Consider the following 72,089-nt stretch of genomic DNA (forward strand, 5'->3'; position numbering starts at 1 on the left):
ACAAAATTCAACAGCCCTTTATGCTAAAAAAATCTCAATAAACTAGTTATTGATGGAATGTATTTCAAAATAATAAGAGCTATTTATGACAAACCCACAGCCAATATCATACTGAATGTTGCTAAAACTAGAAGCATTCCCTTTGGAAACGAGCACAAGACAAGGTTGCCCTCTCTCATCAATTCAACATAGTACTAGACGTTCTGACCAGGGCAATTGGGCAAGACAAAGAAATAAAGGGTATTCAGTTAGGAAAAGAGAAAGTAAAATTGTCTTTATTTGCAGATGACATGATGGTATTTGTATATTTAGAAGACCTCAACTCAGCCCAAAATCTCCTTAAGCTGATAAGCAACTTCAGCAGAGTGTCAGGATATAAAATCAATGTACAAAAATCACAAGCATTCCTATATACCAATAACAGACTAACAGAGAGCCAAATCATGAGTGAACTCCCATTCACAATTGCTACAAGAAAATAAAATACCTAGGAATACAGCTAACAAGGTATGTGAAGGACCTCTTCAAGGAGAATTACAAACCCAAGTCACAAGTATTCTTTATCCAAAATGCTTTGGACCAGAAGTGTTTTGAATTTTTTTTTTAATTTTGGAATATTCACACATAAAGAATGACGTATCTTGGGAAAGTGTCACAAATCTAAACACAAGACACAAAATTTCATAAATTCCTTGTACACAAAAGCTAAAGGTAATTGTACACAATCTGTTAGGTAATTTTGTGTATTCAAATTTTGAAACAAAGTTTGTATACGATGAACTATCAAAAAGTAAATGTCATTATCACCTGTTGGTAATGAAGAAATTTTGGACTTTAGAGCACTTCAGGTTTTTTCTTTTTGAAGTCGAGCTGCTCAACCTGTACTGATAAGTGTTACAACAAGAATGTACTTTGAAAACATCATGTAAGTGAAAGTAGCTACTCATTGAAAATCATGTATTTTATAATACTTAAGAGGATATTTAAAAGTGGGGAAAGTAAAATTTTCATGACATACAAGAAGTGATAAATTGTTTAAAACAGTAAACTCTAATGTCATATACATATATAATAATATCCAGCCAACACTATGAAAGTTATGCAAAAATACACTTGAAAACACTATTAATAAGTCAAGATGAGATCTAATAAATGTTTAACAAACATGACGTCAGGAAAAAAGAAAGAGAGAAGAAAGGACCAGAATAAATAAGTAGTCAACAAACAAATACGATGTAACAAGTTAACAAAAAACAAATAAGATGGCCGAGTTAGGAGTTAACATATGAATAATTGCCTTATGTAAATGTTGAAAATATAACAATTGAAAAACATTATCATAGTGTCTAAAAATCATGATGCAAGTATATGCTGTGTATATGAAACTCACTTCTGATTTAACATATGTAGTTTGAAAGAAGAATAATAGAAGACATTATATCCGTTAATTTAATTAATTCATTAAATTCATTTAGGTTAATTTATTAATTAAATAAAAAGAAAATCAATTAGAATGTAATAAAACACACATTAAAAAAGGATTGCTAGAGTCTAAGAGAACTATTTCATAATTACAATATAGAAATACATATAAATCCTAAGTGCCTGCAAGTTAAACAATAACATCTCAAAATATATGTAGCAAAAACTGAGGCAAAAGAATAAATAAGTAAATGCACAACTGTAGCTGTGGACATAAAAAGCTGCCTCTCGGTACCTGATAGAGACACTACACAAAAAAAAATGAACAATGACATAGAAGATCAGAATAACATAATCAAGCATATCTTAATGGACATATATGGAACAATTTACCCAACGATAGCAGAATGTATATATTTTTCAATAATCCAAGGAATATTTGCCAAAATAGACTATTTCATGGACCATAGAAACTTCAACAAATATAAAATAATTGAGATTATAAAATGTATTCTTTGACCGTAAAAGAATCAAATTAGACATCAATACTAGAAAAACAACAAATCTCTAAACACAAGACAGTAAAAAAGACACATCCAAACAATCCATAAATTAATCAAGAAGGCACAAAGAAAAAATAAAGTGAATAAAAATACAGTCTATCAAAATTTATGGGATGTAGCTAAAGCAATATCAAAAGGGAAATGTACTAAATGCTATAAATTCCTTAATAAAATGAAGAAGCATGTCAAATCAATAATCTATGCTTCTAGCTCAAAAGAACAGAAAAAGAAGAAAAATTTATTCAAAACAGGCAAAGGAATAAAATTATAATGAGTAGAAATCATTAAAATTGAAAATAGAAAAAAATACCAAGATATATCAATGAAACAAAAAGCTAGTCTTTACAAAGATCAGTAAAATGATAAATCTCCAGTAAAACTGACCCAAATAAAAGGAGGAAAGAAAAAAATTAGCATTATCTGTAATTAAATAGAAATATTACTATAAATATTGTAGGCGTCTGGGCGCAGTGGCTCATGCCTGTAATCCAGCACTTTGGGAGGCTGAGGTGAGAGTATCAGTAGGTCAGGAGTTCCAGACCAGCCCGATCAACATGGTGAAACTTCATCGCAAATAAAGATACAAAAATTAGCCTGGAAGGCTGAGGAAGGAGAATCGCTTGAACTCAGGAGGCGGAGGTTGTAGTGAGCTGAGATCATACCACTGTATTTCAGTCTGGGTGACAGAGCAAGAAAAATATTATAGGCATAAAATGATCATAAAATTGTACTCATTATTTTAACTTAGAATTAATGGGTAAATATCTGAAAAACCACAAAGAATCAAAATGCAACCAAAATGAAATAGACAATATGAATAGCCCTGTAAATATTAAATAAATTGAATTTGATCTGGGCATGATGGCATGAACTTGTAGTCCCAGGTCCTCAGGAGTCTGAGAGGGCAGGATCACGTGAGCCTGGAAGTTAGAGGCTGCAGTGAGTGAAGACTGTGTCACTATATTCCAACTTGGGAGACAGAGTGAGACTATCTCCAAAAGAAAAGAAAAATTGAATTTATAATCGTGATTCCAGAAAAAGAAATATCTAGGCCCAGATAATTTCACTGGAGAATTGTATCAAACACATAAAAAAGAATTAATGGTAGTTTTACACATTTTTTTTTCCCAGAATAGAAGAGTAAGGTAAATTTCATAACTCATTTGATGAAGCCAATGTAACTCTGATGCAAAGCTGGTACAAATAACTAAACTACAGATTGAAACTTCTCCTGAATTTAAATGCCGAAATTATCAGTAGAATTAGCAATTCAAATCCAATAATGTATAAAAATTATTTATTGGCCGGGCATGGTGGCTCAAGCCTGTAATCCCGGCACTTTGGGAGGCCGAGGCGGGTGGATCACGAGGTCAAGAGATCGAGACCATCCTGGTCAACATGGTGAAACCCCGTCTCTATTAAAAATACAAAAAAATTAGCTGGGCATGGTGGTGCAGGCCTGTAATCCCAGCTACTCAGGAGGCTGAGGCAGGAGAATTGCCTGAACCCAAGAGGCGGTGAGCCGAGATCGCGCCATTGCACTCCAGCCTGGGTAACATGAGTGAAACTCCGTCTCAAAAAAAAAAAATTATTTATTATGATTAAGTGGAATTTATTGCAGATATGCATGGCCATTTCAACATTTACAAAATAAATCAATTGTATGCAACATATCAACAACATGCTAAAGTAAAAAAAGAAATCATGAAGAAAGCATTGACAAAATTCAGTACCTGTTCATCTATCAAATTAGAAATAGAGGAAATTGAAGAAATAAAAATACAGTAAAATTACACCAGTTTGATAAAGGCTATCAATACAAACCTACAGCTAACATCATACTTAATCATGGAATATTGAATGTTTTCCACCTAATACCCAGAACAAGGTAAGAATGTCTCATCTCACCACTCTCATTCAACACACTATTGGAAAGTCTAGCTAACTCAATAAGGCAAAAAAAAAGAAGTCAAGACAATGTGACATTGTCTGTGGAGACACATAGACAAATGGAACGGAACACAAAAGCCAGTTATAGACTAGCACAAATGCATCTAATTGATTTTGACAAAGATGCAAAAAATATTCAATAGAGGAAAAAAAGTATTTTTGACAAATGACTTTGGAACAATTTGACATCCAAAGAAGAAAAATAAGAACTTTGACCTAAATCTCACACCATTTATTTAACTTGGCTCAAAATGGATTGCAGACCTAAAAAATGTAATTATTAATACTATAAATACTGAAAAAAAAACGTAAAAATGGCTAATTTCTGAGTTAAGAGTAAATAAAGAGTTCTTAGATTTTAAACTAAAATTCCACCCCTTTTAATTAAAAAAAAAAAAAAAAAACTATATGCTAGATGTCAAAATTAAAATCTTTGGCTGTGCAAACTTTCATGGGATGATGAATGAAGACAAGCTGCAAACAGGGAGAAAGTATTTGCAAATTATATATCCAACAGAGGGTACTTTTGTGGTATACATAAAAAAAATCCTAAAACTGAACAATAAAAGACAATTCAGTTTGAAAATGAGCAAAAGACATTAACTGATATTTAACCTTGAAGAATTTACAGATGACAAATAAACATTTAAAAAAAGTTCAACATCATTAGCCATGAGGCAAATGTGAATAAAAATCATGAGATATTACTACATACCTGTCAAAAAGGCTAAAATAAAAATTAATGATAACAGCAAATTTTGGCAAGGATGTGGAGAAACTGGATTTTTTAATACATTTTGTGTGGGGATATAAACTGGTACAGCCACACTGGGAAAATTATGACAATTTCTCTTAAAATTAAATATGTAATAATTATATTACTCAGCAGACACACCTTTGGACATTTGTCCCAGAATAATGAAATCTGGTCACACAAAAACTTTAATGCAAATGTTCATAAAAGCTTTATTCGTAATAGACAAAAAACCTGAAATAATCCATATGTCCTTCAAGATAATGAGTAAACAAACTGTGGTATGTATATGAGTATATATTTATATATAAACACACACACACAGTTAGTAGGCATACCAATTATACCAACTTCATATCCACAGTTAGTGATATAGATATGTTTTCACCAACAATGTATGAAAGATGTAATTAGAGCCAATCCAAATATTTTTTCCATTTTTATTTGCGTAAGTGTGCTTATTTTTATACAATTGTCTTACATGCTTGGGGGTCTGTATTCACTAACACAGTCAAGAATCTGAACAGTTCCTTCACTACAGGATCCCTCCTATTGCCTTTATACAACCACAGCAATATCCTTCCAATGATAACCCGTCCCATACCTCTAACAACTGGAAACCATTATTCTGTTCTTCATTTTAAAATGTTACACAAATATAAAAGCATGTAGTATATGATCCATTGTTTAGTCTCTTTAAACTCAACATAAATTTGCTGGAGATTCACCGAAGTTGTTACATGCCTCAACAGTTCATTAGGCTTTGTTGCAAAGTAGCATTCCATGGTGTGTGTATATATATATATATATGTGTGTGCGTATGTATACATGTACACACACATACTATACTGCTTTTGTGTGTATACATTGTATGTGTGTGTGTGTGTATATATAATATATATACCACAGTTAGTATATGAATACATGCCCACACATTTGGTATAGCATGCATACCCCACACACACACCAATAAAATTCAGTTTTATTTAATGAATATAATGAAGTGTATACCTTTTCCAAATAAAAATTTTGTAAGGCTTAAGTCCGAAAAATATGGGTCTAGTTTTTAAAAATATCTTAGTGACATAAAATGGAATACTATGAGTCATTTAAAATATTTTGGAAGTACACGTAATAACTAAGAAAATCATCTACAATACCTTGTTAAGTAAGGAAAGGCAAGCTACATATACATGGTATGTGCCTGTGTGTGTATTATTTTTTTGCAGCAAAACCTAATGAACTGTGGATGCATATAACAGCTTTGCTTAATCTCCAGCAAATTTATGTTGATTTAAAAGAAACTCTACAATAGATCATACACTACATGATTTTTTATTCATGTAACACTTTGAAATGCACAGTGTTGAACAGAGTGTTGAACACTTTGAAATGAATGGAGTTGTGGCACAGAGAGAAATGGGATGTCACTGTAGTTGTAGAAGGGCAACAGGAGTGTAGTGATGGAACTGTAGTGATGGAACTGTTCAGGTCCTTGACTGTTATTGGACATAGAAACCTACACATGTAATACAATTATATTAAATAAACACATATGCACATGGGTACAGGTAAAAGTAGTAATATCTTTGGATTGGCTCTAAGTCAATATCCTGCTTTTGGGATTATACTATAATTTTGCAAAATATTTCCATTGAGGAAAAGTTGATATAATGTCCGAGAGATCTCTCTGTATTGTTTCTTATAACTGTATATCAATCTACAATTATTTAAATAAACATTTAAGTTTTAAAAAGGAATGCAATTCTGCTGCAATGTGGATAAACCTTAAAAAATTTATGCTAAGTAAAAGAAGTCACCTACAAAACAGGCAGGAGAATTGCCTAGGGATGTAGAAGGGGAAGAAGAGAAAATGATTGCTGATAGTTGAGGTTTCTTTTCAGGGTAATGAAAGTGTTCTAGAGGTAGATTGTAGGGAATATACTGAAAACCACCAATTTCTATGCTTTAAAGGTAAATTTTACGTATTAAATATATCTTAGTAATCTTTTTCTTAAGGAAGAATTAGAATTATAACATTTAATTTATGTGTCAAATATTTTTATTCTCCCATGTTGGTAGCAGTTTCCCAAAGATAGCAGAGATTTTTGCTCCCATTTTAACTGGCTTTTCGCATTGACGCATGTGCCTTAAACACTTCGGACTGTACTGAGTGATCAAACTGAACTGAAAAAAACCTCTTGGAGTGAATTGCGAAGCCAGATGCTCTAAGTATGAGAAAGTGAAATGACATATATTAACACCCTTCCAGTCACACCTCTCCCACTGACCTGTGTTTTTAGGAGCCTCTGGTGGAAGGACTAATAAGTCTGTATTGTTTATTCCTGCCAACTTTCTGCTCAGGCAGATCTTCTTTTACCTGTTCTTTTATCCATCTGGCCCTGTTTTATAGCACCAAAATTTCTAAACATTTTTCTTCTGTTATGATTCTCTCCTTTGTTTTCTTATCTATTCAAACACCCAAGAAGAAATATTGAGTAGGCAGGCTGATATATAAGATCCAACCTTGACATGTGAGTTTTCATTATAGCAGTGGTATTTAGCTATCCAAGGACTTTTCTCTAGTGCACTAAATCTGTAGTAGTCAAGGTTCTCCAGAGAGACAGAACCAGTAGGATATATGAACAGGGATTTATTAGCGTAACTTGGCTGACAAGATTATGAAGGCGGAAAAGTCCTACAATAAGCCATCTGCAAGTTAGAAAAGCTGAAAAGCCAGTCATGTGGCTCAAAGCTAGCAGCCTGACTCAGAACCAGAGGAGCTGACAGTACAGCCTCCAATCTGAGGCTGAAGCCTGAGAGACCCTTGGAAGCCACTGGTGTAAGTCCCAGAGTAGAGCCGAAAAATCTGGAGTCTGATGTTCGAAGGCAGGTGGACAACAAATGTCTAACTCTGGAAGGAAGGGTGAAAACAAGAGAGTGAATGTTCCTTATTCTGCCTGTTTGTACCAGTCAGGATCCTAGCCAACTGAATAGTGCTTTATCCATAATAAAGGATGGCCTTCCTCTCTCAGTTCACTGAATCAAAAGTCAGTCTTCTCTAGAATACCTTCAAAGGCACACCCAGAAACAATTCTTCATCAGCCATTTAGTCACCCCTCAATTCAGTCAAGTCGACACCTAAAATTAACCATCCAACTGTCTGATAAGAGGTATAAAAAAGAGTAGATTTTTTTTTCTAATAGAGAAGGAGCTATTGGTGAGTTAAAATGAAAAGAAACATTTGGTGTCTTTACCTAAAACTGTAGAAAGTTTTTCTTATTTTTTTTTAATAGGAGGAGTGATTATGTAAAATGCTGGTGATAGGTAGAATGAAATGAGGATTAGTATATACATGATCCTCACATGAGGGTCATGGTTGAGAAATTGATCTATACTATTACAGTTGAGTGCCACTGCTTTGATTTCTGCTAAGGTACATGTAATTTTACTCACCATTGGTTCTTTTGCAATCAGTGTAAATGTTAAGAAAGTGAAAAGGCAAATATGAAATAATGTCTAGTCCTATTTTGAAAAGAATTTGACCTCACAACTACCTGAAAGGATCAAGACTAAATGGGTCAAAGGATCACATTTTCAAAATGTCTTTCTTAGTGATGTGGGATTTCATTTAAATAGTTGGATAAGTATAAAGTAAAATTCTATTTTAATGAGCTGGGTGTGGTGGCTTATTCCTGTAATCCTAGCACTTTGGGAGGCTGAGGTTGGAGGATCACTTGGGCCCAGGAGTTCAAGACCAGCCTAGGCAGCATGGTGAAACCATATCTACAAAAAAAAAAAAAAAAAAAAAAAATACAAAAACTAGCTGTGGTGCACCACTGTAGTTCCAGCTGCTAGGGAGGCTGAGGCAGAGGGATCACTTGGGTCCCAGAGGTTGAGGCTGCAGTGATCTATGATCACACCACTGCACTCCAGCCCCAGTGACAGATTGAGACCCTCTCTCAAAAAAAAAAAAAAAAAAAAAGGCAAATGACAGTTGACTTTCCCAAATAAGATTGCTTTGCTTTTTAAACCACTAAAAATTGAACTATAGTCATGTGCCATATTAGGACATTTCTTCAGTCAAGGACCAACCTTATACGTTGGTGGTCTCATAACATTACAATGGAGCATATTCAAACCTGATATATGGCACTTGATATTGGCACTGCAGATCAAGTAGAAGATTTTATTTATATGAATAACAATGCTATGTCATTTGAGTTTTTACCTGAAGGAATATACATACATTTAAAATATATATTATTTATCTATGTTTGTGTAAGTATACTCTATGATATTCCCACAATAACAAAATTACTTAAACATTTCTCAGAACATATCCTCATAGTTAATTGACACATAGCTGCATAATAAATTTCTGCCCCTAAAGTAAATTCTAAGGACTAGTTTATTTTTTCACTATAAAATAAATAATTAATTTTCATTTTTCAGGAAGTTATGTGAACATGGCGGCCAATATCTTAGGATTCCATTATTGATGTGCTTTTTAATGCATTGAAATTAGATATTTTAACATCATTATTTCAATATTATAGAAAGCTAATCAGGGTTTTTTCCATTATAAATAAATTAATATAATAAATTATAAATTAAAATTTACTTACTGAGTTTTTGGAAATAATATTGTAAAACTTGTTTAAACATTTTTGGCAATAATAGCTTAGTAAAATTTGACTTTATGTTCAATGTTTCAACTTTTCAGGACTTAATGTGATGAACAAGAAACATAAAAGTAATTTCAATTATTTAACTTAACTTTAATTTTGCTACACATTGTATAATGGACATTTATTAAGCACTTACAAAATAATGAATGTCTGAAACCCTTAACCAACCTACTCACTAGTTATAGGTAATCCATGCAAGTTACATCTAATGGATTAATATGCATTTGAGACAATTCTAATAAACCAAATAATAATAATATGTTTGAAATTTTGGTATAGATAATTTGTTTGTCTGTTAAGAGATATAAAAAAGAGTAGATTTTTTTTTCTAATAGAGAACGAGCTATTGGTGAGTTAAAAGGAAAAGAAGCATTTGGTGTCTTTACATAAAATTGTAGAAAGTTTTTCTTATTTTTTTTTAATAGGAGGAGTGATTGTGTAAAATGTTGGTGAGCTCAAATTGATTATTTCAAGCAGGCGTACTTTCTCTTTAGATGTATAATGAAGCAAGCTCATACTAGAAAAAGGGCTGTCATTTATTGGGAACATGAAGTAGATAAAGAACCAAAGAAAGCTTCCAGGTGAAGATGAAAATCACAAAGTGTGTGAATTAAAAAGAACAGATTCATTTATCTTTGTCTTTTTACACCTGGATAGAATGCTAAGAGCCATCTGTCAAAACTGCATGCAGTGCAATAAAGGACATTTTGTTTATTTGTGAACAAATTAAATGGACATGGATGGATTTTTAATGAAAATATGTACAATTTCAAACAATCAAGCTTGGCATTTCCTTCAACAAGCTTTTGAAAGACCTCTTTAGAGGGCAGTGCTCAAGGAGAATTCCTCTTTCCTCTTTAGCTTCTTGTAATGTGACCATTCAACCAAGTTTTTCCCTTTAATATCTGGCACATTCTAGATCAGTAGGAAATGAGAAAAGCATTCCAACCAGTCTCCAACATAAATCTTTGCCTTGGAATGGATAAATAAATGAAGTGAAAAATGTACTTTTATTTAGAATGATGAAAATAGGTTTTCACAATTATTGATAGAAATAATATATATTTTATAAATGGACACATTGATTGAGTAAATAAATAATTCACTGCAGAATACTATACCAATTTTTGACTGTATTTTTCTTTTAAATAGTAAGGTAACAAACTGTGGGGAAAAAAGGGAATCATATTGTTCCAAATATTTTACAGTTTTAATTTTTAATTCAATTGGCAATCCATAGAATGCATACATACAAAATGAAAAACATTAAAATAACATAGAAAACTGAATTAGGAAGTGAAATACAATTTATAAATATTATGCTTGTCCTTACAAATAGCAATAAATATCTTAATAATTATAATTTATAAAGATTGTGTTAGAAAGTTTGATGCTAAAATGTCTAGTTTATTTATGTACCTGTGACAAACTTGACAAAACTGAAAATATTTCTCAGAAATAAGATATTTTTGTGAAATAGACTTTTAAAATGCATCAGTATCATAACTATATAGATTTGAAAACAATCAAGGATGCATAATTCATGCACAGAAGTGGAAAGGGTGAAATGAATTCAAACTGTGTTTTAAGAGCTTAAATGTTAGACTTACTAGACAAAGACTTTAAATTACATCTTTCAAATACACCCAAAGAACTAAAAGGAATCATGTCTGAAACATTAAAGAAAAAATGTATGAGAATGAGATCTTACCAAATGAAGAGCATCAATAAAGAGGTTGAAATAATAAAAGAAACCAATGGAAATTCTATGGACAAAAAAATACAAAAACTTGAATAAACATTTTTCTAATGGAGTTCAACAGACATGAATTGACAGAAGTAAAACTTAGCTGGAAGACAGTTCAATTAACAAAATCCAGCCTGAGGAATAGAAACAACAACAAAAAAAAAAGCACAAAGAAATATAAACAGACTTCAATGACCTATGAGACAGCATCAAGCTTATGAATACATGAATAGTAGTAGACTTATAGGAAGAGTAGAGAGATAAAAGGTAAAAAGAATCTTTGAAGAAATAAATGGCCAAAAATTGTCAAGATTAAAAAAAAAATATTCTAAGCATCCCTGAATTTCAACATAAACCAAACTGGAGGACAGTTCTTTTGGTGGTCTTGAACGTACCCAGTTCTCCCCCGTTTCATGGTTGTAGTTCCCAAGATTAACTGTAGAATATTCTAGGAATGGGATATCTTTTTTTTTTTTTTAATTTCCAACTTTTATTTTAAGTTAAGGGGTACATGTGAAGTATGTGCATGTTTGCTACATAGGTAAATGTGTGCCATGGTGATTTGCTGCACAGATCATCCCATCATCTAAGTAGTAAGCCCAGCATTCATTAGCTATTCCTCCTGATGCTCTCCCTCTTCTCACTTCCCATCTTCTGACAGGCCTTAGTGTGTATTGTGTCTATGTATTCTCATCATTCAGCTGTCATTTATAAGTGAGGACATGCAGTATTTGGTTTTCTGTTCCTGCGTTAGTTTGCCGAAAATAATAGCCTCTAGCTCCATCCATATCCCTGAAAAGAACATGGTGTCATTCCTTTTTATAGCTACATAGTATTCCATGGTGTATATGTACTACATTTCCTTTATCTGGTGTATTATTGATGGGCATTCAGGTTGAGTCCATGTCTTTGCTAGTGTGAATAGTGCTGCAATGAATACATACATACATGTATCTTTATAATAGGATGATTTCTATTCCTTTGGGTATATACCCAGTAATGGAAGTGCTAGGTCACAAGGTATTTCTGCCTCTAGATTACTTGAGGAATCACCACACTGTCTTCCACAATGGTTGAACTAATTTACACTCCCACCAACAGTGTAAAAGCATTCTTATTTTTTGACGTTTTAATAATCACCATTCTGACTGTTGTGAGATGGTATCTTGTTGTTTTGATTTGCATTTCTCTAATAATCAGTTATGGTGAATTTTTTCATGCTTGTTGGCCACATGCATGTCTTCTTTTAAGAAGTGTCTGTTAATGCCCTTTCCCCACTTTTTAATGGGGTGGTTTGGTTTACTTCTTGTACATTTGCTTAAGCTCCTTGTGGATGCTGGATATTAGACCTATGTTATGTGATCTTTAACAAACCTGACAAAAACAAGGAATGATGAAAGGATTCCCTATTTAGTTAGTGGTGCTGGGAAAACTGGCTAGCCATATGCAGAAAATTGAAACTGGGCCCCTTCCCTATGCCATGTACAAAAATCAAGTCAAAATGAATTAAAGACTTAAATGTAAAAACCAAAACTATAAAAAAACCATAGAAGAAAACCAAGGCAATGCCATTCAGGACATAGGCATGGACAAAGATTTTATGAGGACAACACCAAGAGCAATTGAAACAAAAGCAAAAATTGGCAAATGGGATACAATTAAGCTATAGTGTTTCTGTACAGCAGAAGAAACTTTCAACGGAGAAAACAGACATCCTACGGAATGGAAGAAAATTTTTGCAGTCTATTCATCTGACAAAGGAATGGGACATCTTAAGATAGGAAAGAACTGCCTGAAACAGCACAGAGTCTTTCTTGTTCATGTCCTTCTAAGAAAAGTAATATGTTGAGCTAAAAAGGAATACCCCAGGACAGCTTGGAACTTGTTCCTCTTTTCCCTGGAAGTGGCATGCCCTTTAAAGCACTTCCCAATGAGCCACATGGCCCCTAAGTTCTACAAGCCAGGGCAGACTACCTTTCAGGGTCCCTCAGCTCTGATGCAAGTGGTTTAGTTAAGACCCAGTCTGCCCAAGGCAGCTTTCTTGAGCCTTGGAGGATCAACTCACAATGGATCTTAGGTGTCCCTTGCCCCTTGCTACATCTCTGTAAATACTAAACCCTTTTTATATAACTTGTTGACTGTGAGTGTGTTCTGATTCACTTGACTCAGAAATTGGTAGCACTGTAGCTATGGATGCAGTGAACATAAATATTTGGACTCCTATTTCTGGTGGTTGGCATGGTTATAATCTCTGTTATTCTCTATGGAGTGGTAGTTCTCCCTTATGATTGGTTATTAGTGAACCTGCTTCACACAAATAGGATCCACCTCAGGACACATTATAGTTAAGCTATTGAAAGAGAAAGAGAAAATAATGAAATCAGCAAAAGAAAGATTGTTCATAGTGTACAAGGGACCCTCAATAAGATAAACAGATGACTTCCCATCAGAAACCAAAGAGAGCTGGAGTGGCTATATTAATATCAGACAAAATAAACTTTAATGCAAAAAATTCTGATTAAAGACAAAGAACGCATTCTATAATGCTAAAGGAGCCAATCTAATAGGAAGATAACAAAGTTAAAATTTTATAGCTACCTAACTGTATATCAAATTAAATGAAGTGAAAACTGACAGTTTCCTAAATAAATTTTAAACTCAATATCAAACATGGAATGTTTTGAGAAACATTTTGAAATTCTTTTAAAATGTTTCAAAAAGTACGTGTGACTTTTAATACTTATTAACATAATCATAACTTCCATTTACTAGTAAGAATAAGAATTCTGAGAAACTATGCAAGAAAAGATAAAAAGATGAACTGTATAGCCTACAAAATGGAAATAAAATTCCATGAGATGAAATTAAGATTAGTGAAGATAGTAAAGAATGAATGTATTGAGATTAACCAGCAGTGAAAAAGTAGGACTCGTTAATTAGTGATAGCCAAGAAAACAGGACAAATGTGGGAAAGAAAAATTCAAGAAACAGATGTTAATGTTTGTGAGCACAGCAAAACATTGGGGCATTGTTCTTAGAAGCATCATCTTTCTCATTCCACCTTATACAAAAATGCCTTTCAAAATCAAAGGTAGATAATTTTCTAAGAATCAGTAATAGCTAACATTCATTGGCCATTGTTTTATGCCAGGTTCTTTTCTAAATATTTCATACATATACATATCAATTTATTTAGACTTCATGGTAACACTATGAAAAGTCCTACTTTATCTTGCGTTATAGATGTAGAAACTGTAGTTTATCAAGATTAACTGACTTGCTTAACATCATACAGTTGGCACTTTGAAAAATGGTCAGCCTGATTTCAGAGTTCCGGTGTTGTTTTACACTGCCTTCTAGAACATGCTGATAACTTTTATTAATCTGCATTTAAGCCTGGGTAACTCTAAAGATTTGACCACTGGATTAAATTGTTTACTTTAGAAGTGTATTGTTTAATCTTACAAACTTTGAAAGGGTGAAACTACAATTAAAATGGATTAACATTTTTAAAACAATTATGAATATATTTTAGATTACATTATTTTGATACATTGTCCCACTCATAACAGTTTGAAAAATACTAGTTTTATTATCATGTATATTGCCCCCACTGCATTTTTCCTGACAAGTTTATCTTCCCGGATTCATAAGTTCTTGAGTCTTCCTCTGATCTTTGTAATCCCAGAGTGATAGTGCTAAGTTGGCTATGAAGTCAACCTGTAGTTATTATTAGACTTATTTTTTTACTGGAATTGAATAAGAAGGTACTCTTTACAAAGTTTTTACAGCTGCCTGTGCAACCCTGCATTTCATTTTCAATGAATGTAGCTAACCTTAGTTTTTAGTCCTTTTGAAGAATCAACTGCTTTAAAATTAAGCCATGAATTTCGTACTAGGTAAAATCAATATTCAATTCTAGACGTAATGCCATGGAGAGAAAAAAATCTTAACTCTTAGATCTAGCAGTGAAAAAACAAAAACAAGTTAACAAATAGTATGAGGGAAGATAATTAAATATAAATATTAAATTGGGTGAACATATTACCATCTCATTAGATATTTCTTGAGCATATTGTTGTCTTATAATAAAGGGCCAAGAACTCTGCTAGTAAGGTTGTATGGAGAGTTAGAATATAAAAACCATTCCTTTACTGAACGTATTCCTATTCTGAGATAATTGTTGTTTATGCTGTTGAAATATTTTTCTGAGTCCAGAGACATGCCAGATCAACTATTAGAATTCTGATAAAGACATCAATGTATTCTCATTTTATTTCAAGTTCTATACTCAGAAGGATTAATTATTTCTATTTTCAGTGCTGCCTTTATTATCAATGTGAAGGTATTTCAACCGGAAAAGAAGCAGTATGGTTTATGCTCTATTTTTACTCTGCTGACATTAGATTTCTGCCATGGAAATAATTATATTTTAGTCATACAGCTATAAAATTAGAATGAATTAGGAGTTGTAAAGTTAGGATTAGAAAGCCACTATTAAATATCTTCTGAGAAATAATCAACTGATATAAACATCCTAATTTCTATATGGGAAAAGTTTGAATGCCTGTCCAAATGCTCATCTAATTGACAGCAATGATATAATCTCCAAGTGTTGCTAAACAAAAATGTTTTAGCTTATTTTATAGAATTTGTAATATACCCTCATTAAATAGAATAACTCTAATTAATAAATATTTTCCGAAACATTATAGATTGGTCTGCTGAGTTGGGCCTTCAAGTCCTGTATGTTAAAGCTCCCTGTGACATAAAATAGCCCCTCACTTTCCATAGTCTTTCTTAAAGGACCATTTTATGAGATTCTGAAAGATACACACAGATAGACCTTAAGTGAAGAGGAAAATACAGATGTAGAAGCCTGGAGAGAAAATTAGAACTTGAACATATTAGCTATAAAACAGACCTTAACAGATGTTTGAAAATAAAGATACTGACAATGAAAAACTGGTAAATGAAATGTATAAAATATACAATTTTATTGAACACAGTATAATTTAAAAGTTATAGGTTATAACTTTAATTAGTTAAGGTGTATTTTTGATTTTTAATAGCATATATAATACAAAAACTAGAATCAGTCTTTAGTCATACCATAGGATAATTGATCTAATCCTAAACAGTTTGGATTTCATCTCATCAGTTGTTTTGTTTTTCTGTTATTTTTGCATATACTTATTATTTTTAAAGTCCTGTAAGTGGTTACAATGTGCCATCTTAAACTAGGATCTTTGAACATCATGCATTGCCATATTGCAGTAGAATGAATTCATAACTAAATCTCACTGAAGGCTAGAAAATTGTTACATGTTCTTTAACTTCCAAAAAAAGACAAAATCCAAAACTCAGTGAAATAAAACAAAGAGAATGCACATTATTGCTTCCATAGATGGAGTCCTGACTATTGGTCAGCTGCTTCATCTTCCAAAGAAAAGAAACAAAAGAAACAAAAGGAAGAAACACAATCACATTTTATTAAGTACATAGTGTGTACTTAATTTGTAATTTTATAGATAAAACAAATTAAAGAATAATACTGATACTATGATATTTCCTTTTTGTAGTAATAAGAGAGAACAATATCTGTAAATGCTGAAATGTTCACAAAATGTTCAGTATTATTTTAGATAACTGAACTGTGTTGTATTTCTCCAATAGTATCTCTTTAACACATTTTTTTCATACTATAATAGCAAACAGAATGGGATATTGCAGAAAATAAGAGACTTTCCATTTTCAACAAGTATGTTCAAAGCTATAGGCTACAGTTAAGTAAACAAAATAAAAGAAAAAACAAAAATAAAACATGAGGCTATGATGCCTAAATAAGCTCATGCCATCTGTACTTAACCTTGAGATAAGTTCTCCCTTGTGCTTAGTATTTTTTAAAATACTTTCAGTCCTATTCCTACCAAAATACACTGGGATCATTTATATCACATGGAAACATCTGAAGGGCCAGGAATTCAGAAAATTCCCCAAAGGGCAGCTGCAGAGCTGCAATGCAGAGTTCCCTCTGTTAGTCACAGAGTGTTCGGGAGAAGTGTATGTTTAGAATTGGTATGGGAGGACGTGGGGAGTAAATGAGCTTTGTCTCCATAAAAAATCTCACATTAAAATATTATTGTTTTTGCTTTAACAAGTCCCCTGTTTAGAACACTAAGAGAAGAAATCAGAATGATAGTCTTATATATTTACCCAGCAGTGCAGCATCTCCAGTGCTATTCTTTCCTTATTGTGGATATGGTTTTCTATTTGGCTTAATTTCTCTTCAGCCTTGAAAACGGTCTTTAGCATTTCTTATAGTGCAGATCAGCACTACAGCTTGTATCTAAACATTTTTATTTCACATCAGTTAAAGACCCATGTGCATTTGACATGCCAGCTTCTGTGCCCCCATTATGTGTAACCACTTGAACAGCCCAGAGCTCCATCCTCTGACTTGTTAACTTGGGCAAGATTACTGATCCATTTAAGCTCCATGACCTCCTGTTACAATGTAAAGTGTCTCTTTGCAAAATACTGGTGTGATTCTGGGTTTCTGTTTGTGAGTTTTCCTTTTCTCAAGGATTACTACTGTTTGCTGCCTACTGTTCTGTGCCTTCTACAGGTTTTTATGAGTTTTTGGCAGGAGGAAAAATCTGCTATTTACTCTGCCGTATTTAGAATTAAGAGTCAGTTATTGGCTTTTTAATGAAAATCACAGAAGTACAGATATGTTCTCATTGATGGAATTAAAGTATATGGATATTTAGATTTGCTAGAATATTGCAGAGAATTTCCCTACCCTTTGCAGCATCCCATCTCAATACCATAATTATATGAACAGGGAATAAATTACTAGCAATCCCAGTAATCTGTTCCCTCAAAGAAAGTAATCTAGTCTCAATCCCTAAGGACCACTGTATCTCTGCTGGTAATTGGAAACTTGTCTAGAGTCTTCCTGCCTCTAATATATTTAAGATCTTCTCAGAACACTAAAAAGAACCAGGAACTAGGACTCTACCAACTTTATATGTGCAAATATTGTAGAATTGTATCTAAAACTTATTATTGTTTCATTACAACATGTTAAGACAGGACATGGAAGGAAAGCTGTCCCTTCACTTTCACTTATTAGAGGCTTTGCAAAACCTATAAAAACAAGCTAATTTCAATAATGTGATAATTGTGCATGTCCGCACAATTTAGTTGATTTTACTACACCTATCTAGTGGGTTCAAAAGGCAAGTGTTACACAGAGAAAGCCTAAAGTTTGTTATCCTCATGGCAAAGAAGAAATAGGAAGCCTGATTGGGAGTGGGAATTCAAAAGATCAGCTAGAAAATAATTGTTGATTTTCAGAAGTAGGCATATCAGGTGAGAATATAAGAATTCAGAGTATGTGCAGTGCTGAGAAAAAAAAATGTATTTTAATCTTTAGAAAAAGAGAGTATAGAAAAATTTTCATGATCTTACCAGTAGCCCATTACTTCTACTTATGAGGAAAGTGCCTACATTGCAGCATGTGAATTATAAAATATACTGAAGGAAACATTTCCTGACATTTTAAGATTGAATGAAAATAAGTTAGCAGAACTTATCACTGAATTTCTTTCTTTGAAATCTGCTAACAAACAAAAGGATTTACCTCTTAGTAGAGATGGTCTATCTGAAGGCAGAGGAATGACCTAAGATACCAAATTTATTGTACTAGAAAACAGAGGCAATTATATTTAAGGAGAACTGCAAGTGGTTTCAAACCTCTTTGAATCTGAAATATACCAGGCCTAATTAGCATTCCTACTCTCAAAACCTTTTTTTCAAGCCTCATCTGAAAGAACAAACTACTATGGCTGTTTACATATAGGCTGAGATATAATTATACATATTTAGGTCCTATGAATTCATCAGATACTAGATAATGAGGTTAAAGAGTATAGAAAATAATTTTAAAGATGCATTCTGCTATAGGTTAGTTTTCACCTGATGATGAACCTGGGAAAAGCAAGATGCACTCAGACAACCTTTGCCTTTTCTGATTAACTTTACAGGTCACTCTCTCATAAATCAACTGCTTTGTTTTTTAGCCATTAAGGATTGGAAATACACTTTCACTGCAAAATATCTTTATTATCATGCACCATAATAGGAACCTGTTTCACTTTATCTTTTGGATTTCCAAAGATTAGAGCTTCAGTACCCTTTCCACTCCTTGCATCACCCAGGGGTGAGGTTTATTAAAAAATTTAAAATGTGTAGTTCTAGCAACTTCTCTCTTACTTATACGATTGTGAAAAATAACAGAAAAGTTGAACAATAATTATTTGTCTCTTTATATCCTTTCTCTTCTAAATAAAAACCAATTTCTGTACTAATGGTTTGTCCTGAAAGGCATGGACTTATTAGCTTAGGCCAGTGCCATTCTAAGGAGTAGGACAAATGCTTTCTCTTTTTTCCTGTTTGAAAACAAATTATCCATTTGTTTTAATTTTCCTTTTAAGTGCATAGTCCTTGTCTAAAAAATATATTTGTACATTTATTATGCTGTTATTCAAGAATTTAGGGATTTCATGTAGGAAAAGTAGTGGGTACTTAGAACTTAAAGTTCTAGATCATTTTAGCAGACCTAACTTAATGTGAAAATTTCTTCAAAAGGTTTAGCCTTATTTGTTATTTATTTGAGGTTACATTTCTAATGTATGTAGAATGGGCACCAAGTGTAATAAGAAAAGCAACCTGCTGACGAGTGAGGGATACATGTTTTAGTCATTTTTGTTTGAAAACTTAGTCCACTTTGAAAATATACACAGTTATTTCAGGTAATCCTCAATCTTTGGAAGATAATCGTTCAACCTCTTTCATATTTTAGTTTATCCCCATCTTGTCTCAGGGAGAGGTGGGATCATCTGACCTCATAATGGCAAAATAACTGAATCCTCATTTCCTCGGGATGTTCTCTGAATACCTTAGTCAGACTGCAAAGTGGTTGGTTTGATACCTTTTGGGTATCGTAAATGTTGTACCATCCCTGGCCATATTGATGTCACTTGGTACTGGCATTTGTGATCAGTGTTCTTTTTCTTAAGCAGATGAGTTTTAGAAATGACTCCCTGCTGCCTTAATTTTTTTGCCCGAGCCTCTGCCTTAGGCTCTATCTAGCTCCTCACTTACACATTGTACATGCAGTGTCTTTTACAAGGTCATTTCACCTCTGCCTCAACAGGTATAATGGTAAAGCTACCAGCTACCAGTTCTCATCTCAGTATCAGTGTTGAAAACTAGAGTATCTGGAGTGCAACCTATACCCTTCCAAGCTAGCTTCTTAATTTTACTGCCAAGAGTTCATGCAGGTTTCTCTCGCCTCAAACTTCCAAATGCAACCTCAGAGAGGAAGCAATTATGAGGCAATAATAACAGCAATGCTGAGTGTTCACCTAGAAGGAATGGTATCAATGTACAGTTGGCACCAAGGTTCCATTTTTTTCTTTTTTTCCAGCAGGCAGGGGCTCTTACTAAAGATAGGTAAATCATATGAATAAATAATATTTTTTTCTCTCCATCTGAATCACTGAGATATTAAAGATGTGACTTCCAACAAACTTGTAATTGCTGTTTATTTCTCCAAATCTTCAAAGTTGCCCCACTTGTATACACATACATGATGGCTTGTTTTTGTTCTAAGTATCAGACTCAAAAAGGAACTATGAACATTAGCTTTTAGCATAGAAATGAACACAAAGATACCCAGCATTATCTATTGGTTAATTTTATTAGTGCAATTACCAAAACATGATATCAACTTTGAGCTCCTACAAAAATCATAGAAAGATTCTGATAGCACCACAGTAAATTTTATGTTAAATAATATTTAACATGGAAAATTATTCCTCCCTTGGAGTTAACCAGCTGTTTATTCTCACCAATATCATATTTTTAAAAATCAATGTATTTATTTTCTACAGTTCAGTGTGTAGATGCATGCCATTATCATTAGAGATTGCTCATGGTTCCCTTCAGAGTACCTATAGCAACTCTACAAGGTAGAATTTTCAACTTTGTAAAATATGTATTGAAACAATAATATTCCAATTATAAGCAGTTTTAATAACATATATAAATTAACTTGTTTAAAAATGTAATTTCTCTTAGGAAACAATCCTGAGAATAATTGTATGCAGTATAATGCATGATCAGGTTAGTCTTATTCTCTAACAGATGACCATAAATTAACAGAATGCAGAAACTTGTCTCAATATGGTGTCTCTATGGAAATGCTTGAAATATCAAGCACCCAATTGCTCAATAAATGCTAATTGGCAAAGATAATAATGATATGTTAACTCATTTCCCAAAAGACTTTCTTACTCTCTGTTGATTTCTCCATCCATCTGCTTTAGAACATTGAAAGGAGAACAAGAATTCAGTACTTATAAGAAATATAAAATTTTCTACAATTTTTGTAGTTTGAGACATTTCTCATTATACATTTTAATTATACACACACACACACACACCTTACTACAGTTAATTAGTTTATAATGATTAACTTTGGAGGCCTCTCCCTTCTTTGAATTAAAACAGATCTTTCAGAGATGACTTGGATGAAGAAAAAATGAGGAAGAGGCCTGATCTATGTTTATTGTAACAATCTTTTTGTTACTATTCCTTCCATATTTGTGTGTGTATATCACCAGGTTATTTATTCTGTTCCAATGATCTGTGTGTCAAACCCTCTGCCATTTACAGAGCCTTACCTATTGAAGTTCTATAATAAGTCTCGAAACTGGTAAATTAATTTCTGCTCCTTTATTCATTTTTTCCTCAAGGCTATTTTAGTTATCCTAGGGTTTTTGCCTTGCCAATGTAAATTGTGAAATAATTTTGTCTAGATTTACAAAGAAAACTTGGTGACAGTGTTATAGGAATTGATTAAATCTATATATAAATGTGTTGAGAAATGAGATCTTTACTGTGTAGAGTCTTCCAGTTCATAATCACAATATGCTCTCCATTAATCTATATTTTTAAAAACTTCTTTCAACAGCATTTTGTAGTTATCAGCAAGCAAATCCTTTACATGATTTAACAGATTCACACTTATATATTCTATTTTTTGAACCTGAATATATGGCCTTGTAATTCTGGGGGACACATTTTCATTGCTAGCACATGGAAATACAATATACTTTTGTATGTTTATCTTATGTCCTTTAAACTTGTACTCACTTTTTATTTCTGTGAGGTTTTCGTTATTTTGTTTTGTAGATTTCTTAGGATTTTCTACCTGAACAATCATATTATCTACAAATGGGGACATTTTTATTTCTTTTCCAATTTGTATACATTGCATTTCCTTGAATTCTGTTATTACAGTGGCTAGAAGGTCAATCACTATGATTTATAAAAGTTGTGAGAGCAGATAAGCTTGACTTATTCCTTAACTTAGGGGGAAAATGTTTAATCTTTTGTCATAGAGAACAGTGACAGCTGTAGGCTTTTGAAGGTGCTCTTTCTCAAGTTGAGGAAGATTCTCTCTAAGTCTATTGTTTGAATTAATGGAATAATTTCTTACTAAAGATAAGTAAATTACACAAATAAATAATATTTCTTCTCTCCATCTGAGTCACTGAGATAGTAAAGATGTGACTTCCAACAAACTTGTAATTGCTGTTTATTTCCTCAAAACTTCAAATTGTCCTACTTCTATATACGTACATGACAGTTTTTATTCTAAGTATTAGACTCAAAAAGGAATTATGAACATTACCTTTTAGCATAGAAATAAACACAGAGATACCCAACATTTTCTGCATTAATTAATATAATTATATTATTTTTCTTCTTTAACTTGTTAATCATGTTGATTTTCAAATACTGAAAGAGGCTTATATAGTTGGAATAAACCTCATTATGTGCATTGTATAATTCTTTTTTAATATGAGTAAACTATTTGTTAATATTTCATTGATAATTTTTGCATCTGCATTCATGAGAGATATTAGTCTACAGTTTATTTTATTTTTTATTTTTTGCATTATGCTGTCTAATGTTGATATTAAGGTAATACTAGCTTCTTAAAATGAAATAAAAACCATTTCCTACTCTTCTGTTTTCTGGATTAAATTATATAGAATTGGTGTTAATTTCTCTTTAAACATTAGCAGAACTCTGCAATGAGACTCTCTGGGCCTATAAAAATAGATATTTTCTATTTTGAGAGTTTTAAAGTTATAAATTCAATTTCCTTACCAGGAAATTATCTATTTTTCATATTGTATGAGTTGTGGTGGTTGTTTTTATTTCTTTTGAGGAAATGTCTCCTTTGCCTAAATTGTTCAAATTTGTGGGTGCATAGTATTCCCTGATGATACCTGGCTATATCTTTGATGTTTTCAGAGTCGATAGTAACATTACTTGTTTTATTCTAGTATTGAGTAAAGTAGAATGTGAGTTCTTCTGAGGCTGAGTGAGCTGTTCTTTCAATGTTGATTAGCTCCTCTTGGTTGATGCTATTGTCAAGTTCTTGCAAATTTTATGTCTAGTTTTTATGTTAATTGTTAAAAGAGGGCTATTGAAGTCTCCAACGAAATTGTGATTTGTCTATGTCTCCTTTCCATTTTATCAGTTTTTTTGTTTCACACATTTTGCAGCTCTGTGGTTGGGAACACATACATTTAGAATTGGTATGTTTTCTTGATGGATGGAGTCGTTGTCATTACTCTCTCTGTCTCAGGTAGTGTTCTCTGAGGTTTATTTTATCTCATATTAGCATAGCCTCTTCTGCTTCCCTCTGCTTAATATTCACATGATATATATATTTCTCTCCTTTTATTTTTATGCCTTAATCATTATATTTGAAATGAGGTTTTTTTTTTTTTTTTCTTTCTTTTTTTTGAGACATAGTCTCGCATTGTAGCCCAGGCTGGAGTGTAATGATGCGATCTTGGCTCACTGCAACCTCTGCCTCCCGGGTTCCAGCTATTCTCCTGCCTCAGCCTTCCAAATAGCTGGGATTACAGGAAACTGCCACCATGCCCAGCTGATTTTTGTATTTTTAGTAAGAGACAGGATTTGTTGGCCAGGCTGGTCTCAAACTCCTGACCTCATGATCTGCCCACGTTGGTCCCACAAAGTGATGGAATTACAGGCGTGAACCACCATGCCAGGCCCTGAAGTGAGCTTCTTATGGACCGCATGTAGTTTTGTTTTTTTCTTTTTATCTATTCTACCAAACTATTTTTGTTGGTATATTTAGACAATTTACATTTGATTAAATATTAATATCTTTAGATTTAAGTGTCCCATTTTATTTGTTTTCTGTTTAAGTATTTGTTGTTGTTGTCTTTGTTTTTGTTTTTTTCTCCTTTCTATGACTTCAGTGAACTTTGTTTTATAATTCTAGTTTGATTTTTCTACTGTTTTTCACTATATCTCTTTGTATAGCATTTTTATTGGTTCTTTACACATTACATTAATATGCTTATTATAGTCTGCTAATATCATAATTTTACCATTCAAAGTGAAAAATAGAGACCTTACCTTTTTTGGTATAATTTTATCCTCCTCCACTTATAATATAATTATCTTAAATATTTCACTTCCATATATTTAGATCATCATGCAGTTTTAAAACATTCAGGTTAAGCGTATGTCAAGCATGGTTTAGAAAACTCAACAGAAGAAGAAAAGTCTATTGTATTTTTCTTTATTTTTGGTGAGCCTGATCCTCCTTCCTTAGGTACTAAACTTCCAAGATTCCTTCCTTTGCTATTATGTTTTTGTTTAGAAAACTTCCTTTATCAATTTTTAGGGTAATATATTCTCTTAGTTTTCTTTTTCTAAGGATGTTTTTACCTCCTTTTTATTTCTGAATAGTATTTTTGCTAGATATAAGATTGTGATTGCCAGTTCTTTTCTTTTAGCACTTGGAAAATTCTGTGATATATTTTTTGGCCTCCATGGTTTCTGATGAAAAATTTGCTGTTACTTAAGTTATTTTATCCTATAAGTAACGTATTTTTTCTTACTGGTGCTCTTATGATATTTTCAAACTTTATTTTTGAGAACTTATAACTGTAATTGGCCTTGGTGTGGTTTTTATCTTAGACTTATTTGACTTTTTGACTCTGTGAGTCAAATTTTGAAAGTCGTTAGCATTATTTCTTCAAGTACATTTTTAGTCCCACTCTCTCCTCTTCTTCTAGGGCTACTACATCATTAATTTTGGATATTTTATTATAGTTTCACAATTTATGAGACTCTGTTCTGTTTTCTCTATGTTGTTCAGATTGGGTCATTTCTATAACAATCTTCAAGTTCACTGATTTGTTTCTCTGTCCTCTTCATTCCGCTGCTGAGCCCATCAACGGAGCATTTTAAATTTGGTTATCATATTTTTCCATTTAAAAATTTTCTTTTGGTCCTTCTTTACATACTTTATTTATTTGCTGGGGTTTTCTATATTTTAATTTGTTTAGTACATGTTTTTAATTATTCATTAAAGTAGTATTAACATATCTGCTTAAAAATACTTGTCAGATAATTTATGTCATCTCATTGTTAGCATCTTTTGGTTGTCTTCATTTACTTTGAGATCTTCCTTGCTCTTGACATGAAGAATAATTTTTTAATTAAAACTTGTATCATATCATGAGATTTTGGGTCTTCTTTAAACTTTTAGGTTTCCATGACACCACATTAACAGAAGAAGAGTGGGAATGCTGCCTTATTTCTGACTGGTTAGGGTAAAAGTCTGTTGACACCCAAGGTTGAGTCCTTAGTAAATGAGGGGATCAGTTCCAGCTCCCATATCAACTTACAGTGTACTTCGCTGCGTGAAAAATGTGGGAGTGTCAAATTACTTCTCTCACGTGTGACCTCCACCCCACCCATTGTGGGGGGCAGTGATGGGTGGCTATGTAACCATTGGCTGGTGATGACTGAAAATGTCACAGGATCTTTGGAGCATTGCTTCATTGGCCAGAAACTTCTGTGGCCAGTGGCGCCTTCTGCCTTAGTATTGCATGCACCTGCTGGGCTCATTTCATCCACTTAGCCCAGCAGGCTGTACTCGGCTTGCGCTTCCAGCCTGGATCCCATACCTGACAAGGTCGAAGTGAAGGGTGTGTGGGCGACTGAGCGCAGGGTCCAGCCACTGCGCACAACGAGGCACGCTGGCTGCTGCAGCGGGGTGGGCAGCTCCATGAAAGGCTGCGGCTAGACCAGAATGTGCTGCATAGGACTTCTGCTATGGGCACCTCAGTAGAGGTGTTGAGGGTTTGACGTGGTCGGAGTGCTTAGTCACAGCTTCATAAGTGTGGAAGTCTAAGCTCCCCTACTCAGTCACTAATATAGGTGGGTGTAGGGCCTCTGTTTTCTCTGTGATGTTTATTTGAAGAAGAGCGCTCACTGTGTAAAAGTTTTCTGGTCTGTGAAGCTGCCTCTTACCAGGTGATTTGATTAGAGAGAGCAAGCTTTTGTTTTTGAATGTATGCGTGCATGCGTGCGTGTAAATGTGCATGTGTGTGTGTCCATTGTTCCTAGATTGCTGTCTTCTGGGTAAAGTGAACCAAAAGAAACCCAGGGAACGTCATCATCTTTAACTTGTTACATGGGGAGCAGTAATGAGGCACTCCTGTTTTCCTCAATCAGTAGGGTATCAGTGTAAATCTAGAACTGAGCTGAAACTGATCCCCACCCATATGAGGACCAAACCTTGGGTGTCAACACAGCAAGTAGAGAACCAGACATCCCATCCTGAGCTGACAGAAACCAGGACAATTCCTCACCCTTTTTCTGTAGGAGTGGTATCAGGGGAAGCCAACTAAAACAAAGTTTTAAGATCCAGAGTTGGGTTCCGAACCTTACCGAACATTCTTTCTTCTCTCCACCTTTCTTTCATTCTTTCTATATTTCTTTTATATATAACGTCAAGGATTTGGGGTTGCATTTAGTTATGTGAACAGGGAAAACATATCTAATTGTTCTTTCTGTAACCAGATGCCCCAATATTTAAAAAATTAATTGCTAATAAATGTATTCTTAAAGGAATATGTTTCTAGAAGAGACAAGTGAGTCGAAAGTCAAATGTTATAAAGCATTTCTTATTCAACTCATAATGTTACTCCACACAACTTACAACCTGGATAGGATTTCAATATTTTTTTCTTAAGACCATGCACAAAAGTTTTTGAAAACAGAACTGTAAAATTAATGTGAACTCTCTAAAAAATCTTTTCAATGTTCTTACATATCAGACACCCTCTTAAGCTTTATCATATGAGGCAATATCAATTGCAAGAAGATTCTTTCTCTTTGAAACTTGCCAATTATGGCTCTGGCTTAGGGATGATCCATATTGCTCATTATTCAGTTTTCTTTCTTGAATAAAAAGTCTGTATTATCATGTGATAAACTATGTGGTAATTTTTACATATTTTCACTACTTTAAACATATCATCTGTAAATTTTCTTTATCTGTATCTCCCTTATCTTCTCTCATTAAGCCCCAAAGTGTCCATCTACTTACTTTACCAAGAATTCTAGAGCCCTAGTCCTCATCTGATGCATATTCAGATTGCAAAAATTGTCCTAGGAGTAGTTATATGGCAAATAACTGCTGTAAAAGGAACATGTATTCATTCATGTATTTACTCCCAAACAGTATAATCTGTTCTGTAACCATTTAATGTGTAATATAGTCAATTTTGCTATACTTAGAGTAGATAACATTTCTTCATGTAACAGCTTACTTTTTCTAAAATAGTCTAATATGGGATAACATTTCTGGCATGTCATGCTTAGATACATGCATTAATAGGTTAATGCTTCAGTTGCTAGCACGTTAGTGCTATGTGCATACACTTAGATAATTATTTCAGTGCCTTGGCTTCAGTACATATTTCTAATAATGCAGTTATCCAAAATATCACTATGCTATTTTGCTTACGTGGCAATTGAAGCAAAAAAAAAAAAAAACTATATGAAATAACTCTTTTTTTAAAAAATTACAAGTATCGACATTATAAAATCTTCAAGTTTATTAATTTTACTTTTACTTTGTAGGGATAGAGGAAGGAATTATGGGTTCACAGCACTGTCCAAAGACTTAACTACATGACTTCTCAGTAGCAATTAGAATAGTTAACTTTTGAGGGCTCTGAGATATCTGTAAGGCAAAAAAAAAAAAAAAAAAAAAAAAAGATAACTTTTGGTTAAACTTTGAAGTTGTATTTCAGTGAAGATCCTATTGAAAAAAAAAACACACACTCATTGTGCTCCACTTTAAATCACTCTCATTCTCCCACTTTTAAATTTGGAGTGATCATAAATTGTTCATGTAAAAAGTTGCCTTTGTTTGTTCCAGATAAAAGTTGGAAAACTGAGGTGTATAAATTATTTTAGAGATCTAAAACAAGGGATGAGTCATTGAACACAATTAGCAATTTCAAACCATAAAGTATCTGCCAAAATGGCAGAGGGCAGATGAATGCAAATAAGAAAGGAGAATGTTCTTTGGTTCTAAAATAGGGTTTGGTAGTCAGTACAGACAAACTTGAGACTGATGTGTGGTAATTTTTGTAAAGTAGATATAACGGTCCATGAAGATTTTCATTCATGTGTCAAATAGATGTCAAAATGGGAGACAAAGATAAATAACCCCAAAAGCTGAACTTAGACGAAACATAAAGTGTTTTTTAAAAGCTCTAGTTAATAGACTCAGAGAAATTCAAGGAGATACTATTCATATAAAACATAAACAGCATAAAATGAATAAGCAACATTCAGAGAAAATGAACCACTGAAAATATTGAAAATAAAAATTATGTTGATAATGTTTTTATGGTAAAATATAAAAGTAAATAAATTAATTGATTAAAAGACAGATATATAATTGATACATAGATAACCCAGAGAAATGTTTCCTAATATTTTTTTTCTGAAGCATGTTAATATAGACCCAAAACAATAAAAAACAGACTGAATGTAAAATTAAGTCATTGTAGACACTAGCATGGTATTTCTCAAAGTGTAATAGGTAAGCCACTTACGCCAGAAACGATGGGGATGTTTATATATGAATACAATTTCTCAGATCTACAGAAGTCCTACTAGATCAGAATTTCTGTAAGTATAGCTGGCAAATACATTTTAATATGCCTTCTTAGGCAATTCTAAATTTGCTAACATTTGAAAAATACTATATTCAAACCACTTAAGAGATTTCAAAATTTTTGAATAACTTTCAGGTATTTTTAACATTTATTTGTTTTTATTTATTTATTGTTTATTTTTTACACTTTTTTTTTTAGAAGAGTTTCTCTCTTGTTCCCCATGCTGAAGTGCAATGACAGCAATCTCAGCACACCATAACCTCCACCTCCTAGATTCAAACAATCCTCCCTTCTCAGCCTCCCTAGTAGCTGGGATTACAGGTATGCAACACCAAGCCTAGCTGATTTTTTTTTTTTTTTTTTTTTTTTTTTAGTAGAGATGAGGTTTCTCCATGTTGGTCAAGCTGGTCTCAAACTCCTGACCTCAGGTGATCTGCCCGCCTCGGCCTCCTAAAGTGCTGAGATTACAGGCTTGAGTCACCATGCCTGGCCTTAACATTTATTTTTAACCTTTGTTGAATCAAAGAAGCACTTTAAAAAACTAGTTATCTTGTCACTATAGAGAAAAGCTTCTTTATGCTTCCATATCTCCATGTTACACTTAATCTCTGAACATATTTGTCATATTTTGTCTACTGGTTAACATTCTCCATCACCAAATTCTGAAATTCAGAAACTTTATTTAGTTAGAATTTAGCTTATAGTTTATAGTGCATGCACTGTATGTTTTTTGAATTAGGAGACTAGAAGTGCCCTGTTCAACATAGTATCCACTACCCACATGTAACAATTGAGGTGACTGAGGCCTTGAAATGTGGCCAGTTAGAATCGGTATAACTTATGTTTAGAAATAGTATAATATCTCACCAATATTTTGCAGTAATTACATGTTGAAATGAGTTGACCATGGCTGGCAAACAATAAAAAACAGCTTAGGATGTCAGTTCTTCTGAGTATTGTTAGAAAGGTTTTTCCTTTCTCTCTAGAGTGCCAATGTGTACTAGATTTTATTCCAAAAGTTGTAGATTATAAGTATTTGTTTTTTAATCAGAAAAACATTCTCATTAAGCATTAAGTCCCCTGAGTTTTAAGGAACAGATTGCTATGAGGCACATGCAGAATAATTAAGGAGTGAGGAACTTCTAAATGTTTATCTTTGCATTCCCCTTTCTTGTCTCAAAAGCACAAACGAAAGGAGACTCTAAAAGATTTTAATTAATTCTAATTTCTTTTCTTTCTTTTTTTTTTTTTTTTTTTTTGGGATACAGTCTCACTTTTTTGCCCAAGCAGGAACGCAGTGGTGGAATCAAGGCTAAATGCAGCCTCATCCTCCCAGGCTCAGATGATTCTCCCACCTCAGCTTTTGGAGTAGCTCGAACTGCAGGCATGTGCCACCAGGCCTGGCTAAGTTTTGTGGGGTTTTTTTGTAGAGACAGGGTTTCTTCATGTTTCCCAGGCTGTTAATTCCTGTTTCTAACCAAGCAAGCTATAACAATGCCCCCTTTTCTGATAGTTTTTTGTTTGATTGTTTGTTTTCAGAACTAGGTAAAGTGAGGAAGTGTTGAGCTAGCATTCTCACATAAAAATATCATTATTTTAAAAATCACTTCAAGTAAAAGAAGAGATATGGTTATGCAGGAGCGAAGATGTGAAAAAATTGATATGTTGTTATTTATCACTTAAATATTTACTTGCACTTCTAATGCAAACATAGATATTGATATTTTTATCTTTTAAGTTCAGGGGTTCATGTGCAGGTTTGTTAGATGGGTAAACGTGTTCTGGGGGTTTCTTGTACAGATTATTTCATAACCCAGGTATTAAGGCTAGTATACATTAGTTATTTTTCCTGATCTTCTCTTTCCTCCCACACTCTGCCTTCCAGTAGGCCAAGGTACATGTTGTTCCCCTCTATGTGTCCATTTGGTCTCATAATTTAGCTCCCAAAAATAACTGAGAACATGCAGTATTTGGTTTTCTGTTCCTGTTTGCCAAGAATAATGGCCTCAAGCTCCATCCTGCAAAGGGCATGATCTTTTTTTATGGCTGTATAGTATTCTGCGATGTTTATGTACCATATTTTCTTTATCTAGTCTGTCACTGATGGACATGTAGATGGATTTCATGTCTTTGCTATTGTGAATAGTGCTGCAATGAATGTACATGTGCATGTGTTTTTATAATAGAAGGATTTATATTCCTTTGAGTATATACCCAATAATGAAATTGCTGGTTCAAGTGGTGTTTCTGTTTTTAGGTCTTTGAGAAACTGCCACAGTGTTTTCCATGATGGTTGAACTAATTTACACTCTGACCAACAGTAAATGTGTTCATTTTATTCACAACTTGGCTAGCATCTGTTATTTTTTGACTTTTTAGTAGTAGCCATTCTGACTGATGTGAGATGGTATCCCATTATTGCTTTCATTTTCATTTCTCTAATGATCTGTGATGTTGATATGATTGTGAGTCCACACATGTCTTTTGAGAAGTGTCTGTGTATGTACTTTCCCCACTTTTTAATGGGATTGTTTGTTTTTGTCTTCTAATGTTTTTAAGTTCCTTGTAGATGCTGGATAATAGGCCTTTGTCAGATGTACAGTTTGCAAAAATTTTCTCCCATTATGAGGTTGTCTATTTACTCTGTTGATAGTTACCTTTGCTGTGCAGAAGCTCTTTCGTTTAGTGAGATCTCATTTGTCTGTTTTTGCTTTTGTTACAATTGCTTTATGTACCTGAAGTTTGTCCTGAATGGTATTGCCTAGGTTGTCTTCCAGGATTTTCACACTTTTGGGTTTTACATTTCAGTCTTAATCTATCTTGAGTTAATTTTGAATACGGTGTAAGGAAGAGGTGTACTTTCAATCATCTGCATATGGCTAGTTAGCTATCCCAGCACCATTTATTGAATAGGGAATCCTTTCTCCATTTCTTGTTTTTTAAGGTTTGTGAAAGATCAGATAGTTTTAGATGTGGGGTCTTATCTCTGGGTTCTCTATTCTGTTTCATTGGCCTTATGTCTGTTCTTGTCCCAGTATCATGCTGTTTTGGTTATTGTAGCCCTGTGGTATAAAGTTGGATAGTGTGATGCTTCCCGCTTTCTTCTTTTTGCTTAGGATTGCCTTGGCTATTGGGCTCTTTTATGATTTCATATAAATTTTAAAATATTTTTTTCTATTTCTGTGAAGAATGTCAATGGTAGTTTAATTGGAACTGCATGGAATGTATAAATTGCTTTGGGCAGTATGGCCATTTTAACAGTATTGATTCTTCCTACCAATGAGCATGGAGTGTCTTTCCATTTGTTTGTGTCCTCTCTGATTTATTTATTTATTTATTGAACAGTGGTTTATAGTTCTCCTGGTGGAGATCTTTCACCTCCCTAGTTAGCTGTATTCCTAGCTATTTTATTCTTTTTCTGGCATTATTAATGGTAGTTTGTTTGTGATTTGGCTCTCAGCTTGACTGTTGTTGGTATACAGGAATTCTAGTGATTTGTGCACATTGATTTTGTAACAAAATGTTGCTGAAGTTGCTCAACAACTTAAGAAGCTTTTGGGCTGAGATGATAGGGTTTTCTAGATGTAGGATCATGTCATCTGCAAACAGGAATAGTTTGACTTCCTCTTTTCCTATTTGAATGTCTTTTATTTCTCTCTCTTTGAATGCCCTGGTGAGAGCTCCCAGTACTATGTTGAGTAAAATGGTGAGAGAGGGCATCCTTGTCTTACGCTGGTTTTCAAGGGGAATGGTTCTAGGTTTTGTCCATTCTGTATGATGTTGGCTGTGGGTCTGTCATATAGAGCTCTTATTATTTTGAGGTATTTTCCTTCAATACATAGTTCGTTGAGAGTTTTTAACATAAAGGATATTGAGTTTTATTGAAAGCCTTTTCTGCATCTATTGAAATAACCATATAGTTTTTGTCTTTAGTTCTGATTATGTGATGAATCATGTTTATTGATTTGTGTATGTTGAACCTACTTTGCATCCCAGGGATGAAGCTTACTTGATCATAGAGAATAAGCCTTTTGATGTGGTGCTGAATTTGTTCTAAGTAGTTTGCTGAGGATTTTTGCATCGATGTTCATCAAATATATTGGCCAGAAGTTTTCTTTTTTGTATTGTATTTCTGCCTGTTTTGGTGTCTGGATGATGCTGGCCACATAGAGTGAGTTAGGGAGGAGTCACTCCTTTTCAATTTGGGGGGAATAGTTTCAGTAGAAATGGTGCCAGCTCTTCTCTGTACATCTGGTAGAATTCAGTTGTGAATTTATCTGGTCCTGGGCTTTTGGTTGGTAGGTTATTTACTACTGTCTCAATTTCAGAACTTGCTATTGGTCTGTTCTGGAATTCAATTTCTTCCTGGTTCAGTCTTGAGAGGGTATATGTATCCAGGAGTTTACTGATTTATCTCAGATTTTCTACTTTATGTGCATAGAGATGTTTATAATATTCTCTGATTGTTGTTTGTATATCTGTAGGGTCAGTGGTACTATCCCCTTTATCATTTCTGATTGTTTTATTTGAATCTTCTGTCTTTTTTTCTTTATTAGTCTAGCTAGTGGTGTATGTATTTTATTAATTTTTTTCAAACACCAGCTCCTGGATTTGTTTATCTTTTGAGTGGTGTTTCATATTTCTCTCTCTTTCAATTTGGCAGTGATTTTGGTTACTTGTCTTCTACCAGGCTTGGGCTTTGTTTGCTCTTGGCTCTCTAGTTCTTTTAGTTGTGATGTTAGGTTGTAACTTGAAATCTTTCTGTCTTTCTGATGTGGGCATATGGTGCTATAAATTTCCCTCTTAACACTGCTTTAGCTATGTCCCAGAGATTCTGATATGATGTCTCTTTTTTCTCATTCGTTTCAAAGAAATTTTTTATTTCTGCCTTACTTTCATTATTCACCCAATCACTCAGGAGCACGTTATTCAATAACCATGTAATTATATGGTTTTGTGTAAATTTCTTAGGGTTGATTTTCAACTTGATTGTGCTGTGGTTCAAACCACTGTTGTTATTTGTACTTTAAATTCAAACATAGATATTTATTTTTATTTTTCCAATTAATTGGGTAGAAAACACAAATATCTTTTTCAATTTTAATGACATAGTATTGATTACTTTTGTTTTCCCTCTTTTTCAGTTTGTTAATTCCATTTAATTAATTTTACTATTAATATCACATAAATGTAATGAGCAAAGATTTTGAATACTTATTTTTCAATTTTTAATCATGTGTGTATAAAAACATAATTTTTGAATACCTATAACTCAGAGAGTTATTGATAGATAATTACAATGGCATTTGTTGTCATAATATATCGGAATAGAAAAAACTGGTCTAATGACAAAGTCCCAACTTATTCACAACATTTACCCAATATTTAATTTCACTCAAGGTCGTGTCCATAAAGAACACAGATATATCATGAGGTCACTGACTGAAATTTAAATTTTCTGTTTAACTATTGTAACATTTTTTAAACTTAATGCTACAATAATTTTACTATATATTCTATCCTCTCTTACACATTCTTCTTTCTTTCTGTTTTAATCTTTGAAATATGAGCTTCTTTGATTGTGTGTTCCTTTATTTTTAATAAACAAGTGTGCTGGACAATTAATTTTCTTTTTCCTTATCTAATGTATACTCTGCAAGATCTTTCACTATTTTCCTTTTCCCTGGTTTACTATTTTTGGAATAAATGTTATTTTAATAAAAAACCAAAAGTGTTAAGAGAGAAAACATTAAAATAGTCACTATTATGGCTAGACTAGAGATTGGTGAAAATATGTTTGAAGAAACAGAATTAATATATGTGGCCCAGGTATAATCACAGTATTTTGGAAATTTGTGTATAAAATGGAGTATGAATAAAAATACACTAATGCCATAGTACTCAAAAACTAGTTGCTACAATTTTTTTTTTTTAATGTGGCATTATCAGCCAGGCACAGTGACTCATGCCTGTAAGCCCAGCATTTTGAGAGGCTGAAGTAAGTGAATCACCTGAGGTCAGGAGTTCAAAACCAGCCTCTATTAAACATGGTGAAACCCCACCTCTACTAAAAATAAAAAAAATTAGCCAGTCATGGTGGTGCTTCCCTGTAGTCCCAGCTACTCCGGAGGCTGAGGCAGGAAAATCGCTTGAACTCAGGAGGCAGAGGCTGCAGTGAGCCAACATTGTGCCACTGTACTCCAGCCTGGGTGACAGAGCAAGGCTCTGTCAAAAAAAAAAAAAAAAAGAAAAAAAAGAAAAGAAGAGGCAGCATTATCATTGTATATTTCCATGAGTACAACTGGGTTCTGTTTTTATGGGAAATGTCTTGGAAGATTTATAATTTTTGTTTCGTTTTGTTTTAGTGAGAAAACAACTTAGTCTTCTTTACTCTCCAGATTTCTTTAAAAAAAAAAAAAAACCTAATGCATATTAGATATAGTTTATTTTACAGTAAATGCTTACTGTATGGGGGCCAACTAGAAAGTGGACGTCCAATAATTACTTGACTAAAATAAATTTGCTTAAGATAGAAAAATTTAAAGAACGCCTTAACATTCTGTTACTCGGATAATCAAAACAAATCAATTCGTGTTTTAAAACTAGTGACTAACTTATAATTATGTTTTCAGTAAAAAACAGGAACACCCAAACTCGATTTTACTTTTTAATAGAACCCAGAAAATCTTATTTTTACTTTCATTTTTAACTTCTGAAACAAGCCAGACAGCAGTATTATATTTTTTCACTCATGAGATAGTTGAGAATTGTAATAAACCTAAATTAAAATATAGAGAGAGAAATTCCTAGAAAATAAGGTATGCAAAGCTATTTTAATCTCTGACAGAAAGGCATGAAGGAAGAATTTGCAATAAATATTAGTAAGAAAAACAAGTCAAAACTTTAATAAAGCTTAACATTCACGTGTGATGCACTGTAACAGATGAAAATTACCAGAACCACCCGTCACAAAAAGAATCTGTACCCACCATAAGCCGTTTTCCAAAGATCATCTCAAACTGCATAGGAATAGCATACAAAAGACTGGGATAAAGGCTGAACTGAGAGAGTATCTCCTGAATTGTGCATTACCCAGTGGAAAATATCAGGGCCCGAGTGTTAAAAGGAATTTATCTCACAAATTCCAGACCTTTACTGTGTACAGGCCAGTGGTTTCTGGCTGCTGGCTTCTGAAGTCTGGCTGTACAAAGTGAGAGCTGAGAGAAATCACTGTGGAGCTCTCTGTATCTTCAGTTCATACATTGTAGAGATTCTTCAAAGGCTGGGGATAATGCAACAGTGTAGAGAAACCCCCTGATGCCTATAGTGTCAGAATGGAAATCAACAAAAATTCCATGTCAACCCCCAAAGCTGGACAACCATGCAAAGCAAAGCAGAATATCTATGAATCAGAAACTGAACTGCTAGGCTGGAGAGGAAGAAAATTTCTATACTCTCCCTGGCACTGAGATATCCATGCTCAAGTGAAAGTGTTGATCTCACCTGAAAATTATGAACCCAAAGGGAAACTGGGTCTAATTTCAACTTCAGCTCAATTCAGATCAGTGGACATAGAGCAGTAGAGGTGATTTGTGTTCTGGATATAAATATTATTCATATCAGTTTTTCGTGTTTACTAATACACATTGTATAGCAAGCAAAGAAGAAAGATAAAGTCATTTACAGACAAGAAAAGGAGAGTTTAATAAAAGCAGACTAAAAGATAGGTAGTATGTTGGTATTTCAGGAAGAACTTTAAAATAACTATGATAAATATGTTAAGGAATTAAAAATGCATAACCAGTAAACAGTATCAGTACAGTGATAAAAATTATAAAAATTTAGCCATCTGGAAATACTACAAATAATATGTAATATTGGAGATGACAAATTCACTTGAGGTTCTTAAAAGTTTCTTGCATACAGCAGAGAACTGACTCATGAACATGAAGAAGGGTCAATAGAAATTGTCAAAAATGAAACAATAAAAATCAATAATAAAAATCAAATGGAACAAAGAATCTGAGGTTCATAGAACAATAACAAGCAATCTACAATAACATTAAGAAAAGGAAAAGTAGTGGGATGGTAGAAATATTTATTTAATGACCGAGAGTTTCATAAAATGGATAATTGATATGGCTTGGCTGTGTCCCCACACAAAATGTCATCTTGAATTGTAATTCCCATAATCCCCAAGTGTCAAGGGAGAGACCAGGTAGAGGTAATTGAATCACGGGGGCAGTTTCCCTCATGCTGTTCTCATGATAGTGACTGAGGTCTCAGGAGATCTGATGGTTTTATAACTGTTTGGTAGTTCCTCCTGCATTTATTCTTCTTCCTGACACCTTGTGAAGAGGTACCTTGCTTCACCTTCTGCCATGATTGTAAGTGTCTTGAAGGCTCTGCAGCCATGCTGAACTGTGAGTCAATTAAACCTCTTTCCTTTATAAATTACCCTGTCTTGGGCAGTTCATTTTAGCATTGTGAAAATGGACTAATACAATAACAGACATCAACTCAAAGATATAGAAATATTAATGTGTCCAAGCTGGATTTTAAAATAATAAAAAAGTGAAACCAAAACAACAAAAACCACAGTAAAATATATTTAAGAACATAAAGGGTAAATACTGAAATAAAAAAAGTATCTTTAAAACAGCCAAAGACTACAGTATACATTTCATTTAGTGACTAAATGATAAAACTGATGGTTGCTTTATCAGAAATAATGAAAGAGAGAAGACCATGGAACATTATTTTTAATGTGTTGAAAGAATAAAACTGTCGGAATTGCTTTGACAGTAAAAGTAACTGTCAAAAATAAAGTACAACTTAGGGGGGACATATATAGGATTAAATGCTTCTATAGTAAAAGCATAAAATCAATGATCTTAACTTCCAACTTGTAATCCTAGATAACAAGAAACAAATTCAATGGAAGGTAGATGGAAAAAATGAATGAATGAAAGTAACAGTGGATATCCATAAAATGTACAACAGATAGAGAAAAACAAGATGATAAATCAGTTCCCTGATAGATTAATAAAAGTAATTATCTCTGAACAAAAATCCTAGTCAAGTATAAAAATCAGAAAAAACAAAAATGACAGATGTCAAGAAGAATGAAAAGACATCCCTACAAATACTACAGACATTAAGAAAATATGAAAAACATTATGATATTAAATTGATGATTTTGATATGGATGGACTGATGGATAAACATAACTCATTAAGACTGACACAGAAAGAAATATGTAATCTAAATATCCAAATTTGAGGAATTTAAATAGCACTATTACAAAATTATTAGTAGTAGAAAATATACCACTCACAAAGAAAGTTCTAGCCCATGTGGCCTCACTGGTAAATTTAATCAACAATTTAGGGTGACTATAGTTAACAACAATAAAATAGCTAAAAGAGAAGATTCGAAATGTTCCCAACAAGCAAATAAAAAAAAGTTTGAGATGATGGATATTCTGTATACCATGGTTTGATCATTACATATTGTATGTGTCAAACTATTACTTGTAGCTCCTAAATATGTTCAATTATTATGCATCAATAAAACATGTTTAAAATTATGCAACAAATAGAACTGGTTTTATATAAGTGGTTTTATGAGACTGACCTAAACCTGCTTTACACTTGATAAAACATTTTAAGAACAAAATTGCAGATTAAAACCTCTCATAAACATAAGAAAAATTAATATTTTATAAAATATTAACTAAGTCCTTCAATACATAAACAATTGAATGTAAGATATAGCAACAAAATTAAATTAAAAACCAATGTAACATTCAGGAATCAGTCGATATAATTCAGCATATTAAGTGAGTAATAAAGAAAATCATAAGATTAAATAGTTGCAGATAAAAAAAGATTTGACGAAGACTCTAATTTTCTCAGCAAACTATTAATAGAAAGGAAATCCAACAATCTGATAAAGAACATCTATAAAAAATCTAAGGTAACATCCTAGTTAATGGTGAAATACTGAATACTTTATGCCTAAGATTGGAAACAAGGCACAGAGAGTCTTCACCCAAATGTCAGCTAATTCATTTGCAATTTATCAGGAATTTACATTTAGGTTTTTAATTTCTGGCATATGACTTAGTGTGTACAACAAGACCTATTTTTCTCTTCATATCAAAAGTATGGCAAACTTAATTTTCTTATATACATTTTTTCTTGGTTAAATGAACAATTTTATTTTCTCTCTAAGATAACTAAATATTTGTTCTACATTCTAAAGTGTAGGCAAACAGTAGCTAGTTTATCACTTATTGAATAGAATTTATTAACCTCATTCAGAACAAATAGAATAACAGAAAGTATTAACAAAAGTCCACATGTATTCTAAAGCCAAAATTCTGAATGTAGTATATCATTTTCATTTTTCTAAGTTCCAGAACATAACACTTTACATTTATTTTCCTAAATAAATGTGTAAGTGTGACTTTTGTTGGCTGTCAGATCAACAGAACCTCCAGTCAAAGCTTTGTAATTTTTCAGCTTAACATTTATACATATAATAAATCTGAATAATTAATTACAGGCTGTTTAAGCCTGACAATATGGTATGTAACTAGATGTTTCCCCTGTATGCCTAGGAGAATCATTTGGCATTGTTTAGTACATTATTCCTGCTTCCCAAAGCAATGCACTCGAAAAAGGGTAGCAAATGTTGTAAGTAGCTGAATCATAAATCAATGAGATGCCTCAGACCACCTGTGTCTTTGATTTTTGATTGAAGGGTTTTATTCAAAACCAATGCTTGTTTCCCTTGTCCACAGCATCTTCATAATGTGGCATACCTCTACTAATTACAAAGAATTTTAACGTTATTTTAGTTTTAGCTCTAAATGATGACTGCCTCTTTCTTTAAATTAAATTGCACATACTTTGCAACCTCCATGTCTTCATTTTCCGTTAATTTATCAAACCCATATTATTGGGCATCCAAATTATTTTAGATAAAAATGTCTTGCTAAACAAGATAAGCATAATTCTTGCTTATCTTGTCATAAATAGTTTAACCAGAACATAAAATATTATTAATGGTAACCAGGTAACCACGTTATATATTACGATGAGGTAAAAGGTAGGTTTGGGTGGGAACTCTGGAGTTAACTTTTTTCATGTTATCTAAAATGTTATTTGTTATCTCAGTTGTGAAGAACAGTTGCTACATTCAAAACTTGGATATCGAGTAAGCAGTTGAATATGTACGTTTGAAATTCATGGGAGAGTTCAGCACTTGAAGTAAAAAAGTAAGGAGCATAAAAGACATAGATGCTATTTAATGAATTTTACCCAGAAGAAAATATCAGAAAGAGAATATATAGGGAAAAATTTTTCTATAGCCAAGCCTTAGTATACCAATATTTAGAGATGTAGCAGAGAAAGTGTATCAAGAAAAATAAAATGTTGACAGAGAACCAGTAGGATGGCTCAATTCAGACCTTATCACATAGATTTTGAAAGTACACTAGCACATTTTATGTACAATAACAGAAAGATATAATGTAACATTGTTAACAAAAGTAGTGAATAATGCTACAAGAACTTGGAATATTTAACAGTTATTCAAAACCAGAGAATACCTATAAAACTGCTCACATGATAATTTTGCATAAAGCTAGCTTTTAGTTACTATTTTCAAGAACATTACTTTATCCAATAAAGTTTTTCTTAATATGCTGTTGCTTTTGACTTTCTTGTGACTCTACACCTAAGGGTCAACAAAATTCTCTGGTTGTAACAGTTATGCATATTCAAAATCCTCATGCATATTCAAGTGCTCTGGATCTTTTTGCTTACACTAAGAATTTTCAAAATGATAAAGATTGATTTTCTCTTTGAATGTCACTTTGTTTAGATTATGTTTAAATAAACATTATCAGTTACACAATAAACTTGTAAAGCATGTTAATCACAGGTCAGTTATGACAGATTTTATGACTAAAATGGACAACCAAATTTTCCTTTCATAATGCAGAGAAATATGTTATCAGAGAAAAAACATTTGCTGGAATTTAGTTCTTCATTATGATTCGTAATTGATTTTTAATGTAATCTGCTTTATATTTTCAGACCTCATCTGTCAATTTTTGCTAAGTTATATTTTCAAATTCAGGTTGTACAAATCAAGTTTTGAAGATGGAAGTTAATATTCTCTCATGGCCTACTGTAATGTTAAAGCCTTCATCTCTGTATTTTTTTTTTCTGAAAACTTTGAGTAGTCTTTAATATAATCATACGTGCCTCCTTTTACTGAAACTACTTCTATCAGATCTGGTTTTACACTACAATATTTACTTAGGAGATTCTGTGAACTGAATTTTGGTTCCCCATACTCACTCACTTCCAAATTCTTATGAAGCCCTAACCCACAATGTGACTGTATTTGGAGACAGGACCTTTAAGAGAGGTAATAACGGTTAAATGAGGTCATAAAGTGGGGCACTGATCCTATAGGACTGGTTTCCTTAAAAGAAAATGAAGGGATTCTAGAGAGCCTCCACTCAGAACTACATTTTTTAACTAAATGAAAAAAAAATACTTTTATAAAAAGTCAATGTTATTTTATAATTATTTGTTTTTTAATGCTGGGTACTTGCATGTTTATTAATTTTTGTTTTATAGTTTTCAGATATCTGTGTAGTATCTTCATGAATAATGGCTGATTCTAAATGTTTTTTAGTAATTTCAAAGGAAAAATATTTTGAGGGAGAAAGTTTTGCAATCATTGAGAATGTGTAACATAACATTTATTTTCTCTGAAAATAAATCCAAATGAGAATTTCCAAAAATGCTGGGGCAATATCATGTTAAAAAATGATTAAAACCCATGACTTGGAGATTAGCCCATATTGATATTTGAGCAATGCATAGGAGTTGCAGAAAAGAAACTGTAAAGTGCTTTGACTAGAAACCAATGCATTGGGACAGAAGGAAGGCACAGTTATTGACCTGCTTTTCAGAAACTGGCTAAGGAATATTTCCATACCAGACAGGAATCATCATTATAATAGGGAAAACAAGAATATATTACCGTTTGGCTCCATAAGATTCAATTTCACCAGCAGGCCACAACTGGGGACATCTTTAGGTCAGAAGCATCAAGTGAGTAATCTTTACCTAGGAATATACTTTTAATTACAAAGATTCAATCATTCACTCATTTGTATAATAAATATGCTTTTGACTTCTTCAAGTCTCCAGACCTTTTGTTGGGTAATAGAGATGTAGACCCCAAAACATAACTAAAACCCATTCTTGTACCCAAGCAATTTATGGACTAGTGGAAATGGAAAATAATCATAAGACAGTATGATAGAAGCAAGCAAAATAATTATGGAGGTACCTAATTAGTAAGAACAAAAGGTGAGAGAAGATTCACTTTCAGTTGAGACACTGCTAGTTAAATTAAGAAAAAAGAATTGAGTATTATTATATATTGAAGAAATAGAGGTATCCAATGAGCTGCAAATATTGCTGGATCATTGGTTACCCTTGAAAGGAGAGTCATGTGAAGCAGCTTCATACACAGCAGGGGCTAGATTGTGAAGGCGATTGTCTGTCAATATGAAAACAATCATAGAAACAACTGGATGATTTTTAGATGAAAATTGGTAGGACAAAATTTGCGTTTTGAACAAATCACTTACAAAACACCCTGGAAGGAATGAATTAAACAGAGGAGTGTGGGCAGAGCGATATATTAGGGAACTATTGTAGTAATAAAGTTGTGAATTGAGAAAGGCAGAAATTTACCTAGCAATGGTGAATCAAGATTAAGGGTAGATTGAAAGATATTTACAAGATCAAATTAACATGATATTGAGACTAACTAGACATAGGTTAAAAAGCATGACAGAAATAAATTAATAGTAGCATAGATGTCAAGCTGGCAACTAGGAGAAAAATTATGGCATTCATTGAGATGGAAAATGCTCAGAGATTTGGGTGATAGAGTTTAAGATTAATTAAAATTTAGATATGTATGTGTTCCACACTTTCTTCATCGAATTTGCCATCGATGGACATTTAGATTGATTTCATGTATTTGCCGTTGCGAATAGTACTACAATAAGCATATGCTTGCATGTGTCTTTCTGGTAGAAGAATTTATATTCCTTTGGGTATATAACCAGTAATAGGATTTCTGGGTCAAATGATAGTTCTGTTTTTAGCACTTTGAGGAATCGCCACACTGCTTCCTACAATGGTTGAACTAATTTACACTCCCACCAATAGTGTATATGCATTTCTTTTTCTCTGCAATCTTGTCAGATTCTGTATTTTTTGTCTTTTTAATATAAGCCATTCTGACTGTTCTGATGTCTATCTCATTGTGGTTTTGATTTGCATTACTCTATCAGTGATATTGAGCTTTTTTTCATATGCTTTCTAGCCATATGTAAAGAAAATGGGCCAATAAACACCATGGAATATGATGCTGCCATTACAAAGAATAAAATCAGGTCTTTTGCAGGAACCTGGATGGAGCTGAGGCCATTATTTCTAACAAACTAATGCAGTAACAGAAAAACAAATACTGCATGTTCTCACTTATAAGTGGGAGCTATATGATAGAAACACATGAGCACAAAGAGGAGAACAGTGAAAACGAGGACCTACTTGAGGGTGGAAGGTAAAAAGAGGGAGAGGATCAGAAAAAATATCTGTTGGGTACTAGGCCTAGTAACTGGCTGACAAAATAATCTGTACAACAAACCCCTGTGACTTGAGTTCACCTATAAAACAAGCCTGCAGGCCGGGCGCGGTGGCTCACGCCTGTAATCCCAGCACTTTGGGAGGCCGAGGCGGGTGGATCACGAGGTCAAGAGATCGAGACCATCCTGGTCAACATGGTGAAACCCCGTCTCTATTAAAAATACAAAAAAAATTAGCTGGGCATGGTGGCGCGTGCCTGTAATCCCAGCTACTCAGGAGGCTGAGGCAGGAGAATTGCCTGAACCCAGGAGGCAGAGGTTGCAGTGAGCCGAGATCGCGCCATTGCACTCCAGCCTGGGTAACAAGAGCGAAACTCCGTCTCAAAAACAAAAACAAACAAACAAACAAAAAAAACAAAAAAAACCTGCACATGTACCGCTGAACCTAAAATATAAGTGTTTTTTTTTAATATTTAAATATGTTTATCGTTCCTTCCCCTTTTTCTTTCTTTCCTTCCTTCCTTCCTTCTTTTCCCTTCCATTCCTTTTCCTTTCCTTTCCTGTCCCTTTCTCCTTTTCCTTTCTCATTTCTTTTTCCTTTCTTCCTTCCTTCCTCTCTCCCTTCCTCCTTCCCTCTCTTCCTCCCTCCCTTCCTCCCTCCATGCCTTCCCTCCTCCCTCCCTTCTTTCCCTCCTTCCTTCTTTCCTTCTTTCTTTCCTTACTTTCCTTCTTTCTTCCTTTTCTCCTTCATTCCTCCTCTCCTTCTTTCCTGTTATGTCTCTTTTTTTTCCTTTTCATTCTTTCTAGCTCAAGGTACAGACAAATATTAGTTTGGTGCAAAAGTTATTGCAGTTTTTGCCATTACTTTTAATGGCAAAAACCACAGTTGCTTTATCAACAACTCAATTTGTTTGAGTCCAGATAACTTATGCAACTCATTTGGCCTTGCATAAGTTATCTGGACTCAAACAAAAATCTCTGCTTTAGTAGTCATTAATAACTGTAGTACTGGTGCCATTTCATGGACAGGGGAGTAGGGAAAGTGGTTACCAGGCTCATGGTCCAAAACAGAGGAAAATGATATGCAGAAATCTAGTCTTGTGCGTATAAACAAGATAAAGCTATAGAAAAGGATGATAAAAGTGTGTATATACCGTTATTAGGGACCTTAAATTATATTTATTTATATAACAGTTCCCAAACTTGTGAAGTAAAAGGTAAACAGTAGAAACACAGCTATTATTCATAAAGTAATGGAATCTGATAGAATAGTAAACAGTTTATTCTCTATTTGCCATTTCAGAAACATTCTACCATCTTGCCCTTATTTGTATTCTGTGAGGCTAATCTGTTTGATTCCATTCTTTGGGGTATCTTTCTTCCTATCTTCTAGTTGGAGTCAGATAATACAATATGCTAGCAGGAGATTGTTGTGTTGGACAAAAGGTTGGAGGAATAATGCTCTTGGTTTTTTCCACACCTGTTCGTGGTTGAATAGTGGCATCAATTTTCTACCTGTTGCCATAATTGCTTTGAGGACACCGTCTTTCAAATCAAAAACTCTTCTCAGTTTCCTTTTACCATCGTCCCTTCCCTATTTGAACCTATGGCTAATAAAGAATTTATGCTGTTGCTAGTTACTGGGTGAGTGATCTTTCCTTGTACATTCCCTTAATCCTACACGTACCTGTGTATATAATCTCTTCATTAGACTTATTTTTTTTTTCACTTTCACTTTGAGTAAGCCATCTTCCGGAACCTAGAACAATAGAGTAATACTATGAGTGGGTCCAGGAAAAGAAACCTCAAAATAGGATTTTGAAATTTGGTAGGTCACATAGCTTAATAATTCATGTACAGATTCCTTGCTGAAGAAAAAATTGGAACAGTAATCAGACAGTGATACCATGATTACTTAAGTTATTAACAATAGTGGTATGAAGCAGATGCAGGGTAAAGCTTTGGTAGGAAAAATGGTTATAGCACTTAGACATATAGCATCAATTATGATTACAGAGATTTTTAGATTGGAACCTTCTGTAGCTATAAAAACCATACAGGCAATGTAAAAATTCAGTGCCTTAAATTAACAAATTCAATAAACAGATTCAAAATTAGAAAGAGTAAAAAGTTTCTTTGATAATTTTAAAGCAACTCCTTATCTGATGTGGGTAAAGGACTAATGTGTCTGAGGTTTAATCCTAGAACTGAATGCAATGCTTACAGTGTCAAATCACCAAATACATACACACCTTTGCTAGGTATCTTACATTAAAGAAAGAACAGTGATAGGGAAGAATTAGAACCTCTTCCAGTGAAAAGGAATTTCTCAATAGACACAGAGAAATTTGATAATGTTGAAACTATGATTACCCAGGAGACTTCTTGAGAGTAGAATAGCATCTTTTCATCCTCGTCTTCACAGGCATCTGAGGAAAACATCCCCTTAGGCACAGAATGCCTTAAGGACTTTACGTGAGTCATCCTCTCATAAGGGGATACATTTTCTTCTTGAGATAATACACCATTCGTCATTGCTTTCAAAGGACTCAAGAGCTAAATTCCTGTATATGCCTATATGAGAACTTATCTGGGAGAAGATAGTTTATACGCCAAAAAATTACAGGATTTGACAATATTTACTAGCAAGAATCTGAGGAAAATCCATGTGAATGGAAGAGTGAAAGGCAAAGAAGGACTGAATATAAAATAATTATCAACATGAATATATTTCCTCAGCACTCAGAATGTATTAGATTAGTTGTATGATCATAGAAGTTTCTGGAACTCATCGAAAGTAAGATGAAAAATAAGTTAAAAGCCAACAATGAGTTTATAATCATCTTCAAATAAGGCATGAAATCATAGAGCAAATTTAAATATCTATGCTATTACATACGGAACATGCGCACAGTTCATTATTCAAATAAACTCCAAAGGATCAAGTGTTACAAATGGTATTCTAATATTTTAATATACATTGACATCAGATACCCAAATTGAATGTTTTAATTGAATTAATGTCATGGTGAGTGGTAAGAAAAAAAGTGCTCTGCTTCTTAAATATCATGATTCCTGAAGCACAAATGTGACAAATTTCCTCTTTAATGATAAACAGAATGCACTATAGGCATTTGCTAACAGCAGGGATAACTCCCTTCTATAGGATCAAAGTGATATTTAATGTTTTTAAACTAATCAAAGAACTGGAAAATTCAGTACACAAAAAACCTATGGCATAAAGAGAAATTTATTATTCTGCTTCTTCACTAACCACTAAATTTCAGCAATTTAAAATAAAGACAAAACAAAACATTCAAAATCTTCCATTATGATCATAAAGTTTTTGACCTTTGTTTATAAGATGAAAAGTTTTTCATTTTACTGTATATATATGGAGTTCCTACATTTTATGGAGTTAGATGTAATGTTTTGACTCCAAAGGGAAAAGAGTGTTTGATCTTTTTATAACACTGTTTGAGAAAGATGTAATTAGTATTGATGACAGTCAATAACAACTCCATTTACCTCATTTTGAATGAGGTAAATGGATATATCTTTTTCATGCATTCTTAGCAATATTAACAAGCCAACTGGCTCAAATATAGTTTTCTCAACTAGAGCTTTGCAATCATAAAATCTTCTATTTATTACAATGTGTAACATCTTCATGATCAAAGTGAATATTCATTTCATTTTAAATTTCATTAACACAATAATTAATGTTAAAAACTTATTTCCAACATTTTCCCACAGATAACACTGATAACAAATTATGCAACAAGTTAACTTTCTTTAAAAATACTCTGTATAAAGTGTAAGTTTTTTAAAAAGCCCATCTGGATCAAAGCATCAGTATTATTAATTAAAATAAAAGAAAAACTGTTCACCAATATATAATTAATTATTCTCTGAGCTCTAGAGATTATTCTATACTATAAGTAATAATGGAAGTCCTTAAAGTCACTATTTGTGACTTAAAGATGAATAAGTCACACAAATAGTGACTTTAAGGACTTCCTTTATTATTTATAAGTATTACTTACTATTGCAAATGAGTAAAGCCTATTTGTGTACACCAGAAATATTTTGAATTATATTACTATTTTGTTGAAAATGTTAAATATTTTCTCCTATGGCATTTTTAACTATAAACTGTCTCCACTTTGCTGAATTTCATGTTTTATTTACATCTTCAGATATTTGTCACAATAATGATTAAGATGACTACTTGTATCATTCAGGTTTCTCTCCCAAGCTTTGTAAACATTATTCCATTTTTAGCAAACTAAATTTGCTGTGTATGATCTTTGACAGGTTAAGTGTTTCCTATACCTTCTTCCTGTATTCTTAAAGGATTCTTTCTCAACACTTGAATTTGAGTCACATCCCTAGTATGAGTCTTGGTAAAATTATTTATCATTTTCTTCTGAAAAAAAGTGAACCTTTTTATCTTTTATGAGACCTTGAAAAATTGAGCTCTTTTTATCTATGATACACTCTCTTAAAACAATAGTCTATAGCCTCAATCTCTAGTATTAAAATCATAAATTAAAGGAAGGAAGGAAGAAGGTAAGAGAGGGAGAGGCAAGGTGCTTCCAACATATTGGACAAATTCTATCCTTGGTATATAATAAGAGTTCTTTTTTAAATATACATCATATATACATTTTCATCTGTGATATAGTCACAATAAAGAATTCAAATATATAAGGAAACATAAAAAGATAGGTATAAATACTTTTTAGTATGTTTTACAGAAAAAAAATTGAACCTTGAGTTTATTTCTTTCTTCCACATGTATTTGGGAGCTAAAGGAACCTGGTTTCCAACACTAGCTCTGATCTTTATTGTGTCATTAAGAAAAATTACTTTTATCTCTGCATTTTTATGTTCTCTATATAGTTAGGCACCACATAAGATGTTTTGGTCAATGACAGGCCACATATATAACTGTGATTCCATGTTATAATACTATATTTTTACTATACTTTTCCTAAATTTTTAGTTATACAAATACTTGCTATTTTGTTACAGTTGCCTACAGTATCATAGGGTGACATGATGTACAAATTTGTATCCTAGAATGACAGGATACACAAATTTGTATCCTAGAAGCAATAGGCTATGTCATATAGCCTGTATGTCTAATAGGCCATACCTCCAGGTTTGTGTAAATACACTCTGTGATGTTTACACGAAGACAAAATCACCTAATGAGGCATTTCTCAGAAGGTATCCCCATCATTAAATGACACACGACTGTATATACCATTAAAAGATTAGAGCCTGTAGTATTAAAACTTTCGTATAGCAGTTACATCCTGGCTTTCAGATATAAACTGCTTACATGCAATGTCATAACCACTTCATAACCAGCATGTAGTATTCTAACTGACTGCATCAGTGATGAAGTATCTTTTATTCTTTAATGACAATTAACAGAAATAGTTGAAATTACAGACAAAGATATAAAACCTCTCGATGTCCTGCAAAACCATTTACTTAACTTTACTACATTGACTCTAAGCAAGCCATAAGTGGCAAGAAACATTCTAAAGTACTTTTGGATATGGAAACAGTGTCATTGTACAATTCTATAAGATTAAAATCAGGTAGCATGAGCCAATAAATTCTTTATTTTGAAATTATAATCTACTCCAAATATAAACAGTAGGCTTTTCTTTTTATAATATACTTCTATCTGAATAACCCAAGGTTTTTTTTAAGAATATCCTTTACTTAGCTGGAAAAAAAAAACAGAGAAATGGAGTAATATTTTAGTAGCAAACATTTTGGAAAAGATCTAGAGTTAAACATCATAAAATTTTGAATTACTAATTTGTGCAACCAAAGGAATTAATTATATACCATGAAACAGAAGATTGATGACTCAATAAGAAAAGGCAATAACAACAAGAAAAAAATAAAACCTTTAGGAAAGAAATACTGTCATGAGTTAACAAAGCATTCATAAGCTAAATAATCAGCATAGAAAAATTAAGCAAAAAACAACATTTTGAAAGAATGACAAATGATCTAAAGAAGAAAAACAGAGATAACTGAATCCGAGAGAAGTTCATTTTTAGGAATAACACATTAGATGATGCCCTATATAAATTAGCTGCTAGACCTAAAACAAAAGGAAAAAAATAAACAGAAATCTATCTAATCTATATCGAAAGACACAGACATATGAGAAAGGACCAACAGCATCTTGTACCATTTTTTTTTAGTATCTTTCTATAGCAGCACAGAAAAATATAAGACACTTCAAAGATGTAGGGTTTCTGATTTCACGGCAACAATAGGATCCCAGACATGGGTGAGTGTGAGCAGCAGGTGTTAAACCTCCAGCGCTAGGTGGGAGTGGTTGGCCTAATAAGCCCCAGTAATGTGGGTAACCAGGTTTTGTTCTTTCTTCCACAGTCTGTAAGGATGGCTGACTCGTTTCAGGGCCCCAAGGAATCAAACAGATGGGCAGTCTATTAAGGGACTACATGAATTATGTAGAAAATGGAAGAATTCTAGGTCTCCCTGTTAACGGGGAGAATAAATGTTCCAAGTCTAGTCTAACTTGGAAAAAAACTTTTGACCAAGAGACAGTACAAAGACAGGAAACTTTACCTAAAAAAATATAGTGTAAAAAGCTTCTTGCAGGAAAAAAAAGTACGCCCCAAGGGAGGAGAGGAATAATCCTGCGGAAAAACAGTTCCGAGGGTCCTGTGCAGGGAGTCTTATTATGTTGGACTTCTTCAAATTCCTGCATCTGTTCAAATCTCTACCTTTTTCCTTTCTGTGGCTTTCCCGCTCCTACCTTACGTCCTTGCCTGTGCCCCACCCCTTTTCCCCAGGCTTGTGGGACACTCTTTACTGTTGGTTATGCGCATGCGCTAGCCTGTGGATTTTTTTTTTTTTTTTTTTTAATTTAATGTGAATCCAGTCTGATGGCGGCCCTGCACCCTAAGAAGGTTGTATGGCAGTCAAATCTATACCTATTCCACCTGAGTATCTCTTTGGGATTTCCCTCTTTGGCTTAATCTGTATATATTACAGATTAGAGAGTCAGGTTTCTCTTAGGATGCCCTTCTTATCAACGTAGCTATTGATGTTCTGATAGTTTAATTGCAGAGTGAATGATTATTGGGGTGTCTTAAGAGGTGTCTTGGGGCATTTCTTTCCATGTAGCTACCTCTTCTTCCTGCCCACATTTGACTAAGTGCCCACCCACTCCAGCAGTAGAGATGCTATTAATATGCAAATTTGGGGTGGTCCTAGAGTGAGCCTTCCCAGATGTTTCCTTTCTCAGGAGCTCCCCCACTGTACATTTCTAGCTATCTGACTACTCTAAAATTCTGGGCATACACCTGATTTGCATTGCTGTGACAGGGCTTCAAAATTTCATACCCAATTCTCAGATGCAAGCCAATTAGCAGATTCAGAGCTCCTTTTTTTTTTTTTTTGAAAGATCTTGTGTCAAGAAAAAAAAAGATAAATGGTTTGAAAAAAGTAAAAAGATAAATGGGTATCCTTTCAGTGAGATGCAAGGCATTGTTTAGATCTAGAAGTTCCTCTCAGAGTAATCTGATAATATAAGAATCTGTAATAATCTGAATCTTTTATTCTTTTTGATTATTTTGCAAACTTTGGAGAAAGAAGTACCTTACAGAGTTTATGGTATAGTCAATAGTTATTTTCAAAAATGCAAATGAAAGGTTTCAGTGATGATGTAATTAGCATTTTTGATTACCTGTGTATGTGTGTATTCCTTGGATACCCTTTTGAATTGGTTTGCTCTTAATGGAAAAAAGTAAACTCTTGGATAGATGTTCAATTTCTTGCCAAGATGCCAGGGATTTGGTCTAGGTCCTGCTGCTCATCATATGGAAAGCCAATCACCAAGACAACGAGTATAGTCAGGGAAGAAAGGCTTTAATCATGTGAGGTCATAAAGGACGCTGGAGATAAGTCTCAAATTTGTCTCCCCAACCAACTAAAATTGGGTGTATGTATAGAAAAAAGAAATGGAAACAGGAATTAGTGAGGGATAAGGAGGCAATCATGATGAATGAGGAGTCTGGTATCTCATTATCTGGAACTGGTCATCTGTTGAGTTTCAGTTCCTTAATACTTCTGTGAGACCTGAGGGCTAATTTCTGGAGAAAGGAACTCACATAAAACAAATGTAAGTGTCCATCTTTAAAACCAGGAGGGCCATTTTCAAAGAGATGATAAATATAAATTCTGAGACAATTGAGCTAATTTCAAATGTGTATTTTTATGAGCATTATGGTGTTACCTTTAAAATATTTTAACAGTTTGGGAGTTTATCTACTAAAATGCTGAAAATATTTGCCTGAAAGAGAGTGGTAAACTACAGTCAGGGAACTGTTACTCGTAATAACTTAGACCTAGGTACACTTTTAATCAGTGAAGTGGAAAAATTTTTCTAAAGGAACAGAGTTACAAAAATTAAGGTTTTTGCTTAACTTTTATAACTCTTTGTTCCTTTAGAAAATTTTTTCCACTTCACTGATTATATATGTTTTATTGTGTTTTCTTATTCATGCATGTGTGGTAAGATTTTCCCCTTGGTTGCTGCAGTAATTGGGGAATTTGGTTTTATGATCCGAACTATTTGGTGATCTCTGTAGATAGATAATAGTACTCTGTTGGGTGAGAGACAATAAGGATGTAGTTTGTTAATCCTTTGCATTTGTTTATCTATCTGTTTTAAACTCAAATATTTAAGAATTTTAAGTCTATGGAAAGAAAGGGCCTTTGAAATATGGAGTAGATGCTTGTGTTTCTGTTTTAACTCTTGACCTACTACTCTTGAAATTGTAGAACAGACACTATAAGCTATAGTTTATATGTCTGTGTCTGTAATTCATGGAGTTGTTTACCTCTTGGGTAGTATAAAATATTTTCTTTTTTCTAGAGAGTATTTGATTTATAGGAAAAATAACATTGATTATAATATCATCTAAATATTGATTTTGATTTGTTTATAAAGATAATTAGGCAGTTAGTTAAATGAAATATTTCTGAAATTCCCAGGAAATAACTAAAATGGGTTTTGTATACTTTAACTGTGCTAAAGAAAAATTTCTTCTTTCAGTAATTGTAAGTTCAGAAATACTTTAAGAATCTACATTTACGTAATTAAGGCCAATATTTGTCAGTTAAAACTATTGTGTGCTGAAGCACTTTGATAGTCTGCTAAACACTTATATTGCAGGCAGTTCTGAATTATGCATGGCACTCTGTGAAATAGAAATTAGCTACTTTTGGTAAATGTTACAATTAATATGAGTAGTTGAGACTATACTAGCAGCAATATTGAAACAAGTAAAACTATGTGTGTGGTGTTTTTAAGGTTAAAGAATAATTTTATCCTTAAGCAGCTATTTCAAATTTTTTATCTCAGGGTGTAATTCATCCATTAAGTGAATTCTTTTTTTTTTTTTTTTTTTTTTTTTGAGCCGGGGTTTTGCTCTTTTTCCCCAGGCTGGAGTGCAATGGTGCGATCTCGGCTCACCGCAACCTCCGCCTCCTGGGTTCAGGCAATTCTCCTGCCTCAGCCTCCTGAGTAGCTGGGATTACAGGCACACACCACCATGCTTAGCTAATTTGTTGTATTTTTAGTAGAGACGGGGTTTCACCGTGTTGACCAGGATGGTCTCGATCTCTTGACCTCGTGATCCACCCGCCTCGGCCTCCCAAAGTGCTGGGATTACAGGCTTGAGCCACTGCGCCAGGCCTAAGTGAATTCTTAAATACACTGAGGACAAACATTCTTTTAATTCTTTGCTATAAAAGAAATAAAAACTAAAAAATGTTTAAAATATTTATTCTTAAAAGATAGCTCATGTTCATGGATTGGAAGAAATAACAATGTTAAAATGTCTATACTATCCAATGTGATCCAAAGATTGAATAAAATGGCTATCAAATTTTCAATGTCATTTTTCACAGAAAAAAAAATGGTATAATATAACAAACTAAAATTGGTGTATTGCTACAAACGACCTGAAATAGCCAAAGCAGTCTTGAGCAAAAAAGAACAAAGCTGGAAGTATCTAACTAGACTATATGAGGAACTCAAACAACTAAATAGCAAATAAAACAACAAATAAACAAAAAACGGCAAATAATCTAATTAAAAAATGGGCAAAAGATTTGAATAAACGTTTATCAAGAAAAGGCAAACAAACAGCCAATAAGTATATGAAAAAACACTCAACATCACTAATTATTAGAGAAATGCTAATCCAAACAATGAGATGTTATCTGAACCCCCTCCAGAGTTGAAATTACTATTAAAAAGAGAAAAAATAAGATATGATGGCAAGAATGCAGAGAAAGAATAAGGTAGTACACTCCTGGTGGGAATGTAAAGTAGTGTAACTACTATAAAACAGGAGGTTAATCAAAAACTAAAAATAGAACTGTGTGATCCAACAATTCCCCTGCTATGTATATATCCAAAAGAAAGAAAATCGGTATATCAAGAAGATATCTTCACCCCTGTTTATTGCAGTACTACTACTCCCAATAACCAAGATATGGAATCAACCTAGGTATCCAATGGCAGATGAATGAATAAAGGAAATTTGAAATATGTACAGAATGAAATATTCAGTCAGAAAAAAATTAAAATTTCATAATTTGCAGCAACATGAATGGAACTAGAGGTCATTGTGTTAAGTGAAATAAGCCAAGCACAGAATGTCAAATATTGCATGTTCTCACTTATATCTGGGAACTAAAATAGTGAATTTCATGAAGATAGAGACTAGTTCTGTGGTACCAGAGACTGGGACGGGAATGGGGAAGGACGAGAAGTTGGCTAACGGGTAGAAGCATACACTTAGATAGTAGAAATAGGATCTAGTGTTTGCTAGCAAAATAGCATAACTACTTTTAACAATAATTTATTGTATATTTCCAAATAACTAGATAAGTGGATTTGGAATATTCCCAGCATAAAGAAATGATAAATGTTTGAGGTGATGGATTTCTAAATTGCCCTGATTTGGTCATTAGACAATGTATGCTTGTAACAACATAGCATATGTATCTCATAAATATGCACAAATATTCTGTACCCATAAACACTGAAAACCAAACAAAATATATTACAAAGGTATAGTATTCAAAATAGCATGATACTGTCACAAAATTGATGTATTGATGAATGCAAAAGGATAGAGCATCAGAAATAAAACCACACATTTACAATCGGTTGATTTTCAACGAAAGTACCAAGAACACACAATGGTGAAAGGACAGTTTCTTCAATAAATTGTGTTGAGAATACTAGAAATCCACATGCAAAACTATAAAATTGGACACTTATTTCACACTATATACAAAAATCAACTTAAAATAGAATACTTAAACCTAAATCTGAAACTATAAAGCTATTAGAAGAAAACATAGGGGAAAAGCTCTCGCATTGGTCTGCGCAATGATTCTTTGATGTGACTTAAAAATATCTGCAACGAAGCAAAACCACAGAAATGGGATTGCATCAACCTAAAAAGCTTTTGCATAAAAAAGGAAACAATCCATTTATGCCTAGTGTCCCATTATTGGAATGCTAAGCATGTGGGAGTTATTTATAGCCTGCTGCTCAAGGTCATCTGCAAGGTCTGATTGCAAAAATTCAAAAAGTAGCAAACTCAGGCTAAATGGGCTAACAGAGTAAAAAAGAAAAAAAACACTCTGCAGATTGGGAAAATATATTTGCAAGCCATATATATCTGATAAAGGGATAAAATATATAAGAAATACAAACAACTCGTAGCAAGAAAACAAATACAAATACTCAGATTTAGAAGCAAGCAGAGGGCAGAGCAAGATGGTGGAATAAAAGCCTACACTGTTTGTCCTCCCCACAGGGACACCACATTTTACAACTGTCTGCACACAGAAAAGCACCATGACAAAAAACAAAAACCAGATGAGCAATCACAATACCCGGTTTTAACTTTGTATTGATGAAAGAAGCATTGAAGAGGATAGGAGAGACAGTCTTGAATTGGTGATGCCACCATGCTCCCAGACGCTGGCAGCAGCCCTACAGCACAGAGAGTCTGTGCACATGGGAGAGGGAGATAGCAGTGACTGGGTGACTTTACACTGAACTCAGTGCTTCCCTGTCATAGCAGAGAGCAAAGCTGTGCAGGGTTTACAGCACTCACATACAGAGGGAGCATTTGGATCAGACCTAGCCAGAGGGGAATCACCCATCTTAACATTTGCACCTTGAATTACTTGGCAAGCCTCACTACCATCGGCCAAAGTGCTCTGGAGTCCCAAGTAAACTGGAAAGGCAGCCTAGACACGAGGACTGCATCCCTGGGTGAATCCTAGTGCTTGACTGGGCTCAGAGCCAGTGGATGAGGGCAGTGTGGCCTAGGGAGACATCAATCAGGGTAGCTAAAGGAGTGCTTGCACCACCCCTCCCCCAACACCAGGTAGTACAGCTCATGGTAACAAAAGTGACTTCTTCCTTCTGCTTAAGGAGAGAAGAGTGAAGAGTGAAGAGGACTTTGTCTTGCATCTTGAATACCAGCTCAGCCACAGTAGGATAAGGCAGTAGGCAGAGTTGTGAGGCTGTATTCCAGAGCCTAGCTCCTGGTTGACATTTCTAGACCAACACTGGCCCAAAAGAGAATCCACTGCCTTGAAGGGAAGGACCCAATCCTGGCAGGATTCATCAGCTGCTTAATAAAGAGCCCTTGGGCCTTGGATAGCTAGCAGTAACACCTAGGACCTAGTCTAACAGTAACACCTAGTACTCTGGACCTTGGGCTTTAAGATATGATGACTTCAAATGTGATGCAGCACATACTCAGCTGTGTTGAGTACAATGAAAGACTACTTCAGTTTGAGAAAAGTGGATAAAAATGTAAAGGGGACTTTCTATTGTACCTTAGATACCAGCTAAGCCACTGTTGGATAGAGAAGTAACTGGGCTCTTGGGGTCCACCTTTCCAGGCCTAGGCTCTTCAATAGCATTTCTGGAACTGTGTTGGGCCACCAAAGAGTCCAATGACTTGAATTATGAGTTCTAGGCCTGGCAGCATTCACCCCGAGGTGAATGGGCTTTAAGTGAACACTGGCAGTGGCCTGGCAGAACCACCCATGGATATTGGTGGTAGTGACAGCAGGGGCTCCTATACCTGTGGAGAGAGAAAGGAAGAGTGGGTAGGACTTTGTATTTTGGTTTGAGTGCCAGCTTAGCCATAGACAAATAGAATGTCAGTTATTTCAAAGGTTTTTAAATCTAGTCACTGGCTCCAGGACAGGATGATGACCTGCTAAAGGGTCTGAGAGAATCAACAACCTGAAGTGAAAGACAGAAACCTGGCTGGCTTTGCATTCTACTAATTATAGTGGCCTAGGGACTTGAGTGAACATAGGTGGTAGCCAGGTAGTGGCTACAGAGGGCCTTAGGCAAGACCTGGTGCTGTGCTGGCTTCAGGCCTGACACAGCAAAGTCCCAGTGATGGTGGCCACAGGAGTGTTTGTATCACTACATGCTTAGTTTCAGGCATCTCAGCACACAGGGAAAGAGCTTATGTTTGGGAGAAAGCAAGAGAAAAGAACAAGAGACTCTGTCTGGTAATCCAGAGAACTCTTCCAGATGTCAAGGACCACCAAGATAGTGCTTACATGTGTCTGCAAAACCACAGCATTATTGGGCTTAGGATCCAAGTCTCTTTGAATACTTGGAAAGCCTTCTCAAGAACAAGCACAAACAACCCTAGACTGTGACGACTACAATAAATACCTAATACTTCAATGCCCAGACACTGAACATCAACAAGCATCAAGATCATCCAGGAAAACAAGACCTCACCCAACATACAAATAAGACACTAGGGACCAATCTAGTAGAAGAAAAGAAATTAAAGGAGAAAAAACAATAGATTTGAAATGAAGAAAACAAAACAAAAGATCGGTGAAACAAAAAAGTTAGTTTTGTGAAAAGTTTAACAAAATTGACAAATCCTTTAGCCAAATGAATGAAGAAAAAAAGGGATATCAAATAAATGGTATCAGAGATGAAATGGTAACATTACAAGTGACACCACAGAAATTCAAAGTAGTATTACGGGCTACTATGTGCCAATAAATTGGAAATTTAGAGAAAATTCATACATTTCTAGACACATGAAACCTACCAAGATTGAACCATGACGAAATTCAAAACGTGCACAGACTAGTAACAAGTGATGAGATTGAAGCTGTAATAGAAATTTTCCCAGTAAAGAAAAACCTGATACCCAATGGCTCCACTGCTGAATTCTGTAAAACATTTAAAGAACCAATGCTAATTCTATTTAAACTATTCCAAAAAATAGAGGAGGGCATACCTCCAAATTCATTCTACAAAGTCAGGATTTCCCTGATACCAAAATCAGGGAAAAAAACAAAAACAAAAACATAGGACAATACTTCCAATAGACATTGATGCAAAATCCTCAACGAAGTACTAGCAAACTGAATTCAACAACACATTAAAAAGTTCATTCATCATGACACAGTGAAATTTATCCAAGGGATGCAAGGATGGTTCAACAAATGCAAATCAATGAATGTGACACATCGTATCAACAGAATAAAGGATAAAAACCATACAGTCATTTCAACTGATGCTGAAAACTTATTTGATAAAATTCAACATACTTTATGATAAAAATCCACAAAAAACTGATATAGAAGTAACATAACTAAACATAATAAAAGCCGTATAAAACAGACCCACAAATAGTATCATACTGAATGGGAAAAAACTGAAAGCCTTTCCTCAAAGATGTGGAACACAACAAACATGCCCACTGTCACCACTGTTATTCAACATAAAACTGGTAGTCCTAGCTGGAGCAATGAGACAAGAGAAAGAAATAAAGGGCATCGAAATTGGAAATGAAGAAGTCAAATTATTATTTTTTGCGGATAATGTGATCTCATATTTGGAAAACCTAAAATATCCATCAAAAAACTATTAAGTAATTTTCAACTACTTAAAAGCCAGTAGTTAAACAAATTCATTATAGTTGTAGAACACAAAATCAATGTACAAAAATCAGGAGCATTTCTATATGTCAATAGTGAACAACCTAAAAAAGAAAGAAAAATGTAATCTTATTTACCATACCCATAAAATAAAATACCTAGGAATTGACCAAATAAATGAAAGATTTCTATAATGAAAACTACAAAAGACTTTCAAAAAAATTATAGATGACACAAAAAATGGAAAGATAATCCATGTTAATGGGTTGGAAGAATCAATATTGTTAAAATATCCATACTACGCAAAATAATCTATAATCTACAGGTAAAATGCAATTCTTATTAATACTAATGTCATTCTTTATAGGTACAGAAAAAATTTTAAAATTTTTCTGGAATGACAAAAGACTGCCAAATAGACAGAACTATCCTAAGCAAAAAGAACAAAACTGAAGGAATTACTTTACCTAATTTCAAATTATACTACAGAGCTATAGTACCATGCTGGCATGGTACCGGCATATAAATAGACACATAGACCAATGGAAAACAACATAGAATCAAGAAACAAATCTACATACCTACAGTGAACTCATTTTTGACAAAGTTGTCAGAAACATACAGTGGGGGAGAGAAAGTTTCAAGAAAAGATGCTGGCAATACTGGATATCCATATGCAGAAGAATTAAACTAGATCCCTGTCTCTTGCCACATACAAAAATCAAATCAAATTAAAATATATTAAAAACTTAAACCTCAGACCTCAAAGTGTGAAACTACTGCAAGAAAACATTGAGAAAACTTTTCAGGACATTGGTCTGGGTGAAAATTTCTTGAATAATATCCCATAATCACAGGCAACCAAAGCAAAAAAAAAAAAAAAATGACAAATGGGACTACCTCAAGTTAAAAAGCTTCTGCATAGCAAAGGAAACAATCACAAAAGTGAAGAGACAACCCACAGAATTAGAGAAAAAATATTTACAAACTACTCATCTGACAAGGGATTAATAACCAGAATATATAAGGAGCTCAAATAATTCTAAAGGGGGAAAAAAGCCTAATAATCCAATTAAAAGGGAGAAATACTTGAATAGACAATTTTCGAAAGAAGATATACAAATGGAAAACACGTATATAAAAAGGTGCTCAACATCACTGATCATCAGAGAAATGTAAAGGAAAACTATAATGAGTTATCTGCTTACCACAATTAAAATGGCTCGTATCCAAAATACAGGGAATAACAAATGCTGGAAAGGATATGAAGAAAAGAATACCCTTATATACTGTAGGTGGGAATGTAAATTAGTATAACCACTATGGAGAACAGTTTGGAGTTTCCTCAAAAAAAAAAAAAAAAAAAAACAGAAATAGAGTGACTATATGATCCTGAAAACTTATTTGATAAATAAGTTGTATATGCTAAGCATATACCCCAAATGAAGGAAATTAAGGAAATATCTACACTCTCATGTTTGTTGCAGTGTATTTACAATAACCAAGACTGGGAAGCAATCTAAGTGTCTACAAACAGACAAATGGATTTAAAAAACTGTGGTACTTATACACAATCGAGTACCATTTTGCCATAAAAAAGAATGGGATCCTGTCATTTGCAACAGTATGGATGAAACTGGAAATTGTTACTTTACATGAAATAAGCCAGACACAGAAAGACAAACACTGCCTACTCTCTCTTATTTGTGGGATCTACAAATCAAAACAATTGAATTCATGGAGATAGAGTGTAGAAGGATGGTGACTCGACAGCAGATGAATAAATTCACTCAGACACAGAATTCAGTGCATGAGTGGGCTGGGGTGTCCAGGCCACTGACAGACACTCGAGGAGAATGCTGCAAAGAGACAGCAGCTGCTGGCCCTGACACTCTGGCCTTGCTGGCCTTTATTCAGTATACATTATATGACAAAGGCTTTGAGTCAACACTGCTAGTGGGTAGAGATTTAAGGTCAGGCTCCAAGGCTTAAAGCAAACACCATTCATGGATAATATCCCTGGTCTACCTCCCCGTAAGAAAGTCATCCAGAATGAGTAAGGGTTCCTTTATAGAACCACATGAATAAACAAGTTAGTCAGGGAAACTCCCCACATTCCTTTGTTTCCACTCTAATTTATTTAACTTAAGGGACAAGGCTACCTTCAGCCAAGAACTATCGTAAAAACCCTTAGGCCTTCCAAAAGGATTTGTGTATATTCTCTATAACTAAAATTTCTCCCACCAGCCTGACTGAATCCCCACAACTATAGTCATAATAATTTAATCTTATATTTTAAAATAATGAAAAGAGCATGATTGGATTGTTTGTAACACAAAGAGTAAATGCTTGAGGGGATGGAAACCCCATTTTCCATGATGTGATTACAAATAGGTATATGAAAAATACTCAGCATTACTAGTCATCAGATAAATGAAAATTAACATCACAGCAAGATATCACCTTTTACCCATTAGAATGTCTATTTTGTAAAAGACAAAAGATAGGTGTTGGCAAATATATGGAATCATATTTTTCTGTTGTTTTACAGGAATGTAATTTCATGAATTTCCAAATCAGAGATAAAATCTGTTCTATTTTAGTGGCAAAATGTGAGAAGCAGTGTGCATCTTCACTTAAAGGGTCATGTGACTCGCCTGTTGAATATAAAAAAAAAATAGCTATTTCATAAGTTTTTCTTTTATGTCTCATCTCTACCCGTTATCTAAAAAAAATTACAGTTAGTCATAGTTCATTTTTAGATGTGTTCATTTTCAAATATTACTATAAAAGTATTCTGACCATATTAGTTTTTAATTAATTAATAAAGACAATAGAGTCACTGATATGTGTTATCTATCAATTATAAAGTAAGAAATTCCTCAAAATTCTTCCTGTGCTTTATGCCACTACCCTGCTCCAAGCAGAATACTATGACTGTAAACAACTAAAATACAACAAATTGAAGAGCAGTTTAGTTACAATTTTCAAAAGTGTATCAGATTCAACTACTGTTTCCACAATCAAGAGAAAGTATATAATATTATATGGAGGGCTTTTAAAATTATTTTTAAGTGTTATATTCAGGAGGAAGGCAGCAAATCACGTTCTCATGTGTGTACCTATGCAACAATCTTGCATGTTCTTCACATGTACCCCCAAACCTAAAATGCAATTAAAAAAAAAAAAGTTAAATGGTACACAAATTTTCCACTGATACATCTGTCTCCACTTCTGCTCCCATAAACATTAATCAGTTTTGAAACATAGCAAGTCACTTTATTTTTGAGTATCCTTCCAGTATCTTCATGCAAATGATGTACAAATATATAGTCCTATTTTTCCTTTTCTTACACAAAATATTGCATCCTGTACACACTGTTGTGAAGGATTTTTGTGTTTGTTTGCTTGTTTTTTAAATAATCCTGGAGACCTTTGCATATCACTTCACATGGAATTCTCTGATAAGGAATTTAAATCCCTAAGGAAATCTGATGAAATCTTCGTCATGGGAAAAGTACTTCCTAGAAAAGCCTAAAGTAAATTTGTTGAATTGAAAGATTTAACACAGTATAGGATATATAAAATAACATGTTATGTGTGTCATTATATTTTAAATTTTAGTTTCTTGGTTCTTTTTAGCATCTTAGTTTATTTTTTTAAAATTACTCTTTTCTTCTCACTTCAAGTTGACTATCTGTAACTATAATCTCTGACACTCTTTAAAAATCTTCTAAATTATCAACGAAGTGAAGTTGACATATATAGGGTTGAAAGCTTACTTCAAAATATATTTATAATATTTAAATTATCACAGGGAAATTACTAAATAGAGACATGCAGAGGAAAAACAAGCAAAAACAAATCTCTTTTGGACCTTCAATATGTTGGTTTGTATTTAATATTGAAAAATAAAAAGACTTACTAAAGAGAAAAATAGATCCCTAAAAAGTCATATAGTCAACCACAGGTGATTTCAGTTCATCATCTTTTTCAGAGTATGATTAAGGCATACATGTTACATTTTTAAAATTATACCCTTTACATTTTAAATGTATTTATATTGCATTCATCGTTAGATTTCTTTATATTAATTAAATCCAACTTCTTTTCTTCTTCTCTTTTCATAGTATTTATCGTGCTGTCAAGATGACATAAAAATCTCAGAACAGCAAATATATTTATAAGTAATTCTCTATATTTAATTACTGTAAGAATAATAGGAAGGTAAAACAGTATAATGAAAACTCTTACTTTTTTATTTTCTTTAAAGCTACCTTTATGTCATTTAAAATATAAACATTTTTATTTATTCAAGATATATTTACTGAACACTTGGATGATTAGACATTTTCTAAGACCAGTATATATAGTAATGAATAAAATAGAAAAATTCCTTCTCTCATGGAATTTTCATATTGTGATGAAAACATAGGGAAAAAAATCAGGAAGGGAAAGCAAGATAAAATATGTGTGGGGTGCCAGATAAAGTTAGGAAAGATCCACTAAGGGGCTGAGATTTGAGCAGAGAGTTGTAAGACACAAGGTGGTATATCATAGGGAGGTGTGAGGGAAGAAGCTTCAGGCAAAGAAATGATCTGCTAGAAAGGCTCATAGCAGGGACATTGCTTGGGTGAGTTATAAGAATTCAGAGGTTGTTGTGGTAGGAACAAAGTAGATAAAGAGGCGAATGTCAAAAAGTTGTATTCAGAGTGACCATGTAGGATATTATTAACCATTAGAAGGTCTTGTCTCTGAATGAACTGAAAGCTCTTGTGGGTTTGTACAAATGAATTACATGATCTGCCTGTTACAGATAAAGTTGTACATATGTGTTATGTACAACGTGATGTTTTGAAGTACATATACATTGCAGAACAGTAAAATCTAGCTAATTAACAAATGGTTACCAATTTTATGGTGAGAAGACTTAACATCCATTATTTTGGGTTTTTTGAGAATATAGTATTGTCATTAACGATAGACACCATGTTGTATGATAGATTTCTTGAACTTATTCCTCCTACTTAACTACAACTATGCATCCTTTGACCAACATTTCCCCTTCCCCCATCCATCCCAACTACCCCAGCCTCTGGTAACCACCATTCTATTCTGCTTCCATGCCATGAACTTTTTTAGATTCCACATGTGGGTCAGGACATACAGTACTTGTCTTTCTGTGCCTGGCTATTTCACTTAATGTTGTGACAAAAAGGAAAAATAAAATTTTGTCATTTGTCTTATGTTTCTAAAGGGCCCTATAGCTGCTAGATGATGGTAGGAGAGAATCACAGAGATTGGTTGGGAAGAAATGACAGAAGAAATGGAGAGCAACGTGGAACTGTGCGGTAGCAATGTAGCAGTGAGAGTAGGTGTTGGATATATTTTGAGGAGAACATTTATAGGATTTGCTAATAAATTACATGAGGGGTGTGAAAAAAAAAAAAAAAGCCTGAGCACCTGGAAGAACAAAGTTGTCATTTACTAAGATGTAAATTATTGTGAAAGAAATATATTGTTTTTGGAAAGAGTATTGAGAGATTGGTTTGGGATGTATTGATTTTGTGATGCCTGTTCAAGTGCTGAAAGAGCTTGAATATAAAGCCAGGTAGTTAAACTGCCAGATTTTGTGATATGCATGTTCAATTCTTCAGATCAGATTATAAATATAACTTCACACAAGACAGTCTCTTGTTTTTGTTGCTTACTTTCTCTGCTAAAATTGCCATAGAATTTATTTAAAAATCCCTATTACATCTATAGTTGATAACCATATTTTGAGGTTAACTTATTGCTCTTGCAAATTTACACATTATTTTTTGAGTACTTGGAAGAGTGTTCAGGTTAAATTCTATTTTTGTAGAAAGACTGGGATATAAATGGGGAAGAATGGGAAAAAAGAAAATACTTACAGGAAAATAGATGACAATTATACCTGAAGTTATTACAATGCCTTTTACTTGAGATAGCTTTCATGTATACAATGCTTTCTGAGGGAAAAAAAAATCTTCTTTATACAATCTGTTGTGAGCTGCTGTTGAATGAAACGAAAGCTTTGATTCTTCACAGTGACATTCATAGCTATAGTTCTGGTTAAATTTACAGTTCCATTCTTTTATTATCTAATAAACACATTCACTTGTTTCTATAAATGCATGAGAGGTCATTATATTTTTTTCATCTTTCTAAATGGGTTCCAAATCAAAGCTGAAGATAGAAATGAAAAGTATAACAGATGAAAATAGCTAGAAGGTTTGATGGGGGAAATGGTTAAAAATGAGATTAAAATTATTTCATTATATGTATGTATTTAATAGGAAATATTTAAAATGTTATTTAATAATATTACTTATCCATTTTCCCAATAAATACTTTATCCAGCATCCCAATATATTTAGAGAATATTATGGTTATTAAAATTAAATGAAGACTGTTAAAATCTTTCCCTAGAGTTAATGAGCATTGCCAATGGTCTTGCTATGTTCTAAATAAGCTATTTGCAGTTGTCACAATGAATTGCAAAATCTAAATTTAACATTAAAAGAAAAAAATTAAATTACCAAGACTCCAGTTTTGTTTTCTCATGAAACAAAATAAAATAAATAATATTCTAGAATTAAACTCTGACTTTTTATGTATACATGTATAACTATTAGGAATTTCCTGAAGCTCTATCACATTCAGAAAAAAATAATTACAATGGTATGTATAAATTTGCAAATCATAAAGATAGTGAAATTTACAAATACAGTAACTGTCCTGAAACCCTGAAATACATTAATACTATTTGTAATATTAAAACATCTATACAAAAAAGTTAAACCTGTTCTAAACAGAAATAATGTACTACATATATTTATGAAACATATTTCTGTTTAAGACTTAAAATAAGCAACATGTTATTCATAAGACAAATTATTTTTATGAGTATCTACCATATTAGGGATTTTAAAAATAATAATTATTTACTTTAAGATGAATGTAAAAATCACTGACAGAATCTAAGAAGAAACCTTCATTTTATCATGATTATTTTAAATTGTAATTTTATATTTAACTGGGTAGTAATTAATTTCTGTCTTTTTCACTAAATAACAATCTGGTAAATGAATAGAGAATTCATGAAACAACTGTCTTTCTCTCCTGAGAGTATATTCTTAAGGAATACAGTAGGTTGAATAGGTGAATTTCACCATAGAAGCTGCAATGTGAACACCATTACATGTTGAGCAACACATTTTACCAGTTTTCTCTCAGAACAGCTTACTGCCATTATGGATAATTTTTAAATTAATTTTACCCTGTCTTTGAAATATACTTTTAATTTTAAATGAAAATTAAAGTACAATATTATTAATTATATTGTAATTATTTTCACTTAAGTGTTTTTAAGATGAACCCTTTATTTTGGAGCACTGTAGGAAAGGTGCTCCGTGACTTCAAATATACTTTTAAGTTGTAAATAATACACACCAGACTAGCTTCAATGCAGTCAAGACTTAAGCAGAAAAGTGAAATAGGCTGTCTAGGCTATCTAGAGCAGGGAAAGGGCTGCTGATGTGGCAGTGGGATTGACAGTGAAAACAAATCAATATTGTTTTCTTTTTAATGTCTCATCTGAGCCCTGTAATACAAATGATGTGTTAAAGACAGTGTCACATTGATTAGATTATTACTGAACATGTTTTTTAATGACAGAAGAGTATTCAGGCTGATTGTGGTGGCTCATTTCTGTAATCCCAACACTTTGGGATCCCAAGGCAGGAGGATCACTTGAGGCCCAGTAGTTCAACACCAGCCTGAGCAACATAGGGAACCCCATATCTAAAAATAAAAATAAAAATAGAAGTTAGCCAAACATAGTGACACATGGCTGTGGTCCCAGCTACTTAGAAGGCTATGTTGGGAGACCAGAAGGCCAAGACTGTGGTAAGCCCTGATCATGCCATTGCACACCAGCCTTGGCAACAGAGTGAGACTCTGTGTCAAAAAAAAAAAAAAAAAAGGAATGAGGAAAGGAGGAAGTATTTACTCTTGTAAAACTATAAAACTATTGGTCACAAACAAAAAAAGATCTTAAAGATTAACTTCAAAAAATATAAAATGATTTTTTAAAAGGATTGTTATGAATATAAAGAACTTAAAATTATACTAAAATTCTCTTATGGCTTTATTTTTGGTCTGTACTAATTAATTGCACTGGATGTTTATTGCCTGATTAATTATGCAAATATTTTGTTTGATCATGTTCTAAAGTGTGATTTCATGCCTTGGTTGTTAATTCTATATTAGGATCATGTTTAATTAAAACCTAAAGAAAAAAATACTAGTTCAAACATTACATTACATCTCAGCAACTTATGATTACATATAATCAAAGTTGATCACATACAGTAATAAAGTTCTACATCTTCAGGGTGACTTAATTTATATTCTAATAAAATAATAATTTTGAAGTCCACAAATATAATTATTTTTTGGTTCCACCTCCTTTCATTTATTACATCCTTATCACTGACAAGGTGGCTTTTCTTTGAGCATACCAATTATAACTCCAACAGCCAGCATGACCCTTGGTAGATCACTATAAAAGTTCATCGGCATTTCATAAACAGTGTTTGGCTGCTAATTTTTAATCACAAGACTTGATGCATTGTGCTGTTTGTCTGCCCACTTACCTGAATTCAAATAGCCTAGGACAGAACTCAAAGCAGTCTCTGCAAATGCAAATTACCTAGAATATGCAAATTATAATTTGTTTAAAAACGTGGGTGTTAAGGACAGTAAATCATTTTTCTATCCAAAGCTATTTTGCTTAATGACAAACTTGAAATGCATATGGAAAACAATCCTACTCCCAAGTCACTCAGGTCCAACATACACTTCTTTGGCATCCTCTTAATTAAATCTGCCTTATGAACATTAATTATGAGCTCTATGGAGATAGAACTGATTGAGGAAATTTAAAATATTTGCATACAAGCTGACCATTTAATGTGAAAGTTGTCTTTATAGAAAAGAAATACCAACTCCTAAGTAAATATCACAAGAAAATTGTACAAATGTGCTATTATGTGATACATAGATTTATAGTGAAAATTGAGTTGACCAGACTATGTAATCACATCATCTAGACAATAACTAGCTTCAAGTTGAATTTACTATAAAATATTTTTAAGCATTCACTAAATGTATTATATTACTAACTTTAAGAAAATGTTATTATTAATTGCTATACAACCATACCTAATTTTATTCTACTTCACTTTATTTAACTTCATAGTGTTTTGTTTCTGTTTGTTTGTTTTTACAAATTGAAGATTTGTGGAAATCTGCAATCAACAATTGTTTTGGTGCCATGTTTTTTAACGGCATGTGTGCACTACATGTCTTTATATCACATTTTGGTAATTCCTGCAATATTTCACACTTTTCATTATTGTTAAATCTGCTATGGTGACTTGTGATCATTGATCTTTGATGTTACCATTGTAGTTGCTTGGGCGCACTGCGGACTATGCCCATATCAGATAGCAACCTTAATCAATGGCTGTTTGTGTTCTTGCTGCTCAACCAACTGGCTCTTCCCACAGTTTCTCTTTTTCCTCAGACTTTCCCATTTCTGTGATACAACAGTATTGAAATTAGTCCAATTAATAAACCTACAATGATCACTGAGAGTCATGTGAAAGGAAGAGTTGCCTATCTTTCACTTTAAATCAAAAGCTAGAAATGATTAAGCTTAGTAAGGAAGGCATGTTAAAAGCTGAGATGAGACAAATGAGGCCTCTTATGCCAAATAGCCAAGTTTGAATGCAAAGGAAAAAATTGCTGTGATTGAGTTTCAAATGTATCTTGTTTCCTGGCAGCCATGGCAAAAAGGGAAACCATATCCATTATACACTGAACCATGCTAGATAGGAAATAAGCCTCAGGATAAAGGAAACAAAAATAAAAGTTTTCATGATATTTAATCTAAAATAAAATCCTAATGTGTATCTTATATAGTAGACTCTAATTCGTATAAAAATAGTCTTAGTACTATGTGTATAGCAAATGTGGCCTAAATGACCATGTAATTACTATTTTTATATATATTTGTTTTATGCAATTTTGATTTGTGGTGGTTATCTTTTTACTCCCTAAATATTTTTAGTTCTTATTCTAGACATGAGTGATGACAGCACTTCTTTGCTCACTGTGGTTGTCCGGTCATGTGAATACTTTAGTTAACGGTTGCTAAATGTGAGTGCTCTGTGTTACTTAATTGCCTGTGTGGGTCCCCTAGAGCTTTCTTTTCTTTCTGTCATGGTTTAATGACCATGTTCAGTATGATAGCCTTTCTTAGCCTATGTACCAGGGTTAGAATAATGCAGAGAACTGAGACTCATAATGGGCATAAAGCATGAAAAAGAAGTAAAATCTGTGGAGTTTAAAGTCTGAGACTGGGAGGTTTTAAAAATTATCTCAGGATAATCTAGCCTGATCCAGTGGATTTCAAAACTGATTTCATTCCAAGTAGTTTCATGTTGCATTAAAATATTAAATTATACTTTGTATGATGTCTTTTGATTCAAGTATACATATGAATCATATAAATTATATAAGCATAATAATTTTCTTGTAGTATCACTTCACCTTTGACAGAAGATACAGAGGAACTATTTCCAACTTGCTCTTTTAAATAGAAGACAGAAATATAGTTACTATAAAAAAAAAAAGAGGTAGGAGGGGAGAGTCAAATGTCCTGAAACCCAGAATGAATCTGTCAGACATGTGGCTACATTATAAAAATTTAAAAGTTTAGTCTTCTTCTAAGCAAGTACAACTTTCCACTTGCACACAGAAATTAGGGCAGGAAAAGGTAGAACCTTTTTTCAAAAGCAGCTTGGAGTCTCATCTTCCTCCACCAAAAGCAACATCAATAATCAGTTGACTCTTGTATATCAAAATGTGCCCTGCAGTGTTTACCACCTAATTTGAAAGGGAAAAAATCCGGATCTATATCCTTTTACAATTGCCTTTTGTTGCTATTGTTGCTTCCTTTATTCTCATACTGTTTTCTGGCTTTACAAAATCCAACTTGCAATGCCTGTGTACGTGGGTTGGCCTCCCTCAGCAATTCTCTGATTAGTAACCACTTTTCAAATGTTCCTTTATTTTTTGTCTTATCATGTAAATTGTAGTTCTGAGCTCTTTCCTACATTTGAAAGCTCCATAGAACTCATTGCAATAAATTCATAACTAAAAAAAATAGCAGACCTCACTTCTATAGTTATGTCCCTTTGAATATAGGAGCAATCCTTAATCACATACAGGACTTACATTGCTTAGAATTTTTGAGAGGTGGTGCCTTCAGTACACTTCAAACAACACTGTAAAGATTTCTCCACCTATTGGTTAAAAGTGACTATCTGAAAAAAACAATATAAAGTAAATTTGTGAATTTCTTCCTACAAGGGCATTTATTTGTTACATTACTCTATAGTAGTAGTAGAAGTAGTAGTAGTATTTTGTCACCTTAACACGATGCTGAATTTCTCTAATTCCTAAGTACTTGGATTTTCATGTAAACTACATAAAGAAAAAATCTTAAAATTGCAAAGGCACCTCTTACAACTACAAACTCCATTACAAAATAGCAATTATTTCCAGAAAATCAATCAAGTATACAAATGCTTAAAATATCAGCTTAAGCCAGACAGAAACATACAAACAATTTAAAGAATTTAAAGAATGCCAACTTACTAGAATTTAAATAATTCTTTAAATTCTTTAAATTATTAACTGTCATATTTAGGGCCAAAATAATGTCATTAAATTGGGAACATTAATTAATTATATCATCCAGTTCATAATGCTCATAGTTTAAGTATCATTATTTAGTCAGGCATTTACACAAAAAATATTTCTGAAAAAAAAAGGTCTGCTCATCTATATAATGTCCATTTACATTTGTGTTACTCCAACTCCTATAATTGTGTACCTCAGATTGAAGAATAAAAACAAAGAAAATATAATACATAGGAAACAAAAGAAATAGAGATGTGAATTATTAAAAAAAAAAACAAAAAACTGGAGCGAAAGGGAATTACTGAAGTTTGACTAGGTGGGAAAACCAAGAGAAGAAATCACAGTTTAAGTGTGAAGTTGTCCTAGAGAATTGAGAATCAGAAGTGATTGCAGAAATGGCTATGTTGAGGAAGAGCAAATTCAGATAGGAGGAAAATCAGGAACATTTATTGGTAGAAAAAAATCACCCTAGGTAATTCTGCTAGCCATGTTTTCCAACATATTCTTCACAAGCAAATGCTATTTTAGAGACTGGAAATGTCGAACGGTCATAAGTTAAATCCTCTAACGCAACCCATTCAATTGCATGGAGCCATCAAGACAATTAAAGGTAAAGCCAAGAGCAGAACCCAAGTATCTTAACATCCCACCAATCTGCTTTTACTCCTGCCTCAGATAAACAAAAGCAGAACAAAATAAAAACATGATATAAATGACAGGATTTATTGGTTATCAAACATCTGTTCAGTGAATTTTTCAATAAGGAACATATTTCAAATTGGCAACCACTTCTGTTCCTGAATTGCACAATATCATTTTATCATGAAAACTGCATACCTAACACATCTAAATTCAGATTAATCAATCAATGAAACTGTTCTTTTATAACCTGCTCAGCTTTCTAGAAAATTTATTGTCACCTTATGCGTTCTATTGCTGCAGATGCATACTTGGTTAGCATTTTCAGTTTAATGCTATTTTCTTCAAATTTCTGAGTGAATTGGTAGTGACAGAGTACATATCTAATTAGATATAATAACCTAACTTTTAAAAATAAAACATGATATCTTTTATATTAAGTATGTGATTAGGCATTAGTAACATATACTTTTATACTTAAATTAATAAACTCTCTTTTAAATTTTGGTTGAAATGCAGTGACTCCTAAATTGCTCACTGTTTTAAAACATTATTACATATATAAAAGTTTTCAAATAATTGGAACTAACCTGCTTTAATCACTAATGCTAACTTCTTTTTTGAACACATTTTTAATGGAGTTAAAAAAAAAAATCTTTCACACAACATGATACTGAGGGACTGTGTTA

This window comes from Sapajus apella, unplaced genomic scaffold (assembly GCF_009761245.1).
Source record: "Sapajus apella isolate SASKATOON/1434 unplaced genomic scaffold, GSC_monkey_1.0 scaffold6, whole genome shotgun sequence".
Lineage (NCBI taxonomy): Eukaryota > Metazoa > Chordata > Mammalia > Primates > Cebidae > Sapajus > Sapajus apella.